Source organism: Meleagris gallopavo, chromosome 1, assembly GCF_905368555.1.
Source record: "Meleagris gallopavo chromosome 1, MGAL_WU_HG_1.1, whole genome shotgun sequence".
In the NCBI taxonomy this organism is placed as follows: Eukaryota; Metazoa; Chordata; class Aves; order Galliformes; family Phasianidae; genus Meleagris; species Meleagris gallopavo.
In genome coordinates, this window is record NC_139404.1 from 180,173,848 (window position 1) to 180,230,839 (window position 56,992).

The 56,992-nt window shown below is 39.1% G+C and overlaps 4 protein-coding genes and 1 long non-coding RNA gene across 5 annotated transcripts; 4 read left to right on the plus strand and 1 right to left on the minus strand.

Moving 5' to 3' along the window:
• The first annotated feature begins 2,680 nt into the window (after positions 1 to 2,680).
• Positions 2,681 to 9,314, plus strand: LOC100544485 (stromelysin-1-like). The gene is made up of 10 exons (XM_010729014.4): positions 2,681 to 2,874; positions 3,027 to 3,271; positions 3,728 to 3,876; positions 3,972 to 4,103; positions 4,962 to 5,123; positions 5,699 to 5,909; positions 7,060 to 7,193; positions 7,725 to 7,884; positions 8,681 to 8,784; positions 8,977 to 9,314. Exons 1-10 carry the CDS (start codon positions 2,770 to 2,772, stop codon positions 9,075 to 9,077), a joined length of 1,503 nt encoding a protein of 500 aa, XP_010727316.1. The 5' UTR covers positions 2,681 to 2,769; the 3' UTR covers positions 9,078 to 9,314.
• Positions 9,315 to 14,929: 5,615 nt separating this feature from the next.
• On the plus strand, positions 14,930 to 27,762 carry LOC100544642 (stromelysin-1-like). The gene is made up of 10 exons (XM_085216296.1): positions 14,930 to 15,148; positions 15,966 to 16,204; positions 16,291 to 16,439; positions 17,426 to 17,551; positions 18,027 to 18,188; positions 18,320 to 18,476; positions 20,073 to 20,206; positions 20,694 to 20,853; positions 22,076 to 22,176; positions 22,819 to 27,762. Exons 1-10 carry the CDS (start codon positions 15,047 to 15,049, stop codon positions 22,917 to 22,919), a joined length of 1,431 nt encoding a protein of 476 aa, XP_085072422.1. The 5' UTR covers positions 14,930 to 15,046; the 3' UTR covers positions 22,920 to 27,762.
• On the minus strand, positions 17,191 to 21,934 carry LOC146545811 (uncharacterized). The gene is made up of 3 exons (XR_014881111.1): positions 21,863 to 21,934; positions 21,086 to 21,132; positions 17,191 to 17,531 (listed from the first exon to the last, which is right to left on the minus strand). It is a non-coding gene; the product is annotated as an uncharacterized LOC146545811 (long non-coding RNA).
• A 4,180-nt stretch (positions 27,763 to 31,942) lies between the features above and the next one.
• On the plus strand, positions 31,943 to 38,413 carry LOC100543241 (interstitial collagenase-like). Its single transcript, XM_003203481.5, has 10 exons — positions 31,943 to 32,111; positions 33,097 to 33,341; positions 33,658 to 33,806; positions 33,896 to 34,021; positions 34,606 to 34,767; positions 35,132 to 35,249; positions 35,895 to 36,028; positions 36,651 to 36,810; positions 37,737 to 37,837; positions 38,059 to 38,413. Exons 1-10 carry the CDS (start codon positions 32,007 to 32,009, stop codon positions 38,157 to 38,159), a joined length of 1,401 nt encoding a protein of 466 aa, XP_003203529.1. The 5' UTR covers positions 31,943 to 32,006; the 3' UTR covers positions 38,160 to 38,413.
• Positions 38,414 to 42,440: 4,027 nt separating this feature from the next.
• On the plus strand, positions 42,441 to 50,142 carry LOC100543400 (matrix metalloproteinase-27-like). The gene is made up of 10 exons (XM_031552063.2): positions 42,441 to 42,649; positions 42,992 to 43,230; positions 43,838 to 43,986; positions 44,344 to 44,472; positions 46,252 to 46,413; positions 46,584 to 46,707; positions 47,424 to 47,554; positions 47,759 to 47,918; positions 49,249 to 49,352; positions 49,645 to 50,142. Exons 1-10 carry the CDS (start codon positions 42,524 to 42,526, stop codon positions 49,743 to 49,745), a joined length of 1,425 nt encoding a protein of 474 aa, XP_031407923.1. The 5' UTR covers positions 42,441 to 42,523; the 3' UTR covers positions 49,746 to 50,142.
• The last annotated feature ends 6,850 nt before the right edge of the window (positions 50,143 to 56,992 follow it).

Consider the following 56,992-nt stretch of genomic DNA (forward strand, 5'->3'; position numbering starts at 1 on the left):
TAAGGCACGCGCTGGTGATAGGGGATGTATGAGTCTGAGAGCAGATGGGGTGAGGGAAGAAATGAGCAGTGTTCCCGAATTCATCCTGGCTGCTTTGCTGCTGTGTAAGCATCACCACTGAGTGATCTCCAGGGCAGTCAGTGGCCAACAGCCACCTCCAAGCTCACAAAAAGAAGCTGCCTCTCAGGGCAGAGGGCAAGATCCGTGTCTCATTGGGTTTTACCTGTAGGGCCAGGGCATGAAAAAGGCACTGACTTGCTCAGCCTTGTCAAGAGTAAAGTGCTTCTGGGATCTCAAGAACCCATGCAGGGCAGAAAACACTATGGGAAGTCATTTCTTCTGTTCTGATCAACCCATATAAATCACAGATGTGCCTTTGTTGATGTATTTCCCCCATGTCCACTGGCCATGTGATTGTCAAGCATACTAAGCCTTTGATTAAAGCCAGAAAACAGTTCCTACTCACATTCTGTGGTACCTAAAGAGCTCTTCTTCATTTGAACCCTAAAAGCTACAAAGGTCTTTGGGGCCAGCACAAAGAAGGCAAGTCCTTTCCTGGATCTGCACGCAGGGGAAAAGCAAAGGCTTGCTCACACGCCTCAGTCATGCAGGATGCCTCACTGTGAATTTTCCCCACTTGTGCTGCCAAATGCACTGGGAAGGCAACAGCCAGCCCTTCCCTGGCGCTCAACTGCCTCTCCAAAAATGTCAGCTCAAGCATGGAAACAGCACAACAGCTACAGAGAGCTGTAGCAAATCTACCTATCGGCAGCTCTGCAAAAGTCAGCAAGAAAAAATAGTTTGTTAAATATTAGAGAGGGCTTGCTAAAAGGTTTGCCAATTGGGTTTGCTACATCTAACTGCTTCATCTCAGATCTCTCGGGTGCAGCAAGCAGAATGTTGACAAAACATGCAGCTGTAATCGAAGAGGACGACTTCCATATGCTAACTGCTGCTAGGTACAAAGAGATACAAACATTGTATTTAAAATGTTAATGCTACACATCTGAATTTCTTTTCAGAAATACAAACACTGCATGCTACAAATGCAGTTTGGGGTGCTCTCCCACGACAAACTGAGACAAATGTTTACCTTGTTGCTGCCAAAAGGAGAGGGTCCAGCATCCCATCTTCACGCCTGGCTGACTCCCTGCGTCCCCATTCCCATCTGTGCTGTCCCACCCCCCCTTTGTACTGGTGCTCTGCTCATGCCATAGGGAACCAAAAGAAAACAATTACAATTCATTTTTGTGGGGTACTTTTTTGTGGCTTCAGCCCTTTGAACCAGTTGCCCCAAGGGTTCATTTGATACTAGAGGGCACGGGGAAAAAGCAAGAATGCTAGCCAGGATGGGAGGAGCAGGAGCACACCTTTACAACAGCGGTGAGCTCTTGGCAGAGCCGCCCTCATCCCACCACAGCCTCAGACACAAACATCGGTGCCTTGGCTCAGTGGTTCAGGGCTGTGACCTCTGTCAGGCATGCAGTGCAACCTTCTCCAGCCCATCAGTTCAGCTCCAGTTGCCTTTGGAAGGAGGCCATGCCCTCTCCCCAGGCCACCTCACAGACTGCAGAGCTCAGCTGCTGTGGTGCCAGGGTTGTTTTTTGAACTTTACAATAAATTTGCTTTTGCTGGAAAAGTGGGCTTTTTTAACCTTCTTTTTCTCATGATCAAAACCAAGCAGATTATTTTTAGGTCAGTTTTCTCCTTTTGAACTTACATTTAGGCACTAAGTCAACACACGGGACTTTTGCTTCAAAAGACAGTGAGAAAGAAGTCGCTGTGTGATGGCTGTTCTGCAGCATCTGTATGAAGTGTAATGCACCACCTTCAGAAAAAGAATTGAGAAAAAAAGTAAAACTTCCAGCAAATCTGAGAACTTGAAATCTATAACTAAAATCATTGTCACCTTCCACTAAATTTTGGAGATACATTACTTTTTTTTTTTTTTTGAAGACTCCATACCCCCAGGCAGTCTCTAGGGCAATTTCCACCATTTCTTCTGTGGTGTGAGAATACCGTTGGCTGATGTTCTGCATAGACCCAGATGGGCTGCTTTACTGAGACCTTTACATCGTGATGTGTGGGTTTACAGGGGTGAATACGGGAGAAAAAGAAGGCAGCCATAAATCTGTGATTCCATGGGCCAGGCAGCAGCACAGATGATGGTTCTGTTACTGCGCTGGAGTGCTAGGGCTGCTCAAGAAGTGAAAATAAATGGATCATTTGTATTACTGACTATATCACTATAATTATCAGGCTAAAGAGAGAGGTTCATTCCTGAGGTGCTCAGGTACTGCACAGGTCCCACACTGAGAAAGGTGAAGGCTGTTTTCTGTAGGTTTCCTGTCAGGTGCCCCAAGGAATCACACACTGGTGTCCCTCACAAAGACCAGGTCCCTTCAGCACCTCTGAAAAACGAGGTAACTTTTATCCAGGTGATCAGTTATAGAGATAGATACTTGCAGGCTTAACATACTGGTCCAGCTTAGGAATGAATGGGAAAAAAGAATACTGTCCGGTAATACGATTGCAAAATCATGGGTTTTCAGGGAAGGTAAACGGTCATGTGTTAGCCTGCTTCTAAAATGAAATTTGTTTTCTGTGTTTCTGTGGGAAATCAGAGGATGTTATTAACTGAGTCATGCAGCTGTTGACTTTAGCAAGCAAGCAAATGATATAAATAGAGAAGCACCAGTGAGCCTTGGACAGAAGAAGTGGTTGAGAGATCTTCTTGAGAGGGCTCTGTCCAAGGACAGAGAGGCAGAAATGGAAATGAAGATGCTTGCTTTCCTGGGCTTACTGTGTATTTCATGCTCTTATGCTTTGCCAGTGGCTCCAGAAACTGAAAATGAAGATATGCATTTTGCTCAGGTAAATTCTATAGACAAAATGTAGAAAACAATTTACTGAGAAAAAATGAATATAATGATGCTGTGTTAGTGATGCAGAATATTTCACTAACAACTCTTTGCCTTTGAAAAGAAATATTTTTGCTCTAAACTGTTATATTTCCTTCCTAACAGAAATATCTGGAAAACTTTTATGATTTTAAAGAAGATAAAAGCTCTTTATTTAAATCAACAAATCTCGCTCACATGGCTGACAAAATCCGAGAAATGCAGGCGTTCTTTGGGCTGGAGGTGACCGGAGAGCTGAACCGTAAGACGATGGACATGATGAAGCAGCCCAGATGTGGCATACCAGATGTCCGCTCATACAGCACCTTCCCACAGAACCCTAGATGGAAGAAGGAAGATGTGACATATCGGTAACATACATTAAAGCATGTTTCCCTGCACATCAGTTCTGTGTCTGCCAGGCAGATGTAATGCCAGCATGTTCTTTACTATTTACTCCTGCATTCTCGCAAGAACCTCACTCAGGGTGGCAGGGCCAAGAACGTGGGGAGCATTTGTGTCTTTTGCATTAGACTTCCAAATACTAATAAAAGAGACCAGAATAGGAGCCTACATTGGTTTCTTAAGAGCATACTAAATAATTTAATTAGTGGATAGGAGGGATACAACTGAGAGTAACTGTTGGGATTTCTGAAAGGTCTGAAAGAAAACTTTGAAATCTTCTCCTATTACATAAGCATATAACTGGAAAATAAACAACCCAACATATAAATAATAACAATCAGTGCTTAAAATATTTGACCTCAGTACTATGTGCCCTAGACACAGTTCTGATTGCTTTTAATTCCTTCTGTCTTGTTTTACAGGATTTTGAACTACACCCCTGACATGCTGCAAGCTGATGTGGACGAAGCAATTGCAAAAGCCTTCCAGCTCTGGAGCAGCGTCACCCCTTTGAGGTTCAACAGGCTATACAGTGGTGATGCAGATATAATGATCTCCTTTGCTTCTGGATGTAAGGGACTCCCTTGCTGGGGAATGATAATTAATTGTCACTTTTTCTTGCCGAGCTGATAGAAAGTTTCACTTGTTTTTACTTCTTTATTTTAGTTCATGGTGATTTCTACTCCTTCGATGGTCCAGGAGGAACGCTGGCTCATGCCTACCCCCCCAGCAGAGGGATAGGAGGAGATGCCCACTTTGATGAAGATGAAAACTGGACCAAGTTTACCACCTATAGTGGCAAGTTACCTTAAAAAATTGCATTGCTTGTTTTTTATTAAGTAGCATTTGTCTTGAAGACACTGTGAAGTAAAAGGTACTATGGCAGAAATTCCCACATTTTCTGAGATGTAAGATGTCAGAGTAACTTAGTAAAATAACTGTGCATATTCTTATCTATGCTGCAGACATGATAGTTCTCAGAAGTTAATTCATACACTGCAACTGCAGCTCCAGTGAAGGAAATGAGATTAACATGAAATAGCAAATGGGTAAACATGTCATTGTAAAGCAGGGAATTTTGGCTATCAGAAATGATCTTAAAATTTTTAATAGTGAGCTCTCTCTCTTTTTTTTTTTTAATAAAATTATTTAAACTTTTAAATTCTGCAAAGAAATAAAAGGGTCATGAATTTGTTGGTAAGCATAATTTTGAGATTTTCTGGTGTCCAGCAGTGTTCAGGGGTGATATCGGAGCTCACATGCTACCAGTGCTACCAGCCTTCCTGCAGTAGTCACCAACTGAATTCCATGCTACTTATAATGCCTAAAAATACGATTAAAATGATTATTAAAACATTCTCATCCAACTTTCAGTCTTTGTTAACATTAAAGAATCCTTGATTCTTTGTTGGCAGGAAAATTTCTGCAGCATGAGCAAGCAATGTTCCTCAACTGGCTCCCCTGTGAGCAACAAACATTTATAACTGGAAACATTTCTTTTCCAAGATTTTAGAGAACCTCTTAACTGGGACAGTTAAAATTTCCCGTTTTATTAATACCATGAATAATATATAATGAGAAGTTAGAATGTGCATCCCACTGTCAAGAAGAAATTTTGTTTACTGTTTGTTCTCTGTGCTGGATTTTTTTTTTTAGGGTACAATTTATTCCTTGTTGCTGCTCATGAGTTGGGCCACTCACTGGGTCTTGGTCATTCCAATGTCTTTGGTGCCTTGATGTATCCCATATATATGGCCAAGGATACAAGAAATTACAGGCTTCATCAGGATGATATCAATGGCATTCAGGCCCTCTATGGTAAGCAAAAAGTATAATTTTTGTTGGCCAGTGGAAAAGCATTTACAATATATTTTACTCAACAGCTAAAAAGTACTTATTTTTACTTCAGGAAGAATATTGAGATTTAATTTCCTGACTACATTTTGTGCAAATCTCTCCATCTCTTTGTGGCTAAAAGACAATATTTGCAACATGAAATCTGTGGGCTGTGTCCATGCCAGTAAAACAAAATGTTTAAGCTTTCTTTAAAGCTACCAGAGGAAGAAGTTACAGACTGTATTAATTCTCTTACCATCCATAAAAGGATGTTCATATGCACGACTGCTATTTGAAAATTGGTTTTGCTCTACATTAATCCCTGAGCAAATGCAGTTTGAGCTAGAAATAACTTGTCAAAGAAAAACCATGCAAGAAAATATTATAACGGTTATCAACAGAGACAGCCAACTTAAATCGCCCAATTTCCACTGGCATTAGCTTACTAGCTGAGTTATAAACTCACCTGTACATTAGGCTCAGTAGGGTACACTCTTAAGCTCTGCAATGCAAAACTCTATTCCACCATCCAATTTCACACTTCTCTGTTTCCAAAGGACCCCCAAGGGAATCTCCTGCATTTCCAACAAAAGCATTTCTCCCACAAGAAACAACTGAAATGCCACCTATGGAAGAACCAACTCAAATGTCACCCCGGGAAGAACCAACAGAAATGGCACCCACAAAAAGACCAGAAGACTGTGACCCTCATTTGACTTTTGATGCTATCACTACTCTCCGTGGGGAAATTCTGTTCTTCAAAGGCAGGTAAGTGATTTCATTTCTACCAGCACCTGCTTCTGAGGCTCACAAAGATAGAATACAATGTTCATTTCAAGGAATTTATCTTCCTTTGGTTACAAGGGAAAATATTTCTTTCTGGAAGTATTAAGACAGCTTTGCAAATTTTTACTAGTCCAGCAAGAGTTGGGTGAGTAACACGGTTTACTGACAGGTGAGTAAACTGTGGCAAGCCATCATCCATCATCACTGTTACAGTTGTGCAAGGCTGAATAATCTCAGCATCACTCCTCAGCCTGCAGCTAGTTCATACACAGCACTTTCCTCATCACATCAGTCCAGGTGTGGGTCATGGAGCTGTGGGAAGTGCTACTGGTGTCTTTTGGCAGTACTCTAACCAAGGGGTACACAGTGAACTAGTGCCCAGCACTGCTCATAGAGAGTCCCTGCCATTAGATGGCCCTGCTGTTTCTGTATGTTCTGACACTGAGCGCTGTAACAGAGGGTTGGCAGCGTGCTTCCACTCTGGAGAAAGGGGACAGCATGTCAGGCCTTGGGTTTTATTCACTTCTTGGGTTGGTGACTGTGTTTCAATTGAATAAATTTCCTTTGATGAAGTGGGTCTGATTCATCTTCTAAAGCATGTGATGAAGAATTGCAGCTTAAAAACATTCTAGGGAAGGAGAGGAAGGAAGAATTCCTCTCTACTTTGAATTTTAATGTATTTTCCAAGGATGTTTAGTGAATCTTAGTAACCAAACTGAAATTAAGAACAGAGCTGTGCCAGCCCATGTGGTACACAGTGAAGACAAAGCTGTAGTCATCAGCATTACTACAGGCATCATGTGTTGATGGGCAAGCCATTGGAGTCTTGGTGAAGTAATTGTAGCACAAGCAGCTTTAAGTAGCACTGTTTGAGCAAAGATCTTGTACAAGATCACCTCCAGAGATTCCTTCATTCAACCATTCTGTGATACCAGAGTAACTAGTAGTAAAGGGGACATGTCTGAGAGAGCAGGGCTGAGTGAAGCAATCCATCCCAGAAGGGGTGATAGCATTGCCCAGTAGTGAGAACTGGCTTCAGCATCCAGACAGTAGCATTTTAAATCTAATTCTGTGCCACTGATCTCATAGAGAAATATGAACTATGAAACACTGCTGATTTTGTTTCTATCAGCTATGTCTGGCGCAAAAGTCCCTACTTCTCACAAATCGAGCATGATACCATCTCCACATTCTGGCCATCACTGGCAGCTGGCTTTGACGCCGCTTATGAGATTGACAAGAAGGATCGAGTGATCTTTTTTAAAGGTATTTCTCTTACATTTCCTTCTGTCCTTTTTATGAATTAATAAGGTTGCTGTAGTACTAGTAGCCTGTATATGTGCATGTTATAAGATAATAATGGAAGTAATATAATAATAACAACATATATTCTTACTATTTAAACCCATTTTCACTTTCTAAACGCTATTAATGTCATCCCAGCAGCCCTTTGCAATACGATATTACTCTTGCTACTAAGAGAGATCAGAACTGAGACAAAACTCATTACCCACACTGCTATTTAAATATATTTTTAAAGGTGCCCAATACACCTAAAAAATATGCTGAACTTTAGCCATTATGTGTTATAATATCATAATGAGTGTTAAAAATGAAAAGTCCAACATCCAGTACCTGAATAATTCAAAGTTGTGTTTGTTCTAAAGGGACACCTTCTCAACTAGATATATGTGTTACTTAATTGCTCAGAAAACTTTGATGGGAAATTCTGGGGCTTTGATGAAAAGTTCAGCTTCTTCAGTGATCCCTACTAATATTTTCTGTTTTTCTTGACAGACAACCAGTACTGGGCTGTCAGTGGCTACAGAATAGAGCCAGGTTTCCCCAAGCCTATTCAGAACCTGGGCTTTCCCAGAACCGTTAAGAAAATAGATGCTGCTGTTCATGATCAAAATACCAAGAAAACCTATATCTTTGTAGGCAACAAGTACTGGAGGTAAGGCTAATTCCTCTCTTGTGCAGCAGATAATCAAGACAGTTGTTTTTTAAAAATCAAACTACATAAGAATTTGTATAGTAAATTTGTGGCCTCTTGTCATTCTTTTTAGCCAATATAATGCCAAAATCAAAGGCAATTATTCATATCTTTTATAGCAAAAAGTTTGCAAAGATGAAGTAGACATCAATTCACTGTTGTCAGTCACACAAGCAAACAAGCACTATTTATCTGTTAAAAAGCATTATTACATGAAATTATTTGATGTACAGTTTTAATTACATGAAATTAGTACAAAATTTAGTACAAAAAGCCAATGTGAGTAGGCTTTGACATCATTTCTTTCACTCAGGATCTCGTAAGGGGCAGATGCACTCTCTGAAATTTGTAAGTAAAGGATCTATCAAGAAAGCTATGAAAGGAGATCAAAATATTGAATTTTTAAAGAAACAGTTCAGTGAAGCAGTAATATTACTCTAATAATATAACTGGGAAAATATTATCCTGTTACACCAAAATTTACATCCAATCATGAAGTCAGTTCTTTAGTTGGATACTGTCGAAGTGAATTAATCAATTTGAATAAAGAGTTAAGCTTATTACTCAGTATGAACACTGACCAGCCTTGTTATCAAACTCGGGGAATAGAGTTGAACATAGTCTGATGCTCTGAAAACAGCCTTGCTCATGACAGTGATTAATTCTTCGTAAGAGTAGGCTTCTTTAGTAAAAACTTCACCTGGTTTTACCATTAAATATTACACTCTTTCTTCTTTTCATTAATTTCTTTATGCAGTTTTGATGAAAATACCCAATCAATGGAAAGAGGATATCCAAGAAAAATAGCAGCTGACTTCCAAGGGATTGGTCATACTGTTGATGCTGCCTTTCAGAAAAATGGTAAGTAAATAAAAATGGAAGTAAAAACAGAATAGACCATCAACTGATGCAAACAAAAAAAATATATGTATGTTTCAAATATATATGGATATGAAATGTTTTTTTAATCATCCAGGAAAATAGAAATTACGGATCAATAAGTAAACAAAAATTAAATACTAATTTGCTATTACTTTGTCCTTCTAATTCCAGGACATTTTTACTTTTTCCATGGATCCAACCAGTATGAGGTTGACATCAAGAACAAGAAACTTGTCCGTAAAATGAAGAGCAACAGCTGGTTTGATTGCTAGAAATCTCAAACGATAATGCAAGTTTGCATTTGCTCCAAAAATGTTTTTCTCATGTTCCTTGGCTTTAACCAATATCACTCAGCTGTTACTGTGCATTTGAGTCTGCAATTACGGTCTTTGAAGAACCTAATTTAAAATTTTAATAATGTAAAACTTAATGTACAGTTTTAATTTATTTTTCCAAGTATTTATTAATCAAACTACTTTTGAGTAATAAAAAAGTATTTTGCTGGAGAATAGTAGCGCTTGTGTTCTGGTTCATTTCTCTGGTGACAATACTCCCAGGATAAGTGCACACAAGGACAGAGCCAGGATCCCACTGCCATTTTCAGAAGTGCTCAGTGTCTGTAGCAGGGAAGTTAAAGAGAATCTGAAGCTGCTGGGCTGTTTTGGGGCACAATGAGAAATGATCTGAGAGACAGACTGGGGAAAGGAAAGTTGTGGGGGGACAGAAGAAGTAGAAAGAGATCCTACAGAAGGAGAATCCAAACAGCAGCATTGGTAAGGATTCTGGTTGCTATGTCCTCATTTAACTTGATCTCAGAGCATGAATGAAGAGGGCAGGAATGCAGATGGATCCCTAATTTTGGAAGGGAACTTGACAATGAATTAAGAAGACACATGCTTTTGTGTCGCTTTGGGGTGGGCAGAGCTAAGAGGTTGGTATGGCAGGATTAAAGTAACTGGAGAGTAGAGCTGGGTAACAAGTTTGGGGATAGAGACAGCCTGCAGACAGGACGAGAAGCGATGGTAATATTGTCACGGGGTAATCGCTAGGGAGCAAGGGGATTATTCCTGCTGAGTTGTGACCATGTGCTATGCTCCGAGTGCTGGACAGGAACACTGCAATAACCACTTCCCATAGCAAAATAGTGAAGTTAGACAAAAAACAGGATTTTCATGTAACCACTGCAGATGACTCCTCTGGAGAAAGAGCAGTAAGGCACAAACAAAAGCACACACACTTCCTCCTCTTGTTTGGGTTCAGCATGAACCTCCTTGTAGTTTCCTCCACTATGCAGTCCATCATGTCACAACATGCATTCCCTCAGCAAATGCACTAACATCCATGAACATGTACTATGATCAATTTGCAGTGTATATACAAGTGAAATAGTCAAGTCAGACTGCAAATTTATCTACTTCTCAGAGTTAACAGAGAGTCATAACCCTCCCTCTGCTAGTCCAAACTAGTAAGGTACTGGGCTATTCAATCAGCCAGCAAGAAGCCAGTGCAGTTATGCCATTTTCCCCTCTTGTCCTGAGTCTGCGCTGTGTAAAGAGCAATCAGGTCAGCCTGATTCCTCTGCATCATTGATTGAGAACTGTGAAAATCCAGCTTGCTGAAGAAAGACATCCCTGGCGCACAATAGGCCTCAGCACAGTAGTGGAGCCATGCTAAAGGCCTCAGTTATATAGCTGAGCATATAATAATATATACACATTACTACTGAGTGATATCTCAGTGGCTAGAATACCTGTTTGACTGTAAGAAAGCTTGGCTGATATTCATCTTCCTCTTGAAGGGATTTGATCTCATCTTCTATAACACTGATCTGATCGTGTGATTGTGTGAGGAAGTCAGCTCTTCTGAACTGTTCCTTTTTCTCTCACAGCACTGGCAAAGGCAGCAGGAGTGAATGGGAATGGCTGACGAGGACAGTCTTCCAGTTCTTGCTGTTCAAAATCTCTTATCTGCCATGTTCTGCTCCCTGTGTGAGCAATGTGTAATGCTAACTGAGCAGTGCTGAAACAGGACAATAAACTAAGCCAGGGGAGAAACTGAGCTGTTAATCTCAGCCTGCTTTAAAAGCCTATTAGGGACTGACTGGCTCAGCATTGCCACAAAGGCTGCGGTGCACCAGAGTGAAGTCATTAGCTGACAAGTGGGTGAGCTCACCTGGCAGGAACCCAGGGAGGGCAGAAATACAGTGCAGCTGGTGTTGCCTCGACATCTCTCATTACCTTCTTCAAATGCTTGTGCTGTGTACACAGCCTGTACAGAAGAAACTTCTGTCCAAGGACATCAGGTGCCTCCAGGGTGAAGTTGAGCTCTCATGGTTGCTTCTTGTGCACTGCCTTTCATTTTGAAAGTGCCTACACACTTTGATATCCTAATGAGACACCTACTTGCATGCCCAAGGAACCAGGCTTTGCCCTGTTTGTTGGCTGAGTACTGAAAGCGATGAAAGAGAAACCAAAAGAACACGTCGGCAATGGTGGGACAGAGCACTGATAGTGTTGACTCACCGTTACCATTATATATGTATAATGCATATAACATATAGAAAACGCTTTAAGATAAGACTGGTACTGAGTTAGCACATCAACAAGACAGCTAACTGAAAGTAAAATACTGGCCTCACCCCCAGGTGCTAGTTAGCTTAAACTGCTTGCATCTGAAAAATGAATGGTAGTTACTTTGCTGTAAATGTAATCCAGAAAATTCTCTGTTTGTTCACCTGATCAAGACTACAAATGGAAGAAGACAAGGAATTAATTCTACCCTTACAGAGGAGCTGGTCAGTAGTGTTAACCGTGGATTTTCCATCTGTATTTTTGCTTTCTCAATGTCCTAAATTTTGGCGAAAAAAAAATTGAATTGAGCAAAGCAAGAAAATTCCTGGAAAATGATATAATAATAAGTAACTCCAATTGTTTTGGAAACAGGAGCACCGAAACTGCCTGTTGGCATTTACTGAGCAAGTGGAACTTTCTCATTGCTATGATTTCTTTATAACTCATAAATGGTTACTAGAATTAAGAGCATTAATAAAGCATACGAAATTTGCTCATAAATACAATTTCAGTAAGAATTTTTTAAGTGTATGGACTTTCTCTGAGTCTGAGAACAGGCATGTAAAAATAGAGATGCACAGAAACATCATTTCTCAAATTCTTGACTGTACAACTGTCATCCCAGACACAACCTATTGCACATCAAAAATGCAAAAATATCTTAATGACTTTAGTGGCAACTTTATAAGGCTCTTAAACAGTATTAGGTGAATGAGCTAATAACGGTGCATGCTGACACAAAAATGTCACAAGAACAAGTGGTAAATGCTACAGCAAAGCAGTGGGCTCCAGTCCCAGACATCAGGCAGTTCTCTCACAGGGACTTAGTCTACAGCTGGTGGATTGGTTTAGTGTTACCAGCAGTAGCCGTCATATGTTGCTTTTCGGGAAGGGAAAAGACTCTTTCATACAGAAGTCTTTGGAGATGTTGTGACAAGGATCTTCCCACGGCAGAACTGCTTTTCCTCTTCTTGAGGAAGTTTGATTTTCAACATTGTTGTTATGGTTGCAAAGGAGATTATGGAAATATCTGTCTAATGCTGTTCTCTGTGGCTAAGATTTGAGATCTTCCTGGGCAGGTTTTCCATATAAAGCAAGTCTCCACTCACATACAGACAGCACTGTTACAATCATGGAGAAAATGAAGATGAACTATGCAGTAAGGAGGCCCTGACTCAGCACTGGACAGGAAGTTGACCTGTGTGAAAGCTGACCGTGACAAGAGGAGTTCTGCTGGTGAATCAACATTACTGTGATAAAAACAGGTGACTGTAATATAAAAATAATAAAAAAGCAGAAGCTGGTCTCACATTTATCTTTTTCCAGAAATATGTTATTTTTGAGACAGCACAGGGTTTGCAGCAGAGCTAGGCAGGAGGTAAGCACTGCTCAACATCAGGGCTGAGGCAGATTAGAACCATCCTAAGCAGAAAACCAACTCTGAAAGAGGGGAAAAAGGGGCCAATCTTGAAAGATTGTCCTCACTTCTTTAAGCCAGAACACATGATTTTCTTTATATGTTGTAATACTTCTGGATGAAGTCTCCTCAAAAGACTCAAAAAAATCTCAAAGGAGATTGGTGTGGAATTTTTTTCATAAGACCTATTCTAGATAATTGAAAGATGTTTGATTTGGTGATTGATCTCTTGTGGGAAATGGTAAAGAGTAAGCAAATGTTGTCAGAATAGCAGCAGGATGTATTTGAGAGGGATGCCAATCAGAAGATTGCATAAATTTCACCAATACCCCTCCAGATCATCTCAACCTCCTCTAGTGGCCCACTCATCAGATTGAAAGAATAGTGAGGAATATTTGTACCAAATTTTACAGGTCAGAAAGTTAGTTCTGTGCACTGGGACCATGGAGACACCATACACATAGAGACACACTGAACTTCACTTGGTGAGAAGTTGCGCCTCATGTGGGAAGTGAAAAATGCTATAAGCTTCAGTGGGTTAGTTTGCAAGTACTAGAAGCTATTTCTACAAGTGATACTGTGGGTGTGTAAGCTGCATAGGAGAACATCACACTCAATTTATAGATTCATCTCACCCACCCAGTGTGACACACCTAGCAGAATAAGAGCAGAATTATCAAAAGATGCCTGTACGAGCTTTCTTGTGGTTCTCTTCCTGAATGCAGCTCAGTTGTCCCATTTCAGCGTCATTCCTCAAGTATGTCCATCTCCACCCAGGACTGAGGAGGTCTTTGCCCCTAATGTAAATGTTTCAGTTAGGTGTCTGCTCTCAGGTCAGGAATTCAGCCCTTGGTGACCAGTGTCCTCTGCTGAACCTCACAAGCTGCCCTCTTGCTTCCACCTAGTCCAGGATCTGTCTGCATTTCATTTCCATTCTGTTTTTCAAAACGCTCTCCACAATGCAGGAAGAGACAAGTTCAGTAAATGCTGGAAATACATAGATTGCTCTGAAAATAATGCCTCCTATTTTTTCCATGGAAATTGCAACACGTACAAAGAACATAATAACAATAATTGATAGAGCAAATTCTCAGAGACAAAACTCTACTTTTCAGCATAGTCACCGCCATTAGCCATGCATTTTCACCAGCAATGAACAAGAGCCTGCATTCCACACGTTAATATCTGCATAGCTGCCCAGAATGTGGCTTGTCTTTCATATCACCACTTCTGAAACATGCCACCCCCCACCTCATTGCACTCACATCCTCTTTTTGGTCTCCATTACCATACAGCAAGTGTTGATGAGTGTCAATGGGTGCCATTTTTTCTACATGGAGGATCTGCGCACATTTGAGTCTCAGCTTTTCTTACCAGCAGTAGGAGGCACAGAGAACAGAGAACTTCCTCTGAAAAAGGGATAGAGCATCAGAGAGCTCACACTAGAAAACCTCAGTGCTTTTTAAACCTGAAAATCAGAAGACAGGTAAGAGACTATGAAATAAGAATTTATCTGGCAATGCTGAGCATTCCTGAAAAAAGTGGCATTTTTATAAAAAGCTTAACATAACTATGCTGAAAAAGGTATTTTTGTTTCCTTGTGGGCTTTTCACATTTTCCTGCAGACAAAAAGAAGCTCAATCCAGGTGAGAACTGTATCAAAGAAAAACTGCACAAAGCACTGCTTCTGCAAACAGTGCAATAGAGCACTGATCTTCCCAAGGAAGAAATGATGATATTGCAGTAATCTCCAAAATTACATACTCCTGAATAGGCAACATGAAAAATAAATAAAATAAAACAAAACAAATAAAAATTTGTTATCTACAGTTGTGTAACGTTGTGTTTGTTTTTTGTTTAAGTGCTCCAACAACCCAGGTGGAACTTTCCAATAGGAATTTTAGATGGAAAATGTTGAAGTGACATGCATTAAGTTTTTGGAAAGAAAGGCTACAGCTTAATAACTAAAAGATTAATGATCTCGTTATAAAGTTCTATATGTCTATTATCACCTCATTAATAAGATTTCCATGTTGCGAAACCTCCAAGAGGGTGGAGCCAGATGAAAGACAGTACCAATCTTTTTATGTTAAACCTTTTTTTTCATGTACTCTGTTGCTAACTGAAGGTTGTGAGAAGCAGTGAGTCAGAGACTGGAAGCTTCGTAAAGCAAATGAGAGCTATATAAAGGTGAAGCAGGTGTGTGACATACACATAGAAAAGAAAACTTTTCTAGGGGCAAGTGAAAAAGAAAATGAAGAACCTTTCATTTCTCCTGCTATTATATGCAGCACTTTCTCATGCTTTTCCTGCACATACCAGGCAAAAGAAAGAAGAAGGCATGCAGCTTATCCAGGTGAGGATGGTAGACCTTAGGGGCTGAGGTCTAACAACTGTCTAGCATCCACTGTAGTATCTAAAGTAATACTACTGTATAGCAACTGGGGAGCTACTATACAATGCAAAATGTACTGCAAATTCTGTTAGAATAAATAACAAGATTATTTCTCAGAGTGGACATCCATTACGTACTGTGACAGCAAAAGCTGCTTTAATCTTGACTCATCCCTGTTTTATTTTTTGCAGAGAGCAATTAAAACTGATGATGCATTCATTACATTAGTGATGAATTGATTCTACAAATAATGAAACATCTGAGTCAGTATACATTTGATTTATAGTCAGGTGGAAATGTAGTAATTTCTGTGACTTCTGGTATTATGAGATGCAGCTCTTCATAAGATGTGGATTTTATTTTTTTCCAAATTATTACTCTAAAAAATATGGGTGTATAGGATACTGCTACTTAGATTTTGTAGTTACTCATATGTTTCTGTTTTTTCACTACTGGCTTTAAAAGACTCTAGATAACCCTGGAGCACAGAGTAGGTAGAAGGCACACTACCAGAAAATATTCAACTGATTAGACAAATAATGAATTGGAAAGTATTCTGAGTAAAACACAAAGCATTTGTAGTCATAATATAATCTAAAAAGAACTTACTAAGAGAAAAACATCCATGCTGTCTATAACAAACTCTGTTATCCATGTTCTCAAGGAACATAAAATATCAAATAAAATATCAAACAGGTCTGAAGGAGTATTATTATAATCTTTAAGAGCTTCAAAGATAAACGTATTTGACTGTCCTAAAATATCTTGTTTCCATTAGTACTTGGAAAATTACTACGGCTTTAAGAAAGATGGAGAATCTTTCATTTGGAAAAGTAACACTGCAATGGCAAAAAAAATAAAAGAAATGCAGGAATTCTTTGGGCTGAAGGTGACAGGGAGACCAGATTCCAGCACTTTGGACCTAGTACAGAAAAGTCGCTGTGGATTCCCTGATGTAGCTGGGTTCTCCACCTTTGCAGGAGAGCCAAAATGGGCAAAACAAGTTCTGACATACAGGTAATTATAATGGAATCCTTAATGTACAGACAGCGCATTATGTAGCTATGTTGAACGCAGTTGTTTTTCTATTTTTTATTTTAAAGGATATTAAACTACACACCAGACTTACGCCCAGCAGATGTCAATGCAGCAATCAAGAAAGCATTCAGCATTTGGAGCAGTGTGACCCCACTGAAATTCATCAAGAAGGACAGAGGTGATGCAGACATAATGATCTCCTTTGCAACTGGAGGTAAAAGTCTACATAAGCATAATGAGTTATTCCCAACTTCTGCCAGTGTGAAGCAGTTCATCTGAAATAATCGTGATTTATTCTCATGTAATGCAGAGACAAACACAGACCTTGCCCAAGTTGTTATACTGATGATTCTTGAAGATGTTTGGGGGAGATTAAGAGGGAAATGAAAAGAAGGAGGGAGAAAGTAAATGTAGTGAGCTACCATAGTTCACTGAATCTATACCTAGCATTTGATGCCAATGCATGCATGAACCACAGGAGGCTCAAGACTTGTGGAATATAATCACGCTCAGAGCACCATGGCGTGGGTAGCTCTAGTACACTCCCAGGATTAGTCATGGGCTTTATGTGAGCTAAATAAGTTCTAGACATACTCAAGGCTTGTATTTTTGGCATTGCCCTCAGGGAAGATTTACCTTCTCTTCTTTCATGAACAGCTGTGCACGCATGCACTTTCCTAATCAGCTCCTCTTTTTCTACCCAAATATATCTATCCACACATTTAGCCACTGCACATAACCATTAAGTCTATGCTCATAAATCCTGCTCTGGAGATGGCCTTCAAAGGCTCTCTGGAGAAGGGATAACAGTCTCCCCACAACCTTCCTTCTGCCATCAGCACTTCAGGTACCGCTCAGGTCAGGATCAGGTGGTAACCATCTGAGGGCTGCTGACATAGACCTTGAGAAAATTTTAACTTACAAGCAAGCAAGAGAATGTATTTCAAGCAAAACCATGTCCCCCTCCTCTTCCCTCATGGAGTAAATACATAAATGTCCACCCATGTCTTGAGGAGGCCAAGATTTCATTCCTGATACATCCCTTTTCCCTTTGCAAAATTGACGTTTTGGTAAACCATTGTAGAAATGAATCTTGAAAATTTACAAAATCAGCAGACTAGAAAGCTCTGTGCTTGACTGAAGTCTGTTACCGCACCTGCTGTAGCCTTCAATCAGCTGTCTGTGGGACTCACTCCTCAGGTCACAACGATTTCATCCCTTTTGATGGCCCAGGAGGGTCTGTTGCTCATGCCTATGCACCCGGCAAGGACATTGGTGGAGATACACACTTTGATGAGGATGAAACCTGGACCAAAAGCACAGAAGGTAGGAAATTCAGTTCTCATAGCCCAAACAGAAGGAATGCAAGGTCTGTCTCTTCACTCCGCTCAAGTGCTTTAAAATGGGGCTGATTTGAAGGAGATGACTGGGCAGCTGCTTTCTGTCTCTTAGCTCAGTCACTGAGCTGTTTTAAAAAGTTAGTACAACTTTTACCCAGGGCTGGGTAGAGATTATCAGGGAGGGAGCTCAGAGAACTGCTCCCCAACCCTCCACCCTCTTCCACATATTTATGTCACACGTACAGTTCTAGGGTTCTTCTTCCACGCTGACTTCTGCAGTACTACTTCCTTGGGTTCTACTCTAACAATTTCATTACGTTTCTTTCTGACATGAATTTTGACTCCAGCTGAATTTTCCAGCTTTCAAGCAGTTCTGACAGCAGTTCTTAAAGCCTGCATGTTTTGAGTTACAAATGAAAAGACACGTATCTCCTTTTATGCCTTTTGTTTGTTGTTTTCAGGCACAAACTTGTTCTATGTGGCTGCCCATGAGTTTGGACATTCACTTGGACTTTTCCATTCCAAAGACCCCAATGCTCTAATGTACCCAGTTTATAGGAAATTTGACCCTTCAGTCTTCCCTCTTCATCAGGATGATATTAATGGCATTCAGTCCCTCTATGGTAATTCCCAATTATTTATCAGCTATTGCTTGTAATTCCAAACCCTTTGGAATACCTTTCAGTAACTTTGCGTACTGGATTTATTTGAATGAATTTGCATTTTAGTATCTTCCATTGACTGATTCCTTTAGGACCTTCTCCTAACACCTCTAATGACCAAAGAGATTCTGCTGAAATAAAGGATCCAACTGAGTCAAAAGAACCTGTACTGCCAAACTCCTGTGGCCCTGATTTAACTTTTGATGCTGTCACCACTTTCCGTGGGGAGATAATATTCTTTAAAGACAAGTAAGTCAGCTTTCAGAAACCAAAATAGCCATCTATCATTTATAAATTATGCCCTACAGCACAGAAAAAATAATTTTATCCAGAATATTCCTAAGCTGGGATTTCTCACTGTGACTTTAAAGGGGTTCAGATAAGCGAGAGATCTAACCCTTCAGGTAAAGGGCTAATTTGAGAACTGTTGTATGAACCACAGCCTGTGCTATATCACTGATGCTGACCATGGTCTTGTTAGTACTTTCCCATTTGGTGATACCATACAACAGAAAAGGAGTGCCTAGATCTCACAGGGAATATTTATTAGGATCATTTATTATTTGCAGAAAAATTCACCTGAGTGGTTGCAAGCTTCAATTCACAGCCCAAATAGTGGAAGGCATTAATTATACAGCAATCTGGCTGTTGCAATTGAAACAAGCGCAGTATTCTTATTTATTGTAGAAGGTTAACTGTTACCTTTATATCTTTATTTACCATCTGCTGGTAATTCTGATTCTTTCACTTCAAAAATCTGTAATAGTGGAGTCTATGCTAAACAGCTAAAATTGGTGATTCTCATTTGGGTTTTACAGTGTTTCCAGAGTACTCACTAATTTAAACAACCAAAGAATTATACTTAAGAACTAGAAACCTCTCCCACATCAAAATATTAAAATTCTAGTGAAGAACAAGAATTCTGGGTAAGAGATTGGAGGAAAAAAGGAAGAAGGTGGTAGAGAAACAAAGAGAAGAGGAAGATCACAAATGAAACAGGATGAACAGGATGGGCAAAGATGTCTCCTATGAAAATACAGGCAGCTTTTATTTCAGGCTGGAGCAAGTCTCAGTAGTTGGCATCCAACGCGTTCAGCATCAGAAAAAGGTACCACCAGCCTGATATGCTCAACACTATCATTCTATCCTTACTTTGAAATATCTGAGGTTCTACCAGTCTTGACATTACACCTGCTTGTAAAGCCCCTGCGCTGGTGACTTAGTACAATAGTAAAAGGTAAAGGTAATTAATACAGTGCTAAGGTCAGATAAGTAGCCCATTTTCAAAGTCATGTCAGCCCAGAAAGTTGAGAGAAGGGGTGTGAGAGGTGATTCCTTTCCTTTGCAAGACATAGGGCTGTACTTTCCCTGCTTCAGACTCTCCTCAAAATCAGCATTAAAGGGAGCTTCAACTTCAAGGATTTGAGTTCACAAACCCAGAAATATGTTATTTTGGAGAAGATACTTGCACATTCCAATCATTTCTCTAAGCAGGTGCTGATAACCATGGGGCGGAGATTTGTTCCCAGAAATGTACCCCAAACTGGCTTTTAGACATGAACTGGGTCCCTCTAGGTCATCTTCTGCGTAAAGGGAAAATAATGGTTGTTTTAAAGGAATGGTTCATCTGACCTCTTTTAGATGTCTGCATCAAGAAAAAAGGAATCTTCACCATGGAAATGACATTCTTTCCACCGCTGTTACAAGGAGTTTAGGGTGACTAACACAGGGGACATGACTGTGTTTAGTCAGCTAAATCCTGTCCTGATTGCCATGATGTGGTTTCATGCATTAGTGTGTGTAAACGTTTGATTGTATCCAAAGTCTGTGCTATATTTACATCAGGCATTTTTGGCGCAAGCATCCTGCAGTCAGAGAAGTTCATTTTGATTTGGTATCTTTATTCTGGCCACGGCTGCCATCTGGTGTTGATGCTGCATATGAAATTCCTGAGGAAGACAAAATTCTCCTCTTTAAAGGTAAAATGTCTTCAATATTCCAACACTATCTTTCCTAATAGCTTAAGAGATAATGTCTGGATTGAAAAACACACTCTTTCTGTAGGATTCCATGAATTTTAATTTAATTTTAATTTAGTCCAATGAGGTGGTGTATTTCAGTCACAGAGATAACAAGAACATTATCCAAGATAAGTTATGTGTTTTTTTCTTTTTTTTTTTCCCTGAAGATATATCTGTTAATTTAAAAATGATAGTATGTCTGCTTCCAGCTTGTGAAAAACTAAGATAAATAAAGAGGAAGACTGAAGTTTTCATTTCTGTAAAATATGATGCACTGTACAGTTCTTGGATTTCTTGGACTGCAGAACAATATGTAAAATTCTTTCAAGTAATCGGTATTATCTCTCTGTGGTTTCTTTTTCATTAAAAGATAAGCTTTCATGCAAAGGTTTACATAATTCCTAGAAGATTCTGATAACACGTTTTCATCAACTTTTCTTAATAGGGAATGAATTCTGGGTTGTGAGAGGAGAAACCATACCACCTGGATGCCCACAAAAACTCTACGCCCTTGGATTTTCAAAGGATGTTGCCAAAATTGATGCTGCTTTTTATGACAGAAATAAGGGGAAAGCATATTACTTCACAGAGGACAAATTTTGGAGGTGATACTATCTATTACTTTCCTAAATTAGATCAAACATAATCTCGTGATCAATATCCTGTCACGACTGAGGATGCATTAGTCACACATTAGTTTTGGTCATCTTTTTCACAGTCACAAAATTCTAAAGAAATATTTGCAAGAGAAATGAAGCAATGTTTTTAGCTTTCCTTTTAAGTGCTTTAGCTATTTCATCATGTTATGTGTTCATTTATTTATATAAATTTACTTACCTTGGGAAAAAAGCCATCTTACAGCTCCAGAAATCATGTCATGAAATCTGACAGAACAGAAATGACACATGATTTATCTCAAAGCCACTCCTGCAGGTTAAGAAGAAGAATTCCACCTTCTTTCCAGTTACCAACAGAAAGCTCATGAAGCTGCAGACTAATGGTCTTCAGCTGTTCAGATCCATGTTGCAACCCTATATTTCTAACAGCTGAAGGAGATGCTCCTATATCAGAAGCAGCAGGCTACCTTAGCTTTTGTAGGTGAATGATACGACATCTATCTTCCTTATACATGTATATCATACATACAGAGAGGATCCTGGAGTAACTAACTGGTTACAAACTACTAATTTGAGCAGATTACACTTCCATGTTTTCATTAAAAATCTCAGCCTGGAGTCTTGAGTTGTTTTCCTGATATTGTTTGACATATTTGCTCTTGCTGAACAAATGTATCAGAAGCAGAATGTTTCAGCCTTGTTATTAAGTATGCTGACAGATATATTGAATTTCACTTAAAATTCAATGCCTGCTGTAGGTAGCTTAGGTAAAATAACTTAAAATATCTTATAACTTAAGAAAAAGTTAGATTTTTCCTAACAAACATTTCTTACAGAGAAGGAACATTAAAGCAATCTCTTAATAATCTCACAAACGTAACTTATTTTTGAGATAAGATTTTCCATCCAACTCTTCTCTACGGTTTCTTAAAAATAAAACAATACAAAAAAGGGTAGATTTGTGACAATAGCTTAAATTAAGTTTTCTTAGTCATACCTTGAGATGATGTAAACAGAAGTAATTCTTCCTGTGTGGCCCATTGAGTAAATAATGGTTTATGACCCTCAGATCTGTCTCAAGGTTATCTGAATATTGCTGAAAGTCCTCAGTGAACTTGGCTCCCTGGGTGGGAAGTATTGACGTGGGCTGAAATAATGATGAATTGTTTGCACTTTTAATTGACATCAGGTTGTTTCTTGTTTTTCTCAGTTATGATAAAAGAAATCAGTCCATGGACAGGAAGCCAAGGCTGATAAAAGATGCATTTCCAGGAATTAATGCAAAAGTTGATGCTGTTTTTCAACATGAAAGTGAGTCTCTGTTCTCAAGCGAACCTGAATTAAATGACCCAGGGACTCTCGGGGTTATAGGACTGAAAGTGCTTGGACAGATAGATGCTTTTCTGCAGGCTCCTCATAGCCCTGAGGCTGACCCTTGAAACCCCAAAACAGTCATGTAGCACTCACGTGCTTCATTTTTCCATCTTGAAAAATAATGATATATACATTTGATGTAGGGTTGAAAATTGTTTCACAGTTGAAATAGGCATTCCTAACGGACAGACTGAAATATCTGCATTCATGTCCATGTGTAACTCAAGCCATGAGGAGTACCAGTTAAGACATTGAGGTCTCAGCAGCATAAGGTCTACCTGCTGTGAGCAAGGCTATCACATCCTGACATGTCATTACCTTGAGAATAATAATTACCACTAGCTTCTCCTGCATGACAAAGGATGTGATTTCAAAAGAGAGATGCTGGGACAGACTGAAGAGCAGTGATCCCAAGCTCTAGTGCACCACTTTGCAAACATTATCCCTGGGAGCAGATACTGTTGGCAGTGTGAGTGTATGTGAAATATGCAAAGTTTTTGGAACTCTTTCCAGCTGTTGTTAAAGTGTATTAAGCTTTACACCTGCAATAACTTAATTTGTTATTTTTTTTTTTCCTAGACTTCATTTATTTCTTTCAAGGAAGAAAGCAACTTGAGTTTGACCCTGATAAGAAGAGAGTAACACGCCTGCTAAAGACAAACTTCTGGTTTCCTTGTTAAGAAGAGGAAATCTACAATGGTGTAGGAAAGAATGCAGTATTACTGCACTGTAAACACTATTTCTTTTGTAAATATACGAAACATATAGGTGCTCAGACTCAGTCATCATACATCACTCTCATCACTCTCTGCATATTCATTCTGTGCTTCTGTAAATAACTGAAAAACAGTATTTAGCATACTGATACATATATATATATATATGTACATAATTAACATCAGAATGGCTAACATATTTTTAAAGCCTCTAGTAGCAGGGCTACTCAAATGGGACACTCCAATGTGAATTCAGACCATGAGCAAGTTTAATCTGCATTTCATCAAAGTCCACAACACAGTAAGACACGCTCGGTCTGCTCAGGACAAAAGAAATGCCATTTGTTCCTGCAGCAAACAGTGCAAATGATGCTGCCATACCCTGCTGTAGGGAGGTGACAAACAGGGCTTTGCTGCACTGGCAATACCGGAGACAAAATGATTAATTTGAGTTACATCACCTCCAAAAATAAGAAATGAATAGGTCTAATTGGTGTCTGACATTGCCAAAGTCAGAGAAACAGGTTCAAAAGTTCTAACTTTAATGTTAGTTGGAATTCAATAAGAAAGCTTTCAGTGACGTCAGCTTGTTCCTTGTTATTTGACTCACTCTGTTCTTATTTCATATTTCTGTTTTTAATTCATGTTTCTGGTGCAGTTTTTTGAGTGGTCCTATAACCACAAAATATTTTAATGTCTTAATCAGTCCACAATCTCAGCTACTATAGTAAAAGCCAAAAATATGTACGGATGGCTTGGCTCACACTTTATAGGTTTTTATTTTCTCAAGGAATTCTCTGCCTCTGGATTTCGGTGACTTCCTTCAGCTCTTCCTACTGCTCTTCCTACCTGTGCACTCCATAGCATTGCCACTGGGGCTAACTGCATTAGGTCATGTTATTTTAACTGAGATAATCGCTTCTGACTCTGATCTTTTAGATGTTTTTTGAAATATTCTCCTTCATGTGAGATTGTAATTCTGAAAGCAATGTAGGCCTGTCGTAGAACTGTCATTACTCTGACTCAACTCTGTCATGTTCTGACTCTTAGATACTTCCTATTTCTTTATTTTTGATGATTTCTGGGACTCTTTCCTCCCTTATTTCACCTATTACATGTGCAGAGGATCATGCTAATTACTGCATAGGAAATTGATATGTAGCAGAAGTAGAGTTCCACTGATTCTACTACTATCTGTCTTAAAATAATTTCAGTGTTTGGTTGTTTGGGTTTTTTGTTGTTGTTGTTGTTTTTGTGTTGTTTGTTTTTTTCTTTAACTGTTGTTTGGTGTCTTATTTTTCTTCCCAATTTTTAGTCTGAAAAGCCCTGGTACTACTGGCAAGTCAGCCTCATCATTTTTGTAAAAATTGAATTTTTAACCAAAGATTATTGACCTACATTTCAGATGTTGTACTCTTCAGAGGTATACTTTGAAACCTGGATTCATAGCTGATACATTCATTGTTTGTGGCACACTCAAACCAAGGGCTTCAGTAAATTTTTTCCTCAATTTCTTGTGTATTTCTAAATGTGCCAGATTTCTAGCCTGTTTGCATCAAGATTGGATGAAGATGAAATTGTCTTCACAAGGAAAAAGATTATCATGTGATTCTTTCTCCTATAGAATTCAGATCACAAAAAATGAGTTTATTTTCTTTAATAGTGTCTTTTTCTTCAATGATTTCATTTGTTTTTGTTGTCACTGTCTTGTTCTGGAAGATATTTTTTTCTATATTTGAATGTATCTTTTTGTTTTCTATTCACTAAGAACTCCATAGCACTTTGATCAAACATAATCCAGGATGCCCAACCTGGACGGCCCAACAATATTTTTGTTCAGGATGCTACTTTTCATACCTTATATTGGTTTTCTTGATTTCACACAGTCATCCTCACTGGTAGGCACAAATCTCCTTTGATACTGTTCTTGATATGATTATGTATGTATTATCACAATAGCTGAGGCGGTGCTATAGCTAAGGTAGTGAACTAAAAACCCATTGTGTAATGACTTGGAAATTCAGAACTAGAAGACCCCAAAGTATCACATAAATAAAATAGACAAAGATGATAAAAACTGTGCTGACTGAAAAGATCCCTTGCTCCCTGTCAGCATAACAACTAACCCTGCATGTTCACAAGCAGTAGCTCACAATGAGATGCTTTAACATTAGTGCTCTGCCTCCAGATGGGAGTCTGTGAGGCTGTACCAAATCCAGTATGTCCCAAATGGGCCAGAGCCCCTGGGTATATGCAGATTGAATTTTCAGATTCGTGCAGGGAAATTTATCCTTATTGCCTCTTTCAGGCTAACTTTTACGACCTTACATCTTGTATGACAGTTGCAATGTTTAGAGGTGAAGGATTTTCAAGCTGGTGAGGTCAGTTCTGAAGGCATCCCAAGACCTGCTTGCCTGCAGGGAAATCCTGCCCAGGATAGGATAGAGAATTTTCTCACCCCGGGCAGCAGCTCCAACAGGGAGGAAGAATCTGATTAGATTTCCAGTGTGTGTTCAGGAAACAGGTACTGAAAAGTGGCACTCCTTCCCTTCTCCTTAAAGTGCTACTGATTTCCGTGATGATGCCCTGTCTGAGAGTTGTGCAAGTCACTGAGGTGTAATTCAGGCACTACCCCAGTCTGTGAGCCATCACATTGCATTGCTTTTCTACAATAGAATAATTAGAGCTGATTCAGGACCTCACATCCTGAGCCCTATCTCAGTGGCCTTTGGACTTCAGTGCGGTTTGAACTATACACTTGTGCTCCTGCCACTAACTATCCCAACATCCTGGTTCGTAAATGGCATGACTGATCACAGTCTTGGAGCATGTACAATATTGGCTGATTGTAAATCACGAGATTGTGCAAACTTCAAAACATCTGAGTTGGAGGGTTGCCTTCGGCTTTTTCATATCAGTATTAAAATGTACATGGCTCACTAAGAGAAAACTCCTAATTAATCTGCTAACTTGAGGAAAATACCTGGCAACCAGCTGTATTGTGCCACAGAGTGATGTGATTTATACCCCTGACATTTCAGTCTTCCCAGAAAAAGTAACATCCTTCAAGGAAAAGAACTTGTTTCAGAATAACATTCTGGTTTTGTGAAAAGATTTTGATTTTGTTCCCTCAAAATATATTGGAAACATATGGAAAGATTAGGATATGCATAACAGCTCAGAAAGAACAAAAAAGTACTTCCTAGAAGAATGACTGTACTTTTTAGTACCACCTGTTCATGAGAAAAAATGGCAAGTATAAATGTGACAATTATGTTAACAAACAATTCTTTGAACTGTGAACTATGAATTATTTCCTTTTTGCAATATTAAAAATATGGAACTACCAATCAAAGTTCCCTTTTCTACAGTAATTCTGTTGTGAAGGACTTTGATTTAGGGAAACCCCACTGTGATTCACACTGAGTTTATTTTTTCATTATTTAGTCAGTGATGAGCATTGAAGTTTCACCTTAGCAAGAGAAAAAGCCATGAGAGGATTTTTAAATGTTTCATATATAACTGGGGGAATAGAACACTATCCTGAAGAATCACATACAAGCTACAGGTAAGTTATACACAAGGTCAGTGGAAGTCACTGTGACAGAAAATTGTTGGAGGCTCAAAAACTCTTCTGGGGAAATACTTGTCCTTTTATACTTCTGCCTAAAGATCATTTCCAGTTGGTGCTGAAAAGTGGATAAACCTAGAAGATCAGTGTGCTAGATGGGCCTGGGCAATGCTTGTGCTCCTATGTAGAATTGATGAACAAGGAATGGTGAGTAGACTGTCTAGAAAAGGGATACTTAGAAGTCTCTTGACTCATGACAAGCAAAAAAGATGCAGTTTTGTTTTTGATTTTAGAAAGGCATTTGATACTGTCTCCCACGACATCCTTATAACAAAGCTGAGGAAGTGTGGGATAGACGAGGGACAGTGAGGTGGGTTGAGAACTGGCTGACTGGCAGAGCGCAGAGGGTCGTCGTTGGTGGTGCAGAGTCTGGCTGGAGACCTGTAACCAGTGGTGTCCCCCAGGGGTCTGTGCTGGGTCCGGTCTTGTTCAACATCTTCATCAATGACCTTGATGAGGGGATAGTGGCCACCCTCAGCAAGTTTGCTGATGATATGAAGTTGGGAGGATTGGCTGACATGCGTGAAGGCTGTGCTGCCATTCAGCAAGACTTGGACAGGCTGGAGAGCTGGGCAGTAAGAAACCGGATGAGTTTCAACAAAAGCAAGTGTAGGGTCTTACACCTAGGGAGGAATAATTGCATGCACCAATACAGGCTGGGGGATGAGCTGCTGGAGAGGAGCTCTGCAGAGAGGGACTTGGGCGTCCTGGTGGACGACAGGTTGGCCATGAGCCAGCAGTGTGCCCTCGTGGCCAAAAAGGCCAATGGCATTCTGGGGTGCATTAAGAAGAGCGTGTCCAGCAGGTCGAGGGAGGTGATCCTCCCCCTCTACTCTGCCCTGGTAAGGCCTCATCTGGAGTACTGTGTCCAGTTCTGGACTCCCCAGTACAAAAAAGACAGGGATCTCTTGGAAAGAGTCCAGCGGAGGGCCACAAAGATGGTGAAGGGCCTGGAGCATCTCCCCTATGAAGAAAGGCTAAGTGAACTGGGTCTGTTTAGCCTTGAGAAAAGACGACTGAGAGGGGACCTGATCCAGGTTTATAAATATCTGAGGTGTGGCGGCCATAGCGGTGAGGCCAGTCTCTTTTCAGTGGTACGTGGAGACAGGACGAGGGGAAACGGACATAAGCTGCAGCATAGGAAGTTTTGCACGAATGTGCGTAAGAACTTCTTCACGGTGAGGGTGACGGAGCACTGGAACAGGCTGCCCAGGGAGGTTGTGGAGTCTCCTTCTCTGGAGATATTCAAGTCTCGCCTGGGCGCCTACGTGTGCAACCTGGTGTAGGGAACCTGCTTTGGCAGGGGGGTTGGTCTCGATGATCTCTAGAGGTCCCTTCCAACCCCTACAATTCTGTGATTCTGTGATTCTGTGATTTGTCAAGAAAGAAGTGCATGAATATTATGTATGATTATTGCTAATACAAAGAGTCATAAGGCTGTACTGCCTGGGGGAAGAATGGAAACCCCTCCTGAAAACAATGGCCCTTTATTCACAACAGCATCACTCCTCCCTTTCTTAGGCATTACGTTTGGGTTTATCTGTGCTGAGCAGATGGGTCCTGCACCTGGTGGTGATTCAAGGTAACCTGAGTATAGTGTGGGTGCTTGTTGTCTGGGCAAAGGCTGTCTCTGAACAACAGTTAGAGGTAGGTAAGTGCCAGGTTTGTCTCTCTCTGTTGGTTATATATGGTTATATACATCAGGCACACTTCAGGCAGAGTCAGTGAGTTAGGAGATGCCAAATCCAGTACCTTGACAAAGCTGGGGTTAGTGCAGCACCATGCCCAAAGTCCATCCAGCAGAGGTGTTCAGTGTGTGTTCCCAGAAGGTGCATCAACGTCCACATACATACATGCATGCACACACACAGAAATGTGGATGTGCCAGTAACATAGGCTCAGACACTCTGATCATGGACACACAGACCTGCAGCCTCTGGTTCCATCCTAAGGCGAGTGGGTCTGGTGAGACTTCACTTACCCATGCATGTAAGACAGAGAACCTTGCTCATGAAACTATTCAAGAGCATCCAAGGAAGGGATACAAAGATAGTGAAGGATATAGAGGGAAAGACGTACGAGAAGCAGCTGAGGTCACTGGATTTGTTTGGCCCAGAGCAGGCTGAGGGGAGGCCTGATGGCGGCTGCAGCTCCTCACAAGGAGTGGAGGACAGTGCTGAGCTCTGCTCTGTGTGACAGCGACAGGGCCCGAGGGAACGGCATGGAGCTGTGTCGGGGGAGGGGCAGCTGGGGGTGAGGAAAGGGTCTGCCCCACAGGGTGGGCATGGAACAGCCTGCCCAGGGTTGTGGGCATGGCCCTGAGGTGCAGGAGCTCATGACATGTTTGGACAGTGCTCTTAGTCACATGGTTTGTTTATTGGGTGTCCCTGTGTGGTGCCAGGAGTTGGACTCAATGATCCTCACGGGTCCCTTTCTAACTTGGGATATTCAATAATTCCACGAGCCTTTAGCTACTCAGTTTAATGGGTTTGCAAGCAAATTGAGAGACTGTGTAGACACCAGTTTGCACTCAGTAAACTCATTTTGGCACTTTCAGGTTTCCTTGGAAAGGATAGTATGGCAATATGCTAACTGCTGCGTGATTGGAAGAGCAGGTGACTGAAAGCTATCCTACACCCATTTGAGGGAGATGTGCTGAAGGACACGCAGTGGGACACCACTGCAGATGGTGAAATGGGACATGACTTTGTGGCCCGACATGATGGAAATTCCCAAGACAGAAGGAAGACACTGCTTCTGCTTCCTCTTCTTGATGTTGTTTGAGATTTTCACTTGATGACTCTGTGAGCACATAAGTGGCTCCCACAGCTAGTGCTGGAAACCAGGGTTCTCTAATCCTGTCATTGGCTGTCCTAAAAAGTAATTTATTTAAAGTTTCCAGGAAGATAGCCAGATGTCCCCTCCCACCCTCTGCCTGACTCAGTATCCTCTGGTCACGTTAAAATTTGGCAAAAGTCCTTTTGCAGAAATGCACATGGCAGCAGAACCTTCCAGTACAATCTGTAGCTTCTGATTTCCTAATGTTCCCGTTGCAGCCCCTGGATCCTTCCAGTTAATCTGCATGTCTTCTTTGCTTGCATGTGTTTAAATATGCCTATTATGCCTTCAGAAAAAAAAAGAAAAAAAAAAAAAAAGATAAATAAGGAGTGATCTACTCCTTAGGGAAAAAAAAATACTGGAAAAGGAAGAAAGAAATGGGGGTATTAACTTATTAACTCAAGATCTAAATTTGAATAAGTCTACAGAAATACATGAGGAATAAATATTTACAGGGAGAAACACTAATTTAGAAACAGAATTAGAAAAGTTAGGGAGCATTTCACTAATCCCAGGATCATTTGAGTTGTTCAGACTTTGCAGATGTATCTAGCATCAACAATGAAGTTTAACTGGACAATGAATCATGAGATTGAATCTTTTTAAATCTGTAAAAGCTGTTTTCCAGAATCATCTTCCTAGTTATTTCAATGACTTCAGTGTATTCAATGATTTCAATGTATTATTGCTTTGAAATGTTCAGTATTATTTTTATTCAATAGCTCCATATAAGAAATATGACAAAAATTAAAAAGTATAAAGAAATTTACTTTTCCAGGAGTAGTATCTGCTCTGCTAAACTTCAGTGTGGTGGAGGATGCTGCACTACAGTGATAGTAAAACTATATAGTAGCTATATAGCCTTGGTACTTGAGAAACTAATTAGAATACTTCCTGAAGGGTATTTCCAACTTCTTTGGAGTTGAACTCAGTGATCCTTGTGAGGCTCTTCCAGTTTGGGATATTCCAAAATTTAATGATTCTAGAACAATACAGTTTTCACCCTGCGTTATATTTCTTCAGATCAAACCCTGCTAGGTTTCAGGTAGCAGAAATAAAGGAGAGTGGTATGTATTTGCCTTTTCCCATCTCACACTAGCCTTTATTTTTCCTTTTTATGACATTTAATCACACACAACAAAATTTATAATGTATTGGGAGAAACCCATAGAGGTTTCCACAGAGTGTCTCTGGCAGGAGAACAGCACCAGATTCAGCCTGACAACTTTCAGAGTTAGCAAGCTTGCAGCCCATTCAGGCCATCTACTCTAGTAGTTAGCTGTCCTAGCAGATAGAAATGCTTTCTTAAAATTAGGGGTCTGCACTATAGGTACCATATAATCAGCAGAATCATTCCCTAGAATCCATTTTCAAAAGGAAAGTCAGATTCCTACATTACATATAGAGATATTATGCATCAAAACACTTAAAGTTGATTCTACATCAGAGCATTGTTCATTTGGTTATACCTGAGACACACGCTCCTGAGGCTTGCTGCCATAGCATGAGAAGTATGAAGACCTACGTCCTTGCAGGGTAGCTGGAGGTCAGGTGGGCTTTCCTAGAAGACCTTAAATTGCACAAATACTCAGATAGCCAAACCCTATGTCTACATATAATCACTCTTGTTTAAGACCATTGTGGAGTCTTGGAAAACATTTACAGCCTGTCTTTCAGGAGCAGCTCTTCATTTATTTAACAGCACTTACGACTCTCCTTGATGGAACAGGGAACATAGTGTCACAAAATGGTTTTCAATCTTTATTTTCAAGATGCACAAATGTACCCATTGAGCTCCATGTAGTCTTCCCAATCAAAGAACATCTCTCTGCATGAATCCAAACACCCCATTGCATTTTTTTTCCAAGAGTATAACCATTATTCTGTTTATCATATATATGGATACATAGCTTATGTGTTCCAGTAACCTGATTGTTTGTTTAACATCAGTCAAAAACTGTTGAACCATTTTAGCTCTCAGTTTTGAGAACAGCGCAAGATTGTTTCAGACAGAACTGCTAATTATCTCATGGCAACTCACCTGGATTTATGATACTAATTATTCCCAGATCAGTTATTTACATTTTCTTTTATATGTTATTGATACTTACTTTGACTAAATGTATGTTATTATTCATTGTAAGAGAATATGTTTTTACTGATTATAGTACAATGCAATAGTATATTATTGCTATATCTTATTTCATATTGTAGATCCAGTATATCAAGAACTTGCCCCACAAATATATATATTTCATATATATTGTGTATATAGGAAATGTAATTCCACCTTTTATCTCTGACGAGTATTTCCTTATTTATTAAAAACACAGTATGAAACTGCCCAAAACAGAAGGCTCAGGGAAGAAAAAAAAAAAAGAGAATGGTAACATTAGTTAAACTCATTTCATCACTCCTTAATGATGAAACAGTTATGCATCATTTTTACTAATCAGAGGATATTATGCAGCATGAGTCAGACTGTCACTGATTTACAATTTAGCTATATAAACAGAGCTGAGGAACACGTTCAATAGGTCAAGACTTCACAGTGTAGCTGAAGCAGAGAACCTTTGACAAGAATGAAGGCCCTTTCTCTTCTCCTCTTGCTGTATGTGGCAGTCTGCTCTGCTTTCCCTGTGGCTCCTGAAGAAGAAGATGAAGTAAAAAACATAAATCTCGTGGAGGTAAATATTTTCTACTGCATTTCTAAATGAAACAGAAAGTAGTCTGAGAGATGACCAGAATTATTTTCAAAGAATGTGACTTGAAAATAAAGGTGTTTCATTTTGCAAAGGCTTCAAGAGAAAGCTTTTCCTATTAACCTGAAATTTTTGTGAGAATTTTCTAGAAATTATTTACCTATATGTTATCTAAAATTGCACAACTTCACTTTGATGTTGTCAGTAAGATGTTAAAAATAATACAGAAGCATAATTTCTGTCTCAAGGCTGCATGGCTGTGCAGAATTAGTCAAAATCAGTAACAGGTTATATTTCAGAATGTGCTTTGAAAACTGTGACATAATCAGTCTCGGTAACACAGGGAAAGAAACTAATTTAATTATGTATGTATTTCAATATTTGTTTGAATTGATCTTTTACCGAATATTTTTTTAGACATCTTCAAGAAATGCAACAATTATATAGATATATCACTAACTATTGGAGAAAAAGTTGTTGAAATTTAATCAGAATATCTGGTTTTCTCAAATCATATTTCATAGCTAAAAATGAATGACATGATTTGCCAAGTGCTGACTCTCTTGCTCTGTTCACTGACTTTGTCAGGAGTCCTGTGTCTGGAGCTTCACTGCTAATTTATATTTCCTTGAGTGAGATATGTGAAGTTATAAGCTTCCTTAAACGCTCTGCTACTAAAATAACAGGTTATAATAAATAAATGTGGAATTAATTATTAATAGCAAATATTATATTTAAATACAAGTTCTCCATATAGTCAATCAGTGAAAAAAGTAATTCAGGTTACTGTGAAAGCTGTAAATCATATCTACCTTTTCACACTGATTCTTGGAAAAAATAGGCAGCTTTAGCCCTTGGTAGACACAAGGCTTCATGATAGAATAGTTCAAGATAATTTAGGAAATGTAAATGTGACTGAAGACAATACTGATACATTGTAATACTCTTCTTTTTAAAAATTCTGGTTCAGACTTACCTACAGAATTTCTACAATCTTCAAAAAGATCATCGACCTCATCTAAGGCAGGGGGGTAAAAATCATCTTGCTGAAAAGCTCAAGGAAATGCAGGAGTTCTTTGGGCTACAAGTGACTGGGAAGCCTGATCGTGACACTTTGGAGATGATGAATAAACCCAGGTGTGGTGTTCCTGATGTAGAGCAATATGTCTTCACAACAGGGAATCCAAAATGGAAGAAAACTAATCTGACATACAGGTAACATTTCCTAATCTGCTTCAAATAGATGTAAATCTAGCATTTCAGTTTTGGGGGCCTGAAATAAAGTACATTATGACCTATCCAAAATTACATCTAGAATGATTAACCAATTTCTAGAAAGAAACAGGCACTCTAGAAGGCATTGTCTAAAGTTAAGTCATTATTGATTTGTACTTATGAAAGATATACTTAATATATATTACTTTTGTAATATATTTCAATTTATATTATATTACATATAATATAAATGAATATTTTTCAATTGAAACTCTGTATTTTTAGCATTATGTAATGCTTTCATTTTCCTTTGAAGGATTGTGAATTACACCAGAAAGATGAGACAAACTGATGTAGATGAAGCAATCCAAAAAGCTCTGAATGTCTGGAGTAGTGTGACACCATTGACATTTCAAAGGATTGAGGACAAAATTGCAGATATAATGATCTCATTTGCTTATAGAGGTAAAATTGATATCTTTACATATTGAATAGACATCTGAAATCATAGAAATAACTTGGGAGTCTAAATGATTTTTTACTCTTCATTTTAGATCACAATGACAACTCTCCTTTTGATGGCCCTGGTGGGCTGCTGGCTCATGCTTTTCAACCAGGAGAAGGTCTTGGTGGAGATGTGCATATGGATGAGGAGGAAACCTGGACAAAAGATGGAAGAGGTAAAGGCTGAGACCAAATCCATTTACACAGTTTTACCTTCTACAATTTTTCTCATGTGGTAGTTAGCTCATAAGACTAATTGCAGATAAAGAGTGAATAAGAGTGGCAGAGCTTGTCCTTTTAATTTATTTTTTATTTTTGCCAGTGATTCATTGGTAGGAATCCTTCTTACCTAGCACTTCAGTGTTCCAAACTAGTGAACTCAAATGTCATCAAAACTCCTGTTGTGAAATATTGTTCTCTTGAATCACTGAACTTTCAACATCATTGGAATGATTTTTGATTCTTAGCAGTTTATGCAATATCAGGAGAAATAGGGATTGTGTTTAAGGTACAAGGATACTGGAGAAAGGATAAAGAGATCATAATTAGAACGTCCAACATTCTTCGTACACTCATATGGATCTTCAGCTACAAGATTTTTTGAGTTATAATGTGGATAGAATTACTTATAGGCTGTCTTGTAGCTCTAGCACATTTTGGTAAGTTGCATAAAACTCTTTTATGTTATAAATACTGTGGTAAATACTGTGGTAAATACCAAAACAGATTTTATCTGCTTCCTATGATTTTTATCTCACAGGCTACAACCTGTTCATTGTTGTTGCCCATGAGCTTGGCCATTCACTGGGTCTGTCCCATTCAAATGATCCTGGAGCACTGATGTATCCAAATTATGCCTACACAGACCCCAAAGAATTCCTTCTTCCTCAGGATGACATTGATGGCATTCAAGCCATATATGGTAAGAAATATTTTTTGTTTAATATTTCTACTTGGAGGCTGGCTAATAATGATAAGAATATATTTTTAAAACGTTAATTTCACCTACATGAAAAGTCTAAGTGTTCTAAACAATGGATAACAAAATAAGGAAAAACCAGGAGGCTTCAGCTGAAGAGCTTCTCTGGAAAAAAATCTTGGAAAACATGAACACAACTGCTTTAACAATGTTAAAAGTTTGGCTTTTATGACAGACATTCAGTATACAATGATATGTCCTTTCATTTTCTTTAAAGAAGATCCTTGACAACCATGGACACCTTCTGAACACTATATTTATTCTATATTTCCCTAAATACAAACTGAAAGATTTTTATTTTCTTTAGGACCATCTAGTGATGCTGTGCAGCCTACAGGGCCCACAACTCCACAAGTTTGTGACCCTAATTTGACATTTGATGCCATTACCACTTTGCGTGGAGAAATGATGTTCTTTAAGGGCAGGTAATACCAATAAGCACACATATCATCTCTTAAATGTATCCAGTAGCTTTAAAAAAAAAAAAAAAATCAGTAATCTATGAGGGAAAACTGTCATTTTGAAATGTAGTACAAAGAGAAAGAGTATAAAACCATTATGTACCTATTTACCCAAGAGAGAGTTCTTAACTCATTAATATCAAGAGTCATAATTGACAAGAGCAGTGAAGGAGATCAAGGCTGGTAGTCTTTTTTTCTAAATATTATGCCATTGTGGCCATTGCTGTGCTAGATTTGGCTCTGAACTAGATTCAACTAATAGCAAGCAACAGTATTCGTATATTCCTTGACGATGTGCTCATGTGTCCCACAGTGTAAGCCTTCTGCTGCACACCCATACAAGAGCAAAGCCACGACTGAAAGTACAAGTATGTAGAAAGACATACTAGGAGTTCACTGACACCAGTGGTTCAGGTTGCAGCCACTCTAGACTTCCTTTACATTTATTGGAGAGGGATACGTACCCAGAAGGTCATTTTGACATTAGACAGAATATATTACTAAATGGAGGTACTTGTCTCTCTCCTGTTATACTCCAGGAGCTATAATCATTGTCTGACATCTGTGAAGAGTGGAACTATTTTAATCTATAAATTTTGTTCAAACCAGATACATGCTGCGTAAACATCCTGAGAGGTCAGAGACAGAGCTCAATTTTATCTCACTGTTCTGGCCAAATTTGCCATCAGGAATTCAAGCTGCTTATGAGAACATTGAAAGGGATGAAGTTTTACTCTTTAAAGGTAATGGCATCTGAAATTCTTTGCTTTTTCTCACCAGTTCTTTCCATAACCTTTGCAAATTATCCAATTTCAGAGGCTAAAGTGGTTCTTTAGCAGAGGTCAGTGAAACAAGGTCTCTTACAAAGTTGCAAATTACTGAACCTGTGCCTGATAGAGCTATAATTCTGGAAGAGATCTCCAGAGGTCATAATCCTAAAAAAAAACCTCTTCGCTCTGTTTTATTCAGTGCTCTGAAAAAGAAGACATAAAAATAGCTTCCTTTCTTCAGATCTAGTTCTCTTCAGATAACAACATTTCACATGATTTTTGCTAAGTTCTAACAAGTAATTCAACTAGTAAATAGAGGAATTTGCACATCACCACTATTCTTCTCGCTATTACCTTGGAATATATTGTTACAAGATGGTCTAATAGGACTCTTACCAAAGAAGTCTGAAGCCTAGTTTAAGACAGAACAAGATAATTGTTTCTTAGACTAGTGAAGGAAAAATTCTGGAAAGATATTTCAAAATGTATTTTTTAGAGATTATATCACAAAAGCAAATTTATGTTCTTCCCATCTAAAATACAATTAAATGTTTATTAATAACAAAGCCAAATGAAATACGCTTATATTTTTCAGAGGATAAGTACTGGGTTATCAGAGGATATGACATTGCATATGGCTATCCCAAACCAATCTATCGTTTGGGATTCCCAAAGACTGTTAAAAGAGTTAATGCAGCTTACAACGATGAGACCACAGGAAAAACGTATTTCTTTGTAGCTGACAGATACTGGAGGTGAGATTTAATATTTATCTACCAGAAATAATATTTTTACTTGTAACTGAAAATTGATATAATTAGTATAAATTAAGCTATGACATTTCAAGTATACTCTGGAAATTCAAACAGGTTTGTCTGAAAGTTTAAAGAATGCTACGTTTGCTACGTTGAAAGCATTTGCTAAGAAATGTCAATATCTCTAAAGCTTTGTTTGCCATTCATTACATTCCTATCGTGGCAACGTAATTACTTGCTACCAGATGAAATATCTGTCTATTGAAAAAGCTATTTTATAGCAAACTTATTCACTTTTTATTCACAATAGTGTTGCTTTTCTGTGTAATGTTATGATAGTGTACACTTTTCAGTCACATTTCAAGCAAAATGAATTATTAATTAAAAATGTTGTAACTGAATTTTCCTTTGAATAATCAAGCTGTGGATCATCAACAGTTGTATAGTTAGTATTATTTGTAACTTAAGTGCAGCTTGTGATAAATTTCAGAGAGTAGTTTTGTTTAAGAAGTATGTGATTGACAGTAATACAAATATGTTTCAGGTCTGTGCTTCAGTTTTTCTATTCCTCTCCTTTATATGCTACGATTTTAGAATAAACTGGATATCCAACAGCTAGATATAGAAACACATTTTAGATGCAGTGATGGCCAAGGTATTAGCTTAGCCTGAAAATCATTAGTATGTTCATGGGCTTCATTCCCAGGATCCTTGAGAGCTTTGTTACAAACATCTCTGATGGAAGGGTTTTCAGACACTCATCAGAACCTTACTACATAACAAGAAAAAATCAAAATCTACTTTAGTTTATCCTTATGAGACTTCACTCTAAGAGCAGAGTAGCATACATGTATGAACTGCTTTGAAGTTTTAAAATGTTATCTGCTTCACTAGAAGTGGTAATTATGGCTTTTTTGTGTGCTCAGATATGATGAAAACAAAAAATCCATGGATCATGGTTATCCCAGGAAAATAATCTCTGACTTTGGAAAAATTGGCAGAGTTGATGCTGCTTTCCAGAAAGATGGTAAGTAAAAAAATGTCTTTAAACTGAATTTATTTGAATATCTATCGTTCTGTAGACAGAATCATTTATTTTCAAAAACCTGTTATTAGCCCTTAAACATAGCAGCTAAAATGGAAATGAAAAATAGCAAGTATGCATGGAGTGTTTTTGCTGATTTTTTCCCCCAGAATACTAAAAAGAAGTCATATATGAAATATAATTGGATTTAATTTTGTTTCCAGGCTATGTCTACTTCTTCCACAGAACAACTCAATTCCAGTTTGATCCTCGTGCCAAACGGATTGTCAATCAAATGAAGAGCATTAGCTGGTTTAATTGTTAATTTCAATGATTGTGTTTCTTCTTCACATGCACACTGCATATTTTTAAGAGTATGTTTTATATGTATATTTTTTACTATTTTTATATTTTATTATTTTTCAGCATTTCATGACTAACAGGTCAGAATGGATTTCTGCCTGGATTCCATAGAAATATGGTTTTAATAATTATTAACTGTAATACAAATGTGTTTATATAAGTTATTACACTTTTACCTGCTGCATTAAATACTCCTAATAAATTGTGTTTGTCATATCTTCTTGTCCTTGCTTCCTTATTTGCACTAATATTCAAGAGCAAACTCTAGTTTCAACACTAAAAAATGTACTCTGGCATGAAAAGGCAAATATTTTTTCCATGCCAGGCAGAGGAACAACTAGCAGGCTCTGAGCTCCATTGCCCCACACAAGCTCTGGTGAAAATATTATGGGTACTTAGGACAGCTGGGACTCATGAACGTCAGTCCATACATCCCACTTCCACTTTTTGCTCTCTCTTTTCTTCCTCACTTTCCAATCTGAGCCTTTCCTCCAGAGCACAGCTCTTTGCAAAAACAGGCATCTTTTCCCCTCATGCCTTTAGATTTAAGAACCGAATTTAAAACTGAAAATTACAATATTGTACAAGAGATTACTGAAACCTCTATCCTGATCTGTTAGATCATATTATACAAGGAGTGGATAAACCTTATTTGTAGCTCTGTTAAGTGCTTTACCACAATTTTCTTCAAATATCATGAATTAAGATGGTCTTTCATGGTCTTATTCGCTTTCTTTCTTTTTGTAGTTCAGCTGATATCATTAGAAGCCATATGGCCATAACAAAGCTCATTTTCTCATACTTCATCTGTATTATGCAATGCAGTAACCCAGAACCTTCAGAGGAAGATTCTAGGTTACTGCAATATAGGAATCCAAGAAAAGATCATAAGTTTTTTCATTACTTATTTGCTGTATTGGAAGTCTGTTAAATTACATCCTTTGTAAATAAAGAACAGGCTTAGTAATTCTCACCTCCATTAAATTCAAGAGTAAAAATTAGTCTAAAAGTGTTTGAAGATAAGAAACTGCATAACTGAAAATGGAGATTAGGTATTATTGGGAATATCATATATAAAAAAGAAAAATAATTAAATTACAGTAAATAAAAAACTTTAATTAAATTCATTTATATGAATCTTGTTCTCGCAGAGTCATTCAAATACCCATTATTTAATTCATTACATCAGTGGCAATCCTTTTCAATATTTTTCTTGTGTAAGCTAGTGCTATTGAACAATTAATCCAACAATTGTTTCAAAAATATAGAAATCTAAATAGATTATGTTGCTTTAATAGACATTGTCTCCAGGCATATCAGCAGAAGATTAAAGAGAAAGATAATACTTCTTTCTAGACCAAGATTAAACTAAAAAATAGAAGATTGGGTTATATATTCCTTCCAGATGTGAACAGATCCTCAGAGTTACAGCAGAAGCACTAATATACCTCTAGAAATTGTAATTTGGGGTACTTATGGAGCAGAGAAAATGTTAAATGTGAGACAAAGGGTAAGGAGATGGTTATGTTTTAAAGAAAGGAAAGAGAGTAAAGATAATTTACAACCCTGTTTAGGCAGCTGAATTGCAGCCTAAGAGTTTTCATGTGATCTCAGGCATAGGCTCTCATCGAAGTCAAAGGTTTTTGTCAAGACATTTGGTGAGCTCCTGACAGCTGTGCAGATCTCATCCTAAGTTTACATCCTACATGTGGTCAGAATAAATGCCATTTGACCATACTGGTTAGATTTCTGCTGATACCATGCAAGACTAGACGGTTAACTCACATATGGACACCAATAGAGAGAACAGTTCGGAGAGCTGAATCTCTGATGGTATCATGCTAAGATGACCATGCTGCAGAAGTACTGAAGATTACTATAGCTCTTTGTAGTGTCACTTGGTACTGCTGATGTGGTGAGGAAAGACAGTAACTTCCTGAGTGAAAACTTGGGTCACCTTACAGCAGTTTGGATGAAACCTACTCTAAGACTACAAAGGAAGTCACGAGGTAGATCAACATCCTTTAACTCTAACCAATGCTAAAGATAAAAAAGAAACCACAATCAGCAGCTGCTCTACAGCTACTTCTTTTCTCAGGCCTCAAGGCTCACTACAGACATATTTGTGAAACATCGTCTGTGAGAAACTGCACTTAGGCCTTCCTCCCATGAGCAGTGGGAACTGGTTGCTGTGTTGTGCAAGCGGTCAAGTAGCAAAAACCTTACACTAGCTTTGAGTAACGCGGGACTCCATAGTTGGCACACAAGTCTCTTCTAAGCAAAAGTAATGTAGCTTGAGCTGTTAGCTGAAACCAGAAATATATTTTAATCAGTTGTTCAATCTTTTCTGTGCTCAGTAAAGACAAAAGAGTATACTTATTGAGATAGTTCATCCTATCTTAAGACAGCTGGTTGAGTTACTTTCCAGAGAGACATATTTCTCCATTTTCTGCACACAAATGCTCAACTAATAAATGTATAAAGATAGGTGCAACTAGTCTTAACCTAGCTGCTTTCATTGTCTTTGTCCTGCTGCTGCTATACAGCAAACAGATGTGGAGAATTGATGGCCAACAACAGCAGGAAAAAAGGATACCATCTTCTCCCAATTCATATCAAATCTCCTCACAGTGTGGCCTTGATTTTTTTACAAAATTATATTCAAATCAGACAAAGCACTTTTTTGAAAAGGATCCTCTCATATCATTGAGAATTATGCATGGTGCAAAAACCACTGAACAGGGGTTTGTATTTCATAACCTATGCTATGTATATAATCAGAGGGTAATGCCTTCTAGGTTTAAAGTTATCGAAACAACCAAATATTTCAGTTTTAAAATGAAAGCAGAGCTCAAAAAAGACATTCTCTGTTTCTGGGTAAACACGTATCAGTTCAGTCATACTCCCCATCTCTTAAAATTTGTTGCCTTCATTTGTACCTTAGTAAGATAACTGAGTGGTATCCAGGTCCTTTGGGTCTCTTACCTTATCACAAGAAAATTATTGTAATGATAAATTAAGGGAGGTGGAGTTTTTTTTGTTACTGTAACTGAGAAATACCATTAACAAGAAAGTTTAACAAACAAGGATGCATTGTGAAATTTGGGATAGAAAATTTGTCATTAACGCCTCCAGTTGGAGAAAAGTTGGCTGCAAGTGACAGCAATAAGCCAACAATGTGGAAACAAGGATTTCCTTTAAAAGCCACAGTCCAACATGAGGGTATTTCTTACAGCTCTTTCGTAAATTTTGAGCACATACTGTCAGATGTCCTCGGAGGTGCTGAATACCTTCAACTCCCATTACTATTGATGAAAGAGAAAGGTACTTTGACCAGTACAGGATGAAATCTTATAATTTGTCACAGTTTGTATGACTTGAAACTTCCTTTATTCTGAATTACTTAAGACAGGAAATAATCATATCCCCTGCGGTTATTGCGGTTAAACTGAAGTAGGCTTTCTTGCTGAAAAGGAAGATAGATGAATAGATAGATGGATTAATAGATAAAAAGATGGCTGATGCATGGATAGAAAGATAGATGGTTGATAGATGAAAAGGAAGGGAGGGAGGGAGTGAGGGAGGGAAGAAGGAAGGAAGGAAGGAAGGAAGGAAGGAAGGAAGGAAGGAAGGAAGGAAGGAAGGAAGGAAGGAAGGAAGGAAAGTATAACATCATTCACATTCTATGGGCTGGATTTATAGGGAAATAAATTTTGCATATGTACACCCTGGATTTTATCACTTTAAGTTAAACATACTGCCTTTTTAAAGAGTTGCAGGGAAGAGATGGTTAGTGAGTTGAACTTTTCCTCCAATTTCCAAAATAGCCATTCTCACATAATTCAAAAAGAAAATTTTGTACCTCTACACGACGATAATTTATCCCAAAATTTTAGTTTTTAGGAAAGGATTCATACCTGGTATATGACTCCTGTTCTCCAGACTGAGAGTGGATAAGAGTCCCTCTACATTTGGAGGCCCCATTTCACACAACTGGGCCGGGACACCAATTGTCCACCATTGCATCAGCTCAAAATTGCTCAGGTTCTCTAAAATTCAGTGTAAAATATCTAAAATTGAGTGTCAGGTTCAAAATGTCAGCCAGGCAACTTAGAAGTATTCAAACACTAACTGACTTCAGATGTCTGTGAAATCGAATGGCTTTAATAAACTGTTATTTTGTCAGCCGGCAGAGTGTTATAGGATGTCTGGATGTAATCAGAGCATGGCAAATTCTGAGTCAGTTTACAGCTGACTCTACAATATAACCATACAACTGCAATCTGAGACACGACGCACACTAGGCAGAAAGCAGACTGCTCTTGTATGAGGATGGAAAGGAGTGTAAGAATGAAGTATCTTTTGCTGCTTCTCTTAACATATATAGCTGTTTCCAATGCTCTTCCTGCCCACCCCGAGAAAGACAACAAAGAAGATACAAAGCTTGTAGAGGTAACTTTATTGTCTGTATCTGAGTCTATAGCCTTTCCTCTTAGATTTAATCTGCATGTTCTAGCTGTGCAGCAGTTTGTTGTCTTTCTGAGACAATGCGGTTATACAGAACTCTGCAGTCCAAACTTTATTTAAATAGTATACTCAGTAAAAACTTGGAATGTCAAGTAAATAAGAATCCTGTTTCTATTTAGGTATGTTCCTCAGGAAAACATCTGTTTTTCTCTGAAATCAAAGGGAGATGATTCTGCTACCACAATACACAAACAGTATCAGTCCTAAGGTATTTATTTAAGAAACAGATCAAAGCATGAAATGTGTTTGCTTTGTTTTTTTCATTAGGATTACTTAAGCAACTTCTATGCCAGTGAGACAGACTCGAATCAGAGTGGATGGAAAACAAAAGCTGATTTTACAGCTGAGAAACTCCAAAAAATGCAAAGATTTTTTGGTTTGAAAGTGACAGGAAAACCAGATACCGAGACATTAGAAATGATGAAGAAACCTAGGTGTGGTGTTCCTGATGTAGGTCTCTATGGTGTTACTCTGCCCGGATGGAAGAAAAACAATCTCACATACAGGTCGTATTTCCATAATTAATTTTCTGTGCTTAAATTGTGGTTTTGTGGATATCCACTTTTGTTATATTTAAATATAACTTCCATAGCAACAGTTTCCAGATGGGAAGACAAAAATATTTTTCTTTCTCCAGCTGTTTGCTGAGCATATCCCTGAGAGCAATCTCTGAGAGTCAAGCTGGATACTTTACATTATATGAGACAACTACAGAATTTTGCCTGCTATGTGTCATTCCTGATATATATTCTGTGAGCCAAACAGAAATATCAGTTGCACCCAACACAAACCCCTTATCATCAAAATTTGTTGTGACTGTCAGCATAGTCACTGAAACCCAAGGAAACAATTTTCTTTATGCTCAAGAGACCAATTCCTGGATACAGTCCATTTTGTGAAAAACTCTTACCATGTATACCATTATTTTCCTGAAAAAGACATATTGGACAGTCATCACATCCCTTAAACTCAATCAGTTCAAGATGAGTTTGGGGAGCTGTTGGGCTACAGTGTGAATTGCTTCTTATGTATCTCTGTTTATCATCTTAACAATATCAGAAAAATTCTTTATGCAAGCGCTAAGTATTATTGCTTGAACCCTCGTAACTGTAGAACTGTGAACTACACCCCAGATATGAGCAAAGAAGATGTGGATAAAGCAATCCAGAAGGCATTTAAAGTGTGGAGTACTGTCACCCCACTGATTTTCACTCGCATCCAAGAGGGAATTGCAGATATAATGATTGCTTTTGGGAGAAAAGGTAATACACTGACTAAAAATCAATGGTAAGATTCATTTAAAGATTTTCCTGAAGTCATGACATAAAGTCAAAGTTATTTCAATATCATATTATAGGACAATATGATAGAACAAGAGGTAATAGCCTTATTAAGTCATTAGGTTATTAGGAAAAATATCTTCTTGGGAACAGTGGTGAGGCATTGGAACGGGCTGCCCAGGGGCATGGTGGAGTCACTGTCATCGGAGGTGATCAAGAAACGTGGAGATGTGGCACTGAGGGACATGGTTTAATGGGTACGGTGGGGGTGGGTTGATGCTTGGATTGGATGATCTTAGAGATCTTTTCCAACCTTAATGATTCTATGACTCTCCTTAGCTCATGGACATTGCCCTCGCTATTTTGATGGTCCTCTTGGTGTTCTCGCTCATGCCTTCCCACCTGGCAGTGGTTTTGGTGGTGATGTTCACTTTGATGAGGATGAAGACTGGACCACAGGCTCAGATGGTGGGTAACCAAAGGTTTCTGAAATGCTATGCAAATGGTAAATTGCTTTCTGATTTTATTAGGCAAAGGATAAACTGAGACAAAGCAAAGCACTAGCAGTTTGAGGATGTTACATGCTGCTGATGTGAAAACCAGCCTGATCTACTCTAGACCATATTACCAGATCCATGCTAAAAGCTGGCTCTGTTTCACCTCCCACTGCACATACTAGCTCCTGGCCTGCATTACTACACTTCCAATCCTCAGCAATAACACCAAATAGGTCCCTCAATAGTTTGTTGTAGCTTTACTTTGTATTCAATCTAGAATGGACTGATGTGTGTAAGTATTCTCCCAGTAATTTCAGCTTCCTGACACAACTAGGAATCAGAACATTCTGTTTGGATCACCCATGGGCTGAGGTACAGAGTGGGGAAATGACTACTAATGTGTGCCACCAGGTCAGAAAAAAGAGGAACACGAGGTGTTCAACCTTCCACTTGGGACATGGCTGTTCTGTGCCCAGCAGGCCATACAGCACCTGCTGCCTCTGACAGACCTGACAGTACATGGGCACATCACCCTCTTTTTATTTTACACTCTTTTCTCATCTGATTTTGAGGATGGGAAACAGCAGAGGAGAACTGCAATAGACTTGAGGTCACACTGCAGGAAATACAAGGAACTAACAGGAAGGTGTTGTAAGAGCACTGCACGAGGAGAGATGTAGGCTCACTGTGGCAGAAGAGAGCTGCACCATGGTGGCTGGGCTTGTCACATGGACAAAATGCATTGTTTATCCTATACCGGGAATGAATGGGTCAGCCCCAGCTTTGCTGCTATTCCTGAACAACGCAGCTCCATCAGTGATGTGCTACAGAACTTGTTGGCCAGCTTGGAAAACTCATGAGAAGAAAGGACAGGAAATGTGTGTGGAAACTTATGGCTTTGTTTGTCTTTCTGAGAAATGGAAATATTGGCTTCAGACTGCCTGTCTTGGGCAATCGATGACCAGTCCTCTGCTCTGCCACAGGCTTGTGATCTCCACTGTTATGTTGCTGGCTCCCAGGCAGCAGAGCAGATGGTTGACCTTCCCAAATTCAGAAAGGCGTATAACTTGGAGGAATGCAAATAATTAAATGCACGTTGAAGGAAGTCCCATTCTTATCTGATTACTGTGTTAATATTTCACTGGTAATAAGCATGTATAAGCATAATTTTTTAAAGGTATTTTATTTGGCAAGGCTATAGAGAAGATATATGCTTAAAACTCTTAGATAAAAAGGTAAATCATTCAGGTAAAACTGTATTTTTCTTTGTTCATGACTTCAACTTTGTTACTCACATGGAGGAGAATGGCACACAATGACACTTTGGTATCTCAGCTGAGCACACAGTGCACCCTCTTCTTTTCCTGTAGTGCCGTCAGTTTGACCTGACTCATGATCTAATCTGCTCAAGCTCAGCTGGGAAACCCTGCCAGGACACTCCTCAGGGCTGCACCCACACTCATCTCCAGACATCCATTCATGCCACACACGTACTTTCAACAGCTAATAGAAAGAACAGCCAGAAAGAGAGCCAAGAATTGCTCTCTTTGAATGGTGGAAGAGTGAAACCTACCTACATATAAAATGTTTGTGTATATACACATATACATTATAGGTACATGTACATGCATACCCTAGTGAATTTTGATATACTGTGTACAAATCATCATAGCATTAGTTGTGTTGTGTTCAGAATGTATTACTCAATTGTAGGTCAAAATTAGACCAACCTCTCTATCCATTTCTTAAGGATTCAATCTGTTCCTGGTTGCTGCTCACGAGGTTGGCCATGCGCTGGGTCTCTCCCATTCTAACGACCAGAGGGCCTTGATGTTCCCCAATTACGCATATACCAGCCCCAGTGAATTTCCTCTCTCTCCAGATGACATAAGTGGCATTCAGTCTATTTATGGTAAGTAAAATCCACTTCCTAAAAAAAAGAACCGAGCAACAGGGAAGTAATTTCTTTCACAAATTTTCAGCATAAAATTCTCATTGAATTCACATAGTATCAAAAATCCATTTATATATGAAAAGCTTAATGTTTCTACAAATTTTGTACTTTCTAAAACTTCTTTCTAGGTTCTGCAACAAAAACCCCAGGTAAAAGGCCATCCATCCCTACATCACCTAACGCCTGTGGCCCCCAGATATCTTTTGATGCCGTAACTACACTCCGACGAGAAATCATATTTCTAAAGGGAAGGTAAAAATTGATGTGGCTTCTGTCTATGTGGAGTTTATGTTTTCATGTTTGTTTTCTAGAAAGACTGAATGTCTAGGTGGATAACATAACTATGATTATGGGATTTACAGTGAAACAAATGGATAGAATTCAGAAATAATAGTATATTGAAACAAAGACTGTTAGCAGATAGATAGGAATTATGTTAATCTTTTTGTAGGATCCCTTGACAAAGTAGCCTACTTGTTGTTTCAGAAAACATCTTGATCCTAATAGATTTTCTCCCAAATGTATAGATGGTTACACCAAGCAGTGAAATGAATAACTGATGCAGCCATTTCCTAAGGGATAAGTATGTTCTAGAATATAGTTTGACCACTATCTCTTCCAGCTACCTATCCAAGCCTTGTGTCTGGGCACACAGAAAAAAGCCTTCTCATCTGGGACCCTATGCTTCTCACATTATACAGTACAACATCAACCTGCATTTGTCAGCTGCTTGTAGGTGATATCATAAATCAACCAATACCAATGAGAAGGGTAATTCCAGAAATAAATCAGAACCAAAAAAAGCTTCATATCCCAAACAAGGGAGTTTTCCTTTCTGACACATCAAGCCAGGTAGTGCCACTGACATGAAGGAACTTGTGAGTCAAATGTTGTTCACATTCTTGTGCATATGTAGAAACATCTGTGGTTTATTGTTTACTACTAAACCTGTTTCATATTTAAATCAGACACTTATGGCGAGTCTATCCTGATAACTCAGAAGTTGAACTTGAATTAATTTCTGCCTTCTGGCCATCTCTGCCATCTGGTATTCAAGCTGCATATGAGAACATGAAAGATCAGATCCTGTTTTTCAAAGGTGAAGTATGGGAATTTCTTTAAATTTTTCTTACTTTTAATTTTGAGGAAAAATAGGAGGGACAAAACCATACCACCTTTAAAAAGGGAGGTTGGGCGGGTTTCATCAAGTTTTCTTACAGTATACACTGAGGGATTATATATTTTTTTTTCATTTAGTTTCTCAAAATCTAGAGTAGAAGTTTAGAATTGTTTCTTTTAATAGGCAATAATTTCTGGATTGTCAGCGGATATAAGGTGCTGCTTGGTTATCCAAAGAACATCAACACGCTAGGCTTCCCTAAAGGTGTTAAGAAAATCGACGCAGCTGTTTGTAACAAAAATACAGGGAAGACAGACTTCTTCATAGGTGACAAGTACTGGAGGTAAGAAAAATAGACAAATACTTTCTTATGATTGATGCCTATATAATTACACCGTTAAAATCATCTGTATGATGAAAGAGAAATTAGACCTCTAGAGATCTCTGTGGAATCAGGTAACACAAAGACATAAAGAATGTGTTTGACTCCTGCGGGGAAAAGAATAAAGCTTCCACTTTAGAGAGCTTAATAATGTGCTGAAACAGGCACCCAGGATCATAGAATCATTTTGATGTGTTATATCTGGAAGCTGAAAAAAAATCCAACATCTAGACTGCCTTTACAAATAAAGTAGACAAAATTATCTCTAGAAAATAAAGAATCGAGAGGCAACTTATTTCAGTGGAAGGCTGCCTGGGATAGCCTGTGCAGAATTTTTCTGATTTCAGTTCTGAAGAGCCCTCTTTTAGACAGTTCATTTCCCTTTGTTTAACTGATTAGAATTAGATTTACAAGACACAACTTTTAAATTTAGTATTAAATGTGGAGGTTGGTTGCCCTGCCTGTGGCGGGGGGGTTGGAGATTCATAATCCTTGAGGTCCGTTCCAACCCGAGCCATTCTGTGATGCTGTGACATCCTATTTACTATCTGTACGAGTGATTGCCAATTCTTGAACACCAGGCAAATAGAAGTAAAGTCAGCTTTGAGAAGCTGACAGATTTCTCCTTTGTGGAAGGGCTACTGCTGCAAAGGCTTCTTCAGGCAACCAGGAGCATATGTGGGTCAAGTTTACTTTGTTATGACTAATTGTAAGGGTCCTTAGTAAGACATACTGTATCAGCTGGATTTTTGGCTGCATGTGGTTTCCTGTCCTTTGTTTTTGATAGTTTTGTAAAGAATGTTTACAATATCTTGCAGTGCTATTTTACTGCCTTGGTCACAAGATAAGAACCTAAGAACCACAACAGCACAAATTTCTTACCTACTAACACTCATTCTCTGAGTCTCAAGTCTCTGTGACAATTATTTATTGTATCCAAGGAGAAGTAAACAAAGGCTTGCTTAGATTTGTTTGTCCCTCAAATTCCTCAAATTTGTTTCCTCAAATCTTCAGGAATCTTGGTTACTCCTTTCAGCTCTCAAATTCAGTTTTATCTTATAAAAATTGGCCTGGCTTCATTAGGAACAACTTCATTTTCCTGTCTTCCATCTAAATCTGCCTGCTGATAAAGAACTATGTAGAATATTATATGAGTCCAAAAACAATTTAAAATTCATGATATTTGTGCAACTACTATAGAGACAGTGAATAACATTCAAAGGCTGCTTCATCCTTTACAGAATTTATGTTTACATTCTGTAAATTCCATGTCTCTGTTTATATGATGTAGGTATGATGAAAACACCCAATCCATGGAGAAGGGTTATCCTAGGAGGACAGTCAATGACTTTCCAGGAATTAGCCAGAGGATTGATGCTGTTTTCCAACATAAAGGTACAAGAAATTTGGGTACCTGTTTTAGCAGGAGGGCTGGACTCGATGATCTGTTTGGATCCCTTCTAACCCCTGTGATTTTGTGATTCTGTGAAATGAACTTTTAATTAAAATCAGTTTACTTGTAATGAGTATAAGTTCAGAAGTTATTATAAATGTCATATTTCTGAATCTTGCAAAAGACAGAACTGAACAGATGCTCTCCTTTGTGCACAAAGATGGTGTTCCTCAGTTTGTTATAATGAAGCTACTTCTTGTTTGCATAGTGTAATGATTTATTTTTTATTCCTAGGATTATTCTACTTCTTCCATGGATCAAGGCAGTTGAAGTTTGACCCTACTGCTAAAAAAGTTATCAGTGAAATAAAGAGTAACATCTGGTTTAACTGTTAATACCATTAATCTTTCTTATACACAGCAAATGAAAAAAAAAAAAAGTTGTACTAGATTTCTCTACAGTTGTTCATTTGTACACTGTTATATGGAAGAAATAGCTGGACTAGTTTTTGTATGTGTCTACTATTTTAAAGAACCAGCATTGCAGCTATAATTGTATTCTAGAGGTCAAGAGAAGATAAAAAAAAGGTATTTTTTCCCCTGATTAGGTGCAAAATGTCCAACATAATTTATGATATGGGACAGAGGGGTCAAATATTTTGGTAAGAAATCATTTTAAGTTTGATGTATTTTCGGCTTTGTAAGTTGAAGGCATTTTGTCTTTCTAAGAGAAAGTGAAATACTTCATATTAATATGACTATTAAAGTTGTAAAATATTCTTCCAACACAGAATATTTGTATTTTTCTTCTTTTCTCCCCGGACAGGGGGAGCCAAGCTTTTTGTTACTCACTTACTCTGCTGCCTCATCTCCTGCCATATTGTCCTGTACCTCTTTGGTTATAGCAACTTTGCACCTTTCACACCAAATCAGTATTGTTGCCACCAAAGTCATCTCCCTGCCACAGTGTCCAAATACATTTACTCATCCCTATCTGTCTTTCAGTTATGTCTAACAGTTATTTCATCAGCAGCCACTTAGGATCAATTCACAAATCTTTGTAAGCCTACAAAAGATATGCTTCACAAATCCTACTTAAGAAATACATTCTTCTATCATTCTGTATTGCACTACCTTTGCTCTGATAGTACAAAATCTGTGCTCCAAGTGGAAATACATCTGATATTTATTGTGTGCTTCCTCTGCACTTGGGCTAGACCCCTCACAAAACCAAGCAAAAGCTATAAAATGACAGCTATAACTTCTTCAAGCATTTCCTTTACTTTTAATTCTGGAAAGAGGCCCAGAGCACACTGCCAAATGGCTGTCATATCATGTGCACAGCTGGGAATATCTGAGAACTTGGTATCATTGATATTGACTTGCCCTGCTCCCTAGTTCTCCCGTGTCTGGCCGTTTTACACACCTGTTGCATGTTTAAGTAAAAAGTTCATTTTTGCTATGTGCTCTTACCATGCTAGCTGCAACAATGTAATGGTTTCAACACAGACTTTAACAGCTTGGTTTGGTTTAAAGGATGCTGTCCTTATGTTGCTGCCATTGCTATGAAACTGTCTGGCTTGGTTCCCAATGGGAAAACTTAATGGAGAATCAGATATGCTATCTCACTAATCTACAAAAGTAATCACAGTGAACAGCAGCATACTCTAGATCCCTAACAAAATTTAAAGTGGGATGAAACAGTAGACATTTGATGGAGATTCATCTGACAACTTCAGCTGTCTGTCTCTCTGTATTCATAGTCTACATGAGTTAGGGAAGATCAAAAGAAGAGGGAAGTTCTCCACAGTGTTACTCATCTCATCCAAAGACTGTGTTAGGACAAGTCAGTACCTCCACCTTCTGGAGAAAACATCTATTTTCAGAGGCGAGCCAGTCAACTAACCTAAAGTAACTAGTTTTCAGACAGCTGAAGTTTGTTCAAATGTACAGTGTCACTGCTAAGCATTTTTCAGTTTTTACGGGATCCCAAACAGAAGGGCATGCAATTTTTATCTTTTCTGATGCAAAATTTTTGGTGAGACACACCACTGCTTTATCACTACAAGTCAATGATAAAGCTGAAGGCACCTACTTGGATCAACACTACCAGTGACCACAAAGGAGGTGCTGAGCCAGTTACACCCAAATATTTATACCCAGAGGCAAGTTTATTCTTTCGTACACTCTGCTTGGTGTGTAACACAATCGTAATCTTAACTGCAAGTTTAATCACTGAGTCATTAAGGTTACTCAGTGTTTCATAATACATGGGCAAGTTCCTCTACTTCAAATACATAAACAAACATCATAGCTATTCTGTACTCCCTTCTTTTCTTGTGTGTTTCATTGTTTCGCAACTCGAATAACTTGTCTTCAGGAAAGTTAATTTTTAACATCAAAATGCTGTTAATGTTTTCTGACTGGCAGCTTAGGCATTGTGTTAAGCCAATGTAGGGTGCACGTTCATAGGTCATCTGCAAAAATAAATAAAGCAATGAATACTGATTTTCCTGTATTCACAAAGGAGGTCTGAAAATCCACACCCAACACAAAAGAGCTGGACTTTTGCTTAGTGATAATGGCACAATCACTCTGATTATCCTCTTCATTTATTGCTTCTGTGGTAGAATAGGAGTTGGAACAGAAACATCACAGTAGAAATCCAGTGAGGTTGTCCTCTCCCCAGTCTCTGTCAGTAGCTTGGCTAACAAGGAATTATGTATTGTACCTCATTGTGCCTTCCCACAGCCCTTGAGAGCTGCCAACTCCACCTCCCAGACATTCTCTTACAACACCTGTAACTCCTCATAATGTGTATAATTCCTTATCACATTCCCATCCCACATGTAGGTTACCAGCCTGTAATGCTGTGTGGTTACCCATGAGCTGATTAGCCAGCTGGCCCTACAAACCAAACATGGAATCAGTTATCATCCTTTCCTCATCTAGTAGTAATTCCTCTCCTCTAACCAGCTGCCATGTACCACAAAACTCCTAGGAACTTCAACGACTCAATTCACCTGGCTGAAGTTCGCCAGCACACTCAACACTAACTGTGGGAGCAGATGGGCACACAAGCAGATACACAGGACAAGATCCTATGTGGTCAGCCTGGAATAATTTTGTCAGAGTTTTCATTGAACATCCTTCTTGCTTTTCATTGCACATTTCCATTTGGTTTTGTAACATTATATTCCTCCTACTGCTGACCAGGGGATTTTGAAAGAGCAAACAAGGCAAGCAAAAAAGACATATAAAAACAAGGAAGTACCTAATTCACACTTGTCTCTCCAGTTTTCATATCACACATATATATTAATAAATAAATAAATAAATAAATAAATAAATAAATAAAAATTGTTCTTTGTTTCTCAGCCAATATATATTTAATGATATGGGGGCCCCGGGCAGTCTGATCTATAGTTGGCAACTCTGCCCATGGCAGGGGGGTTGGAGCTTGGCAATCTTTAAAGTCTCTTTCAACCTAAGCCATTCTATGATTCTATGAGACTGGATTAGGAAATGAGAAATTTATGTATTCTGATGCAATGTGTTGCTGAAACACACAAAATATAGCATCTGTGATGGGCTACCATGAAGAGTTCCTGATCATTCCTCTGACTGTGAGGATGTGGATTCCCAATATTTATAAAGAAGTGCTTTAGCTACCAGAACAGGGTGAGGGCTATGTGCAATTGAATACTGACTAGAGTAGAGCTTAAAACCCCTTTTCTTCCTCTTCCCTTTTGAGATGAGCAGCCATCTGCAGCACTTCCAAGTGACTCAGATACCCCTGTTTTCCAAAAGCTTCAAGAAAACTGATACTGCAGGATCTTCACATCACTCCCATTTACCAGAAAGGGAGCAAGGAGGACCTGGGGAACTACAGGCTGGTGAGTCTCATCTCTGTGCCTGGGAAGATCATGGAACAGATCCTCCTGGATGACATGTTTGATCACACAAGGAATGAGTGTGTGATCCGAGACAGCCAGCACGGCTTCACCAGGGGAAGGTCATGCTTAACCAACCTGGTGGCCTTCTATGATGGAGTGACAGCATTGGTGGACAAGGGAAGGCGACCGATGTCATTTACCTGGACTTGAGCAAGGCCTTTGACATGGTCCCCCACCACATCCTTATCTCCAAATTGGAGGGATGTGGATTTGATGGGTGGATCACTCGATGAATAAGAAACTGGTTGAAAGGCCACAGACAGAGGATGGTGATCAATGGCTCTACGTCCAGGTGGAGGCCAGTAACGAGTGGTGTCCCCCAGGCATCTGTCTTGGGACCGGTGCTCTTTAACATCTTTATCAATGACATCGATGACGGAACTGAGTGCACCCTCAGCAAGTTTGCTGATGACACCAAGCTGAGTGGTGCAGTTGACACGGTAGAAGGAAGGGATGCCATTCAGAGGAACCTCAACAGACTTGAAAGGTGGGCCCAGGTGAACCTAATGGGGTTCAACACAGCAAAGTGCAGAGTTTTGCACTTGGGCCAGAGGAATCCCAGGCATCCATACAGACTGGAAGGAGCAGTCCTTGAGAGAAGCCCTGCGGAGAAGGATCTGGAGGTCCTGATGGATGAAAAACTTAACATGAGCCAGCAGTGTACTCTTTCAGCTCAGAAAGCAAATGGTATCCTGGGCTCCATCAGAAGAGGGGTGGCCAGCAGGGACAGGGAGGTGATTGTCCCCCTCTACTCTGCTCTTGTGAGGCCCCATCTGGAGTACTGTGTCCAGGTCTGGAGCCCCCAGTATAAGAAAGACAGGGAGCTGTTGGAGAGGGTCCAGAGGAGAGCCACGAAGATGATCAGGGGACTGGAGCACCTTCCCTACAAAGACAGGCTGAGGGAGCTGGGCTTGTTCAGCCTGGAAAAAAGAAGGCTGGGGGTGACCTCACTGCAGCCTTTCAGTACCTAAAGGGAGCCTACAAACAGGAGGGGAATCAACTCTTTGAAAGGATAGATAACTGCAGGACAAGGGGGAATGGTTTTAATTTGAGGGAGGGAAGATTTAGATTGGATGTCAGGGGGAAGTTCTTTACGGAGAGAGTGGTGAGGTGCTGGAACAGGCTGCCCAGAGAGGTTGTGGATGCTCTGTCCCTGAAGGTGTTCAAGGCTGGATTGGATGTGGCTCTGGGCAGCCTGGTCTAGTATTAAATGTGGAGATTGGTGGCCTTGCCTGTGGCAGGGGGGTTGGAGATTTATGATTCTTGAGGTCCCTTCGAACTCAGGCCATTCTGTGATTGTGTGATTGTGTGATTCTGTGATACTAAAAGCAGTAAAGACATATGCATTGGAGCTAGTCGATGAAGAAAGAACTTGTCACCTGGATGTGCATAACACTTTCTTGCATTCAGTGGTAATTTCACGCTGTTAATTGCCCAAATCGTTATAACAGAACAGGAGGGTGCATGGCCAATATTTAAGCATTGGGAACCAATAGACACTTCAAACAGCTTAATTAACATTAACTCTTCTAAACTCTGAACCTTCATCATATCAGAACTACATCCAAGGCACAGCACTGGCACTCAGTGCTGCCATTGCAGGTACCAAGATAGGAGATCAGCAGGAAACACAGATGGGTTGCACCATGTACAGGTGCCTAAAACAGGGGTAAGCACATCTCTTAGGGTTACAAACAGGGGCAGAGACCTTTGCAGAACGACCACTCTTAACAGCCATCTCAGGGGTACAGCCAAGGGTGTCTGGTACACCTACTTTGTAAACAGGACCTTAAACAGGACCTGAAGGTTTGTGATGTGGATTCTGTGGTTCTGGCTGAGGGACTTTTCCCTGGTCTGCTTACGTTCTTTAATTAAAGCAGTTTGTGAAGGGTGGTGGTAGGAGACCACAGGGAGTTGTGGGCCCTTAACAGCACAGAGGTCCCTCAAGGGCTGGGACAGGAGGTGCACAGCTGCCACCCAGCGGTGACAGCTTTTCTGGCATCTGCTATGGGCTGAAAAGGTTACACTGATTCAGATGAAAAATCAGTATTAGAAAGTGAAGGTGTTTTGGGGAAAAAGAAAAAAAAAAAAAAACACACACACGAAAAAGAAACCAAAGTCTTACAGACATATGGCAAACGTTGTAATTACATTGAAGAATTTGGTAATAAAGATGAAAAATACATAGTTCACTAACAGCACTGAAGAAAATTTTTCAAACATATGTTATGTATATATAGTACAAGTACTCCTTATTTCTCACTGTGTTTCAGACTATTTTCATTACCTTTATAAGCACTGCTCTTATTTTTTTCTCAGGAGAAGGAGGCCAAACTGCTACAGGTATGTTCTGGAGTAAAATGCTGCAAGTCAACAAATAGAGTGTTTGTGTACAGACATACATAAACATCACCTGGATATGTGCTTTAACAAGCTTAGAATATAGAAAGAGAATGGTTATAATTAAAGAAATCTTTTTCAAGAATTATAAACTCTACCTTACTTTCCAGGATCACAATGCAGCAAGAAGATAGGCTTTAATTAGAGAAAATTCATATAAAAATTCAAATATGTATTTAAGTAACACTACTTTGAAATCTTTTGCTCTGTCTGAGTCCTTATGAAAATATCTGTTCCCTGTGACCACAGAAATGTACCACCAATAACAAAGCCCACACAAAGCATGGCCATTCCTCAAGCACTTGGATGAGCAAATGTTCACAAGTTATTACAACCAAACAGGTTCTTTTGCCAGCTTAGACAAGCATCAAACTATGTTACATGTTATGTTCTGAATGAAGTTAACAAATTCTGCAGAGGCCTTCATATACAGAAAATAAGTTAAATTCAAGGCCATACGCAGGGCTAAATTTCTACCAGAAAGGTGAGTAGAAGCAGCTGGAGAACAAATGCCTAATGGATACACTGGATTGAATTAACTCACGGAAGCATGTGGAAAATAGATAATATCCCATAATTTAACAGTGTTGATTATTCACTTGTGTATGAAACAAGACTGGATCTCACCATTCTCATTTCCTGTGTAGTCCCCTGATTTCTCATCCCTATAACTAAACCCTGCACTACACTGACCTTTCTATCTCCTCCTCTGGTTTTGCACAGGTGATTTTCATGTGCAGATTATTGTAAGTCACAATTTTGAGAACTATTGCTATTGCTATTAAAGAGAAAAAGGCTAAATAAAATACTAATTGTAGAACAGAAGATACAGAGGACATTACAGAGGACATTACAGAGGGCCTGGGGCCCTCAGTACAAGAAAGACAGAAAGCTCCTGGAACGGGTCCAGAGGAGGGCCACTAAGATGATCAGAGGGCTGGAGCACCTTTCCTATGAGAAAGGTTGAAGGAACCTGGGCTTGTTTAGCTTGCAAAAGAGAATGCTCCAAGGCAACCTCACTGTGGCCTTCCAATAATTGAAGGAAGCATATAAACAGGAGGGGGAACAGCTGTTTACATGTGTTGATAGTGATAGGACAAGGGGGAATGGTCTTAAACTGAGACAGGGGAGGTTTAGGTTAGATATTAGGAGGAAGTTTTCCACACAGAGGGTGGTGACACACTGGAACAGGTTGCCCAAGGAGGTTGTGGTGCCCCATCCCTGGAGGCATTCAAGGCCAGGCTGGATGTGGCTCTGGGCAGCCTGCTCTGGTGGTTGGTGACCCTG

Excerpts from the sequence above, each read along its gene's own strand:
- LOC100543400 (XM_031552063.2), top strand. The coding sequence starts at position 42,524 with ATGAGGATGGAAAGGAGTGTAAGAATGAAGTATCTTTTGCTGCTTCTC. Across the intron at positions 42,650-42,991 it reads AAGATACAAAGCTTGTAGAG|GATTACTTAAGCAACTTCTA; the intron begins GTAACTTTATTG and ends TTTTTTCATTAG. Across the intron at positions 47,555-47,758 it reads TCAGATCCTGTTTTTCAAAG|GCAATAATTTCTGGATTGTC; the intron begins GTGAAGTATGGG and ends TTCTTTTAATAG.
- LOC100544485 (XM_010729014.4), top strand. The coding sequence starts at position 2,770 with ATGGAAATGAAGATGCTTGCTTTCCTGGGCTTACTGTGTATTTCATGC. Across the intron at positions 3,272-3,727 it reads AAGGAAGATGTGACATATCG|GATTTTGAACTACACCCCTG; the intron begins GTAACATACATT and ends CTTGTTTTACAG. Across the intron at positions 5,124-5,698 it reads TGGCATTCAGGCCCTCTATG|GACCCCCAAGGGAATCTCCT; the intron begins GTAAGCAAAAAG and ends CTGTTTCCAAAG.
- LOC100543241 (XM_003203481.5), top strand. The coding sequence starts at position 32,007 with ATGAAGGCCCTTTCTCTTCTCCTCTTGCTGTATGTGGCAGTCTGCTCT. Across the intron at positions 34,022-34,605 it reads CTGGACAAAAGATGGAAGAG|GCTACAACCTGTTCATTGTT; the intron begins GTAAAGGCTGAG and ends TTTATCTCACAG. Across the intron at positions 35,250-35,894 it reads ATGATGTTCTTTAAGGGCAG|ATACATGCTGCGTAAACATC; the intron begins GTAATACCAATA and ends TGTTCAAACCAG.
- LOC100544642 (XM_085216296.1), top strand. The coding sequence starts at position 15,047 with ATGAAGAACCTTTCATTTCTCCTGCTATTATATGCAGCACTTTCTCAT. Across the intron at positions 15,149-15,965 it reads AAGGCATGCAGCTTATCCAG|TACTTGGAAAATTACTACGG; the intron begins GTGAGGATGGTA and ends TGTTTCCATTAG. Across the intron at positions 16,440-17,425 it reads GATCTCCTTTGCAACTGGAG|GTCACAACGATTTCATCCCT; the intron begins GTAAAAGTCTAC and ends CTCACTCCTCAG.